A 72,089-nucleotide genomic window follows, 5' to 3' on the forward strand; every position below is an offset into this window, starting at 1 on the left:
ATAAAAGAGGCATTTGGATTCGGGAATATTAGAAAGAAGATGGGAAAAGCAATCTCGAAGTTCATACATTTTAACGGAATTCCACCACATGTTGCTAATAATGTTTATTACGATTGCTAGAGCTGGACCTGGTGTAAAGCCTCCTACTGCATATGAGTTGAGGGGACCCTTTCTCGATGATGAGGTTGAAGAATTAAATGAGTATATGGATGGTCTTACATTAAATGAGTTCATACATTAAATGCATATGAGTTCATACATTAAATGAGTAAATGAGGTTGAAGAATTAAATGAGAAGAATTGGAAGACGTACGGTCTTACAATCATGTGTGATGGGTGGACAGGAACAACTCGATTGTCTATCATTAATTTTATGGTTTATTGTGAGGGAAAATTGATGTTCCACAAATCCATCGATACATCAAAAGACAAAAAAGATTGGAGATACATCTTAAAACTTATGGAAGAAGTTGTAAAGTCCGTAGGAGAACAGAATGCCGTGCAAATTGTGACTGATAACGGAAGCAACTACGCTAAGGCCGGCAAAAGGTTAATGCAGCATTACAACCTTTTTTGGACACCATGTGCAGCTCATTCCATCGATCTAATTCTAAAGGATATCGGAGAGACGAAGACGGTACAAAAAGTTGTGCAACGTGCAAGGCAAATAACAAAATTTATATATAATCATTCGATAATCCTTGCATTGATGAGAGAAAAGTGTGGAGGCGATATAATTCATCCAGGGCTAACACGATTTGCCACGATTTATATTGCTTTGGAGTCTCTCCAACAAAAAAAACATTCTTTGAAAGAAATGGTTGCTTCTCCACAGTGGCGTGCTTTTGAGGGTGTTAATAGTTCAGAAGCAAGAGTAGTAGAAGGACTAATAAACAAACACAAATTTTGGGATTCGGTGCAGAGTGTTTTCAATATACTCGAGCCAATCGCAAAGGTCCTTCGAATGGTAGATGGCGACAAAAAGCCTACAATGGGATACATCTACTATGCTATGGAACTAATGAAAACTCAAGTTGAAAAAGCTGCTCGCTCTCCTAGGGTGTACCTGAAGATCATTGAGGAGCGATGGACAAAGCATCTCACACACCCTCTCCACCTAGCTGGTAATTATGCATTCTTCTCATTTTTTAATTCCTTTAATTACTTCACTTAATGTTTAATGATCTTCCTTTAACTGAAATGTAGCCTATTACCTTAACCCAAGCTACCAATACGAACATGGTCTTTCGATTCGAGGGGATTTGTTAACCGCCGTTGAGGAAGTGGTAGAAAAACTGGTACTACCAGAAAAACAGGCAACTTGTCTACTAGAGGTTAGTTTCTATACATTTTGAAATGTTTTTAACATGGGGGAAAGAAGAATTCATTTTGTTTGAGTCATTAAATTACAGCTAAAGACTTTTTGAGAAGCATCGGGTTCCTTCGGTAAGACAACTGCAATAAATGGAAGGAAAATAACTCAACCAGGTAAAATATTTGTAGTGAATGGAACAAACATTTACAATTCATTATAATTCAATTAATCAAACCTAAATGAGTACGTGTGTTTGCAGCTGAGTGGTGGCTCTTGTATGGAAATGATGCTCCAAACTTAAGATCAGTTGCTATAAGGTTTAGCTCAGACGACATCTTCATCCGGATGCGAAAGAAATTGGAGCACGTTTGGGCTTATACATAGTCAAAGAAGAAATCGTCTTGGCCATGAACGACTTCACAAACATGTGTTTATGCATTACAACATGCGACTACGACTTAAGCACCAAAAAGAAGACTATCAAGATTCAGGTTCTATAGACTTAGCAGATATCTTCTGCGAAGAAGGTGAAGGAGACTCATTATATGAATGGGTTAGAGAAGTGGGAAAACCTGAAATGGATGAGCCAAACAATAGGCCAAGCTCTCAAGTTGCTTCCACACTAGGGTTAAATACTGATTCCTACATGAGCACCTCACATGCTGAAGATGTTAATCGTTTGATGGACACACCACCGTCAAATACTAATTCACCTGCTAGCTCGTCAGGAGATAGTGGCAACGGAGATGGCAGACAGAATAATGAGAGCAACGATGTTGAGGAAGATAATAACGAGAGAAATGAAGGATATGTCCCTTACACAGAGGAACACAACTTTGATCATGCAACGCAGGATCATGATCACGGAGTCCCGACGAGACCAACTGAACCTGTATCATATTCTCGTAGAAGGAAAAACCAGTTGACTGAAATGAAATGCCATAGATACTTCTTCTTGGGCCAATAGTGTTGACGATGTAACGGACACTTTCAGTAGTATGGGTATCGACAATAGCTCATATGGTTATGATAGTTCATCTACATCATTTGGATATAACTACCCAAGTCATATTTCTTGGAACACTAGTGAAGATGAACGGCCATCAATATTTATACCTCAACAACCAAGTATTGCTGTATACCATCAGTATCCCTTAATTGGACCACTACGCGGTATTCGTCAAGAGCAATACATGACATACATTGAACAATATCGAAATTGGTTTCGCAGCCGAATGTCATGGGAAGAATATTGCAATGCCATTGGAAATGAATCTCATGTGCATCCAAACAATGACGGTGATGAAGGGGGTAGGAGATCATTTTGGTTTTAATGTCTTATGTAACAAAATATAAGTAATCTACAATTCCATCTTACTAAACTATTGTTCAAATGAAGATTAAACCTTTTTATGCTTAATTATGGTTAAATAGACTTGTTATCCACAATTTCATCATATTTCTAACATTTCGACAAAATTGTAAAACTTCCACACAGACCGAAACGTTTCCACGAAACGTTTCCACTTTTGGACCCACCGAAATCGAAGTTTCATTCCTTGATACCAACCAGTCATCTTTTCCTCAAAATCACGAATCCACCATTAAAGCTTACTCAAGCTTTCTCTCTCTAAGATTATGGGTAGCAAGACAACGATGTGGAGAGTAAAACCCTAACTTTTCCAACCAAGAAATTGGTCGCAAAAGTCTCGAGAAATTCGGTGAAGATATGATGAAATCTGGCCAAGGCAAGGAAAGTCCGCCCAAGAGAGTTACTGTTCAGAGTCGACGCTAGAAGTCCCAAACTTCCCCTGTATCGTCTCATGCGTCTGCTGCCTTGTCCGAGCAAAACCTGAGATGTCCCTTGCTAGCCTGGTTCCGACCAAGTTATGCACTGTGTCAGGTTGAACTTGGTTGATGCTCGCGTTTGCTTGGCCATCCGACAATTTTTCCAGCCAAGCTTTGGTCGACCTTAGAGTTAGCTGACCTAGCTTGGCTAGCTCCTGATCTTTTCTTCCTCTTTCTCTTTCAACCAAACCCTAGAAGAAGTTAGAACTCCAAGAACCCTAGGCTCTAATCTCTTTCCTAACTAAAACTTGGTGTAGAAGATGACCAACACTTGGTGAAGAAGATCCTCTCCTTCCAAATCAGATTTGTCTCCTAAAGAATGAGAACCATAGGTCCCTCTTGACTTTGTCAACTCAATAGGCTATTTGACTTGGACCCTTGGGGTGCACATAAACTTTCTCTTTGTTCATCTTCTTTTAGCCTCTTGGATTTTGGACTTGGGCTTTGGTTTTCCATTTAGAAACCATGGGGGTGTTGGAATTTATACCCTTATACTAATGTCAATGGCGGAAATTAGACATCTAATGTCTACATTAGTATTCCCAGGATCACATGCATAAGCCTATAACAATACTAAGCAAAACTAGATAATCGATTACCTTATTCGCTAGTTTTTCCCTCGAACCTTTCCAATCGCTTTTGAGAAGACCAAGAGCTTCAAACGTAGCTCCACTACTTGGGACACGAGCAATCAACTTGATCTCGCACCTTGTTGTTTAGCTAGCACACCAATGGTGGTTGGAAGAAGAACACCTTTCTTCTTGACTAGATAGATAGTAATGGGAATTAGCTCACTTTCTCCTCTCTACTTGATGTGGTAGAGTAAGAAAGTTTAGAGAGAAATTCCACACCTTATTCTATTCCCTAAGAGTGTTTATATAGAACCCTAATAAGAATCTACCTCCCTTTAGGTTTCCTGAAACACCCTTTAGAATAAGATTTAGGGAAATAGTCGAAAATAACAACTATTGGTATTTTCTCAATTCCCTAAGGAGGGAGCGTCCAAACACCACGAAAATTGACAGATATAATGTTTATTATATCAGCAACTATTGGTATTTCTTCTCAACTATTTGTATTATCTTTGCCTAATTCCTTTTTAGGCCTATGAGATATGTTTATGGGACACTCCCATGACTATATCTCACTCCCACTAGTCATGTCCTAGATCAATTTGTCACTCTTATGTGTAACCCGTTGTAGGATCCGATCGAAGTTAGCTGCGAATTACTTCGTAATTCGACGATCGTAGTTGGTCTCTAGCTACAACTCTACGATCCCTAAATCAATCGGACTTGATGATCTTCTACATCAATTGTCCTATCCGACAAATTGTTCGCATTGTCACCTTGGTCGAAGGACATCTCCTTCAACTCCTTCAGACTCCCACTTGGACTTAGAAACAAATGCAATGCTCGATTCCCGTGTCAATTTAGTATCCCATCTGATACGTCACGTCATTCAGACTTTCTTGATCTCCGAGTACAACTGTAAAAGACAAACGATTAACTCCTAATCCGTTTGAGCGTGGCCACGCATTTTCAGTTGCTACTCATCAAGTGGCCTTGAGACACTTTGTACCTAATGTGATTAGGATGACACAATCCATTCTTGCGCTCCCACTTAACTTCATGTCTATCCTGCCCTTCCCAGTATCCGTCTTTATAACCTCCTTTTACGGCGCGGCGTTTGACGGAACCAAAGTCGGGCATTCCTTACATAAGATAAGTGGAGCACTCATGTTTTGAGGAATCTCTCCGATTGTCTTTATGAGAAGTATTGACGTTCATCACGAGTGATGTACTTCTCATTTGAGGGTTATCCAGTGTATAAACCTTTTACACACCCACGTAGTCGAATAGAATTTACTATTCCTATAGCCCATGAAACTGCGTTATCCCATCGACTCCCGTGCTAGTCTTCGTGAGTCATTGTTGTCCATGCAATGACCTGGATCAGAGATTTGATAATAAATATTCCAAGTTCACTTAATAGGGTTTCATTCATCAGATCACGTATCTGACAAACCTATTCGGAACGTTTTATTATCGATGGACTGTCGTTTAAATACTAAACCAAATTTAGACGACTGTGAAATAACTCTATTATTTCCGATAACGAGAGTTGTAAATCTGAGCCTCTTCCGTAAAACTCCTTTTACCCACTCAGTTTTACTCGTCGAGATTTATTCCAAATTTACCTCATGCCTTAGACTGTGTATGAGTCTCATACTATGTCTTAGGTGACAGTTTAGTTTGACTACGTATGTAGTCCGTTTTAAACTTTGCTAATGATCAATTAATTTGAAGATTGCTTTCTTCAACCTTGATAATTTCTAGTAACTTTTACTAGAGTTAAGGCTATTAATTTTTGTGTAGTATTTGCAACAGTTTCCGGCTTAAACACTTTTAGCCTACTTTCCTTCCATGTCTGGAAGTTTGCTACGATGACATGTTCAACTTTTGTACTACTTTATCCTTTAGCCTTCTAGGATATTCAAAGTAGTGTCTTCGGTTTTCTAATCCGAATTTGGATATCTAAATGCTAATCATGTCCAACATGATTGACTTTATGTTTTCGAACATAAATGTCTCTCTCATGCGTGCTGGCTCATCGGTGTCTTTTCAGACTCCGAATTTTGCAACGCCCTCTGTCATGAGTTTTTGGGTCGAAATTCTTTTAGACTTTTCTTGAGTCTTAGATTTTCGGTTTCGGATCTCAAGCGTCTCAGCGTACTGAGTCTTTCTAATCCTATCATTTTTCTTGATCTATGCTTGTAGACCTTTAGATGCCCAAAATGACATTTTATCCTTTTATGTGTGGTCCTTTATTGAGTCAGTTCTTTACTGTTATACAACATCTTAGGTCGTACTCAATCTTTTGTATGTACTCTGCATACGGACCCGGAAGGCTTGTTTACTCCCACTTACCTTCTTGAAATTTCATGATTCAAGAATTTCCTCATTCCTCGGGAATCAAAACCATTTTGATTGCCTCTGTGAATCGAAGATTCCGACTCTTGCGTGCTTTAATCCGTCGATGGATTCCTGAAGCATGCGTATGGACATAGCTAGACTGGGAAATCCAATTCCTTTTGTCTAATTTCGGGAAACTCGGATGTTTCCATCCTTCTCAGTTTTCTACTCTAGAAAACTAATTTAGGTCTTTCGTTGACTTAAATTATCAAGCTACATGTCTTGACGAGATGTGGATTCCATATTATTTTGGCTTGCACTACAAAAAAAGGGCTCATTAGGGACGGACAGAAACCGTCCCAAGAATGAAAAAACCGTCTCTAATAGTGTATTGGGGACGATTTGAATCTGTCCCCAAAAGCGGCGTCCCAAATAATATTGGGGACGGTTGTAGGGACGGATGGCATCTGTCCCGAAGCTATTTTGGGACAGTTTTTAACTGTCCCTAAAAATTGTGGCGGGAATTTCTCCTCCTTAGCATTTGGGACAATCAATATCTGTCCCTAAAAATTTGACGGGAATTTCCTCTTTTTAGTATTTGGGACAATTAGTATATGTCCCTAAAAATTTGGCGGGAATTGCCTCTCGTTAGCATTTGGGACAGACAATATCCATCCCTATAAGATTGGCGGCAATTTCTTACTTCATGTACGTAATATAGTTAATATTCGTCCCTACAAATGTGACTAGGAGTTTCCCATACAATAATTAGTGTATACAAGAGGGAAAATTTTACTAGAACCAATATTTAATAAATCACATATTCACATCAAACATGTTTTGAGAAGTCCCCTGAACATATTCACAAGTCTGGACGAGAAAAAAGGTCAAACCAAAATAAGAGAATAAAGTAATACCTCTTCCATAGGAAGATAAAATTCTATTAAAAATAAACTACCCTAACTTCATCCTCCATCTTGCTTCTCACGTTGTAGGAAGATAACATATTCACATAAACTACTCTAACACCATCCCAGTAAAGCTCCATCCAATCCCTATGTCATGGACAAAAAACAAAAGACAGCGAAAGCTATTAGTTTATTCCCTTTTTCTAAATTAAGACACGGCAAATAATACAAACATATTAAAACTTCTATAAAATTGTTAAAAGAGCAAACATTCACACACAAAATCTTCTTAAAAGCGGTAGCTTCATAATAAGTTCGTGTTTACTGTTCTTGCAATCTAACGAGCATACTCTCATGGGTATTTGGAGTTCTTTTACATAATAATGTTTCATATTAGGTGTCAAGATCATGTAATACTGCATTAGTTCTAGAACAATGGTCTAATTCAGTAAAAGATAACACCGAAACGTACGGCGACGTAGCAGCAGCTGCAGCCCATTGGCCTGCTGCGACGCAGCAGCAGCTGCAGCCTATTGGCATGCTGCGATGCAGCAGCAGCTGCAGCCCATTGGCCTGCTGCGACGCAACACCATCCCCTTGCCCTGTTCCATAAGATTTACATTGTTGCAATTATAAAGTTGTGATAAAGTGGGACGTGAAATTGTGGCATAAATAGCATTACCAGTCAAAGTCACTAGAACAAGTTGAGTGGACAATGTCATTGCCTAACCAGATGTATAATGGAACCACATACTTAAATGACATGTTGAGGTTAAGTTTCATGCCCCATATATTTTGGTTTCTGATGTGGCATGAAAATGCCACATTTAGGTCACTTAACTTTGATGAGTTAGTTCTTTTCGAGTTTTATTTCTAATTATTTGTGTGTTTTTATTGTTAGGTATCATATTTGGAGATAAACATGTAAATCGGAATAAAGGGAACGAATTGTCACTATCATTTCATGTGCGCAAAACAAGAGAAAAAGATTTCAAGCAAATCAAATGACAAGAGGAGTCAATGACGAGTTCGACGGTGAAAATGGAAGTCGAATCGGAGTTCGGACGGAGAAATTATAGAAGATGGAAGCAAAAGTCGTCTCTTGAAATTAGATTTGTAGAGATCAAGTATGAAGGCACCCTCCTTGTTTCTGAAGCAAAGCTTTAGTCCAAATCAAGCCCACAAAAGAAAAGAAGAAGAACAAGCTAAAGAGAAATTTATGAGCACCCTCCCTTTGGTCCAAGTCAAAATGGTCCAAGGCTTAGTCAAGTTTGACTAAGTCTAGGGTTGTGTATACACAAGTGGGAAAGAGGGTTCAAAGGGAGGGATCAACTATTCATCATCTTCCTCACCAAGGAAGAGAGGGAGAAAGGGGGTTCTAGGGTTTCTTGTGCTTGGATTTGGAAGCTTGATAGAGAGAGAAAAAGAGAGAAGGAAGAAGGGGGCCGGCCAAGCTAGGCCGGCCAGCACTAAGGCCGGCCTAGTTTTGGCCGGAACGAGCTCGAGACGTGGGACAACAACAGCCCGAGCTCCATGGGAGCAGCTCGGGCTGTTGCTTCATCTACCAACACAGGACGGCAGCAAGGGGACTCGTCCACACGCGCGGGATGGCAACCAGACAGCAGCTTCTTCACGCCGGCAGCAGCTTCCTAGCTCGGGCTGGTGCAAGCTCCGGCCGGAACAGCACTCGGGGAGCTGCTGCAACAGCAGCTCGGGCAGAGTTCCGAGCTCGGGCTGCATACATCTTGCTCGGGACACCTAGGGACAGCCACATCTTGGCTCGGCCGGATCTTGTTTGGCCGGATCTTTGATTTGGCCGGATTTAGACATATTCTTGCCGGATTTTCAAGAGTTTTCCGGTCATTATTTTGGTCTAAAACCTTAGGGCTTTGTTTCCCCCATCCTTGGCTAGCTTCCCATGTGGTTTGATTTGATTTTGGTTGAAGATTGCTAGAGAGAGAAAACTAGGGTTTAACTTTAATGGAGGTTGAGTTCTAAATGGAGAAGATGATGATGGTCGCTATGGGGAACCCAGAATTTGCTAAGGGGAGATCGGCTGCACCTTAAAGACTCATGTTTTCCGACGATCTTAGCCTTGAACCACATCGAAAAAGGGGGAACTCTCATCATTTTCTTTCGATTTCTTATTCAATCACCATGTTTAGCTAACTTTAGTGTGTCGATTATATGAGATGAAATGTGATGAATTCGTGATTATGTTTAATATGATTTAATGTGTTGATAATAAATTGATGTTCTCTTATTTTGATTACTTGTTTCAATCGTTTTTCATGTGTCTTATCAAGTACTTCGCATAGTTAATCGATTAGGCAAAGTGATCGATATCGATCGTAGTCTAGATTCAATTTTCATGTGTCTTATCATGCACTTCACATAGTTAGGCGAATAGACGATATTTTCGATGATTCGGTTTTAATCGTTTATGACATTTGTTTGACTAAGTATTATCTCCGGATATACGTAGTGCTTATGAATGTCCACCTTAAGAATCGAGACTAGATTTACATCAATCCATTCGATCGGACTGTACATAGTTGTAAGTCCACCACATCGGATTCTCGGACTTCGACACCTCTCTTACTTGTTGTTCCCCGACTCTTGTTCCTCCGGACTCTTCTCTCGAATCTCTCTCGCCCGTTTACATTGATAATTTAGTTTGTTTTACTTCCTTTATTCTCTTAGTGCTTATTCGTTTAAAAACCTTTCATTATCTTCATTTACTTTCGCTTTTGTCTAAGTAAGACTTTGATATCTGAACCGACGAATAAGACCATTCGATATCCAAACTACATTCCTATCCTTGGATCGATCCCGGCTTTGCCGGATTACTACTTGATACCTCCGCTTGGGTGTGCAACCTTTTCGGGTGCATCAAGTTTTTGGCGCCGCTGCCGGGGATAGGTTTAGTAGTTTAGATATCGATTACGTGTTTTGTTCATTAGCTTAGTGTTGTTTGCTTACTTGGACGTTTATTTTCTTTGATTTTTTTTAGTTTCTTTTTAATTCTTGTTTTCTTTGAGGTACTTATCCAAGGAGCTTTAAAGGACGAAAGCAAAAAAGTTTGGGGATAAAAAGGTAGAGACAAGAAAAGGGAAGAGGATCCAATTGTGGTAACAAACGCCACCTCTAGTATCGTTCTCTAACCTTTACCTATTTGAGCAGCTTAAGTGCATTTGCATCTTGTCTATTATTGATAGTTGTAGTCGAATTGAACACTTGTGATTGCTTGCATTTTTTTAATTGTGCTTCAATGGATGTTAATGGGACTGATAGTTGGAATGATGGGTATGAGGTTCATCGACCGCTTAGAAGTCTTAGGGACTACCTTGAACCTAATATGGCTAGCATACCTTCATGCATCATATTTCCGAGTAATGTGTCTAATTTAGACATAGACCCTGAGATTATTCCATTACTTCCTATATTTCGAGGCTTAGAGAATGAAGATCCATATTTTCATTTGAGAGAGTTCGATGAGATTTGCTCGATACTCCCAATCAATGGAGAACTTGAGGGAATCGCTAAGCTCAAATTATTTCCGTTTTCATTAAAAGAAAAGTCGAAGATATGGTTTCATTCTTTAAGGCCTAGGACTATAAGAAGTTGGGATGAGATGACTAGGGTGTTTTTGAAAAAGTTCTTTCCCGCTCATCGAACCACCACCTTAAGAAGAGAAATTATGAACTTTGAGCAAGACAAAGAGGAGACCTTCTTTAGGTGTTGGGAGAGATTTAAAGACCTCCTTCTCGCATGTCCACATCATAACTACGAAACATGGAGGGTCATCGGATTCTTTTACGATGGCTTGCCTTCCAAAATGAAACACTTCGTGGAAGTTATGTGCAACGGAGAGTTTATGAGTAAAAGTCCTAATGAGGCTTGGGAGTATCTCGACCTCTTAGCGGACAAGGCCCAAGATTGGGACACACCCGTTAAGAGTGACGAAGATATAGCCGAAGGAAACCATTACTCAAAAGGAGGCATATGATTTTTCAAGGAAAATGGGGAAGCACATGATAAAATTTTCAACGTGTCTCGGAAAGAATTTACAGATATGCATGATGGTGATTTAGTGATTGATAGTGTTTGTAGCATTTGTGCAAGTCGAGAACACCTAACGGGTGAATGCCCTACTATTTCTCTTTGTCGAGATGTCTCATTAGGATGCACAAATGTCGTAGACACGTATATGAAGCCCGTAGGTTCAAGGAGTGATGCCTTTACAAATGATTATGAGAATCTTCAAGAGCCCTTAGTTGGTGTCACTTATGCATCTCATCATGAGAGGACTCTTGAAGATGTTTCGAAATCATTTTATGAGGTAGAAACTCAGATTAGCCAAAACACCTTGCACACCCTTAAAGAGATGGAAACAAAATTGAAAGACATCGAGAAAGGGGTTTCACAACCCCAAACTCCAACAAATCCTAAGGGTACAGGTGAGGGTAATACGCCTAGTGCTAACGTTAAGTCCAACTCCATTCTCGAAAGTGATGAAATGATTAACTTAGAGACTCCCATGACGATAGACATACCCGAGGATCGTACGATTTTTTAGAATGGTGGTGGGCATACCGAGGTTTTTCAGTCGAAATCTGAGTGTAAACCAGTTGATAGACCTAAACCCTCATTCTCTCAACAATTATTGCCTACCTGTGATATATATATGCTTGCACCGGTAGTTCAAAGGGACAATATTATTAATGCTCAGGAGGACCATAACAACATGACTAGTTTGATTCCTGAGACCTTTGTAGATCATTTTGGTGAAATGCATGCCCCCTTTGTTATTTTATCAAACTTTGTTGCCTTGTCGTCATCCAAGTTTGGGGATTACCTCTTATTTTTTGCCATCTCACGTATAAACCCATACCATTACATTGTTGTGAGACGGTTTTTACCAGTTAAAACTTTCGTATGGGTAGACCCCCAAATATTTCGTCTTTTGTTATATGATTGGTTGGTCTATTTAGATGGGTTTGATGTTTGTGGGTATCATCTCTGAAAACCCTCCACGAGACCTAACTCGTGCTCTTGTGAAAGCAAGAGAATCAATGACTAATTGCATGGTTCGATGCAATCGAGTGATCCTGCGTGAGTGGTCATTTTTATGTTGTCATGCTTATGCTTCATTCTTATGTTATATATTGATGTGTTAGGAGTGTTTCTCACTTTGTATACTTTTGGGACGTGGTTCGTTCCAAGTTTGGGGATGGCGATGGGCTTATCATCAACTTGGAACTCGATACATAAGTCTTGGTAGTATCAATTTTCATCTCCGTCGGCTATGGTAATATCCTTCCACTCTTCTCTTTAACTTATTGTACCTCTTATCTTTTGGTGAGTATATGCTTAGTGCATTGAGGACAATGTTAGTTTTAAGTTTGGGGATGGGGATACGACCATTTAGTCGCATGACATCATGACCTTAGATTTCAAAAGACAAGAGGGTTCAACAAATTGACCAAATTTGAAATTTTTTTGGGTAGATTTGGTATGATTCTAATGGTATTCTTAAGTATGTTGATGCATATGGCTCTTTCTCGATAAATCTTATGCATGCTCTTAGTCTTTTCATGAATGTTGAGTCCTTTAGTGTTCGTGTGCTATCATGTGAGTATCATCTTAAGGAAGAAGGAACACTTCTAAGTGACCTAAAATAGTCATTAGTGGAGACTTAAACCCATGTGAGATATCTGAGCCTTTTTATTGCCTTTGAGTGTACTCAACTTCGCAACTTTCAATAGAGCTTAGACGATCTCATGAGCTCAACTTCCTTAGCCACTAGGAGTGACATCAGGATAACGAATAAACCTTACTCTTGTAGTCCATGAAACCCGATAATGGTGTCAACTTTAGGAAAACGGATACTCCACCATCCATTCATCTTGCTACTCTCGGGAATGAAGGCATGAAAAGTAAAGAAAAAAGGATGTGAAAGCAAAATGTGAAAGTAAAGGTGATTTGTTGAGAATACTAGTTGTACTTTTGTTTTGATGTTTGGGTATGTGTGTAAAAAAGAAAAGAAAGGGAAAGAAAGTGAAAAAGGGAAAAAACGAAAAAAAAAAGAAAAAGAGAAAAGTGAAAAGAAGAAAAAAGAAAGAAAAAAAAAGAAAGTTTGGTTATGTGTTATTTTGTTGTGTAAGTGTTATGAAAATAAAGTATTCAATGCAAGAAGTTAAGTTTAAAGGTTGTTTGAGTGTTCTTTTATCGTTGAAGGCGTCGACATTCTCGGGATTTCATCATCTTCCATTCCATCACTTGTATCCGTTGACCTTTAGGAGACATTATTAGAGGGTAGAGTGGGTGAGAAGAGTGAGTGAGCTTCCCCATTCCGTTAGTGGTTATTTCCATTCTTAAGAGATCATTTCGTTTTATAACTTGTTATCCTCATTTAATTTTGTATGTATTGAGTTTACTTCATTCCATACTCACACATGAGAGTAAACCATCATGATTCGTTTTTGAGTGATTTCATGTTTAAGAGCGTATGACCGTGAGGCCAAAGTCGAGGCGAAATGTGCTATGATAGGAAACAAGGTTTTGTTACTTTAACTTTGGATGATACTCATGATGATGGGATACTTACATTTGAGTATAAAACTATTAGTGAGGAGATTCTTAGCATGCTTTTGTGTTTATTGGTTTGATTCATATGTTTGACATACTTAAGTCTCTCACTTGTTGATCATCACCTTATTTGCATCGATAGTTGAACCCTTATGTCTCTTGGAAATCTAGAACTTTGTGGGTGTATTCACTGGAAACCCTCACGAGACAAAACTCGTCCTTTAGGGGTAGCCTAAGGGTTTAAAGGCTTGTTGCATACGCTAAATGCAACCGGGAGTCCTCCGAAAGTGAGCTAGGTTTACTTTATTGTCTTGTTTTGTTTGTTTGCTCGAGGACTAGCAAATTCTAAGTTTGGGGATGTTGATGTGGCATGAAAATGCCACATTTAGGTCACTTAACTTTGATGAGTTAGTTCTTTTCGAGTTTTATTTCTAATTATTTGTGTGTTTTTATTGTTAGGTATCATATTTGGAGATAAACATGTAAATCGGAATAAAGGGAGCGAATTGTCACTATCATTTCATGTGCGCAAAACGAGAGAAAAAGATTTCAAGCAAATCAAATGACAAGAGGAGTCAATGACGAGTTCGACGGTGAAAATGGAAGTCGAATCGGAGTTCGGACGGAGAAATTATAGAAGATGGAAGCAAAAGTCGTCTCTTGAAATTAGATTTGTAGAGATCAAGTATGAAGGCACCCTCCTTGTTTCTGAAGCAAAGCTTTAGTCCAAATCAAGCCCACAAAAGAAAAGAAGAAGAACAAGCTAAAGAGAAATTTATGAGCACCCTCCCTTTGGCCCAAGTCAAAATGGTCCAAGGCTTAGTCAAGTTTGACTAAGTCTAGGGTTGTGTATACACAAGTGGGAAAGAGGGGTCAAAGGGAGGGATCAACTATTCATCATCTTCTTCACCAAGGAAGAGAGGGAGAAAGGGGGTTCTAGGGTTTCTTGTGCTTGGATTTGGAAGCTTGATAGAGAGAGAAAAAGAGAGAAGGAATAAGGGGGTCGGCCAAGCTAGGCCGGCCAGCACTAAGGCCGGCCTAGTTTTGGCCGGAACGAGCTCGAGACGTGGGACAACAACAGCCCGAGCTCCATGGGAGCAGCTCGGGCTGTTGCTTCATCTACCAACACAGGACGGCAGCAAGGGGACGCGTCCACACGCGCGGGATGGCAACCAGACAGCAGCTTCTTCACGCCGGCAGCAGCTTCCTAGCTCGAGCTGGTGCAAGCTCCGGCCGGAACAGCACTCGGGGAGCTGCTGCAACAGCAGCTCGGGCATAGTTCCGAGCTCGGGCTGCATACATCTTGCTCGGGACACCTAGGGACAGCCACATCTTGGCTCGGCCGGATCTTGTTTGGCCGGATCTTTGATTTGGCCGGATTTAGACATATTCTTGCCGGATTTTCAAGAGTTTTCCGGTCATTATTTTGGTCTAAAACCTTAGGGCTTTGTTTCCCCCCATCCTTGGCTAGCTTCCCATGTGGTTTGATTTGATTTTGGTTGAAGATTGCTAGAGAGAGAAAACTAGGGTTTAACTTTAATGGAGGTTGAGTTCTAAATGGAGAAGATGATGATGGTCGCTATGGGGAACCCAGAATTTGCTAAGGGGAGATCGGCTGCACCTTAAAGACTCATGTTTTCCGACGATCATAGCCCTGAACCACATTGAAAAAGGGGGATTCTCTCATCATTTTCTTTCGATTTCTTATTCAATCACCATGTTTAGCTAACTTTAGTGTGTCGATTATATGAGATGAAATGTGATGAATTCGTGATTATGTTTAATATGATTTAATGTGTTGATAATAAATTGATGTTCTCTTATTTTGATTACTTGTTTCAATCGTTTTTCATGTGTCTTATCAAGTACTTCGCATAGTTAATCGATTAGGCAAAGTGATCGATATCGATCGTAGTCTAGATTCAATTTTCATGTGTCTTATCATGCACTTCACATAGTTAGGCGAATAGACGATATTTTCGATGATTCGGTTTTAATCGTTTATGACGTTTGTTTGACTAAGTATTATCTCCGGATATACGTAGTGCTTATGAATGTCCACCTTAAGAATCGAGACTAGATTTACATCAATCCATTCGATCGGACTGTACATAGTTGTAAGTCCACCACATCGGATTCTCGGACTTCGACACCTCTCTTACTTGTTGTTCCCCGACTCTTGTTCCTCCGGACTCTTCTCTCGAATCTCTCTCGCCCGTTTACATTGATAATTTAGTTTGTTTTACTTCCTTTATTCTCTTAGTGCTTATTCGTTTAAAAACCTTTCATTATCTTCATTTACTTTCGCTTTTGTCTAAGTAAGACTTTGATATCTGAACCGACGAATAAGACCATTCGATATCCAAACTACATTCCTATCCTTGGATCGATCCCGGCTTTGCCGGATTACTACTTGATACCTCCGCTTGGGTGTGCAACCTTTTCGGGTGCATCAGTTTCTCAACACAATCTTATTTTTATGATTATAATTATAGATATCAAACAGAACAACATATACGAAATGAAAGTTTTGTTTTAGTACAAGTAGACAGATTGTTTTCTGAAAAAGTAAGTATATGTACTATACTAATTACCTAATTGATAAATGGTTCACTCATATGCCTATTTTAGTTCTCACTTTATAATCATCAAAGATGAAGTTAATTCACTAGTTGTAGCTAAAATCAACCCTATTCTATGCAGTAAACATGTACAAGGAAACGGAAAAAGGATCAAGATACCATCATCTAATCTACCTATTGGTATGTGAGTATAGTGTCTTTGTTTTTTCAGAGAGAGATTAATTCGGATGTCCTTTAATTCATTCAAGACTTGAACAAAATGGAAACTAAAGAAGAAGAAAGTCATTGAGTTTCAATCTGGTATTAACTATTCAACAATACTACATACAACAAACAGGACAAAGTAGTAATATCCAACTATAACACTTCCGCATGCTAGGTCGCCGCTTCGCTAAAAGTGTGGAGACAATTTCAGTATCCACTTTTTTCCCTATCTTTTAAAGCATTTCTTTGAATAATTCAAGGCTTGTACAATAGTAATACATTAGGATTACCATATGTTAATAAGGTAGTGTAACTGAAGTGTGACTATTTGTGTGATAGATATTATACTACTAAGAAGAAAAGGTTACCTCGTGCTAATCAGAATGTGAGGATGACCTTGGGTCGTTATGAGAACTTTCAAATGAGAAGCTAGGCGTAGAGACATGTAGCTGCAAAACGATTACATAAGTCATTAATATCAGTTGAACTGATCACTACATACTGAATTATAATTCTATTAAGAATCTACCTCCCCATCGCGAAGACGTTTAAAATAAGCCCCCATCTCATTTAATTCCGCTTTTGTGCTATTGAGTTCTTTTTTCATTTCTTCCATTTGTATCTTCAAGTTTGAAGTTTCTTCGTTGCTCTTACGAAATTAAACTTTGGATGATTCTCCCCAAACAGTTTTTGGGGTGCCTTTTCCATAACACCGAATAAAACCTCTACGTTCAGGCTCCATAACCTTAGCAAATATGCTATTTGATCCATTCTCATATACAGGCAATCCTTCTTGAGTAGCTCTGGTCACTAGGTCTCTCATTTTTTCCTTCAAATATTGAAATTACTCTAAGGGTTATAGATTAGTTCGAATATGAAAGAGAGAACATAAAGTTAATTTTATCATTACCATATTTTCCCTTGCTTCTTCTGTGATTGGTGTACCTTCCTTCTTTGTGTAAGTTTTCATAAACACTTTTACTTGAGATGCTGGAGTACCTGATGGTGCCTCTCTTTCCAGATCTTCCTCTATCTATAAAATTCATCATGTTAGTATGGAAATATATTAGAAAATAATAAATAATGATTCTCACCTCAATGGCGTGTTTTGCAAAGTTCTTCAATCCACCAGTATGACATGTTTTTAGTTTCTTCCTGTTCTCTTTATTTTTTTCTGCCTTAGCCTGCCATACAAACAAAAACAATGACGAAAACAATTCATTATCAACATTAACAATACGTACAAAAATAATAAATCATTACCGTTGTATCTCACAACTTACTACAACTTTTTCATCTGCCCAACGTTTTATCGCTTCCCTCCATGATTCCAAGGGAATTTCCTCCGGACAGTTCCTAAATCGTTCTCCGAAAGTGGAGAATGGAGTAAAATATTTCCGCTTCATTTCATATTTTTCATCCCTCCAAGCTCCATCTAACCTATCTTTCACCCATTCAATTCCATCGTCTGGAATGATAAAGTGTTTTTTGATGTTGCGGATTGCTTCTTCCTTGTTTTCTTTTGGCATCACTTTCTAACTAATCACGTGAATGGGCAAAATATTGAAATCCCTACCAATTTTTCCAACAAACGATGATAATTTCTTTGAGTTTTCCTTAACTGGTTTCCCGCGATACCAAGTAATTGGTAGTGGATCAGCTATTTTCCCCACCCAATCGAATTTTGTTGCGCCTCTTCCTTTCCTATAAGTAGTTTGCTCTTCATGCTCGGCCATCTACACTGGAAGGATAAAAATAAAAATTAGAAAGAGATAAAGATACATATCTAATAAGAATCAATACAACATTATAACATAAAATATAACTATTATCAATCAATAAGTAACTTCAAGATAAGGAAATAATTAAATATTAAGTATCACAAAATTAATTATTATTCCACGAATTAATAACAAAATAAACATGAAGTGCATTCAAGAATCAAAGTCATCATGATCATTTATATCTTCTTCATCTAAATCTTCGTTTTCATCTTCGTCTTCTTCCTGTTCAAGTTCGCCTTCGATGTCATATTCAATTTGCTGATTTACTAGAGGAGGAACACCCTCAATTGTTTCCCCCATCACATCCTCCCTGACCAAGTTCACATTTTCCTCCCACGAAACACCATCTCCATTTTGATTACCGAAGGGATCATAGTCAGAAGCTAGTAACTCTTCATCTTCACCCATATCAAAGGTATCTCTAGGCTTATTCTTCACGACCACATGCCAATCTGACTCTACTGAATCAGTCACATAAAAAACTTGTTGTGCTTGAGAAGCCAACACATATGGTTCAGTTTTTTGGGATGATGATGTATGAGTGAAATTGACAAGCGTGAATCCATGTTTGTCGACCTTTAATCCTCTGCCTGTTACATCTACCCACTCACACTTGAAATGAACATATATACGTCCGTGAGGATATGCCACCTCTATTATATCGATCAAGCGCCCATAATAAGTTATATCTGATTCGACAGGTTGTTGGTCCTTTGAACTTGCAAAATTACAAACACTTGCAATAACAGCAACACCGTTGTTTTATGTCTTGGAACCGTAATCCCTTTGAACGGTTTTGAAGTGAAGCCCACCAACTGTGTAACCAGTGTATCTTTTTGCTGAAATAAAAGGGCCTTTAGCAAGTCCATCGTGACCTTCTACTACGGGCAGACCTGCCTCTAAATAATCTTTTATATACTCTTTAAACCAAGCTGCAAATTCCTTTTCATGCTTCTTTTGGAGTCGATGTTTAGGCAATTTTGGATATGTCATTCTAAGAAAATTGTTGTGTTCACTGTAAGAAAAACGATGTTAATATTAAATAACTACAGTAATTGCAACATCGAAAGTAACTTGCCTATGTTTAGTTTAAACCAACTTACTTTAATGCTGTAGAAATATTATCATCATTGAACAAGACATATTCATGTATTTGATCTCTTTCTTCTCGGCTAAGAATAAATCCTTCGACACTTCCAATATGACAGTCATCTACGTACCTAGATGGTCTGGTTAGTCGTGTCTCAACATCCTCTAAGTACCTTGTTACAAATGTCAAACATTCTTCTATCATGTATCCTTCTGCAATTGACCCTTCAGGTTGAGCCTTATTACGCACATACTTTTTTAAGGTACATAAGAATCTACATTTATAACAAGAAACTTTTTTATAACATAACTATTGACATTATTTAAAGTATAAAAAGAATAAAATATTTAGTCTAAAATAAAATACCTTTCCATCGGATACATCCAACGACAATTAACTGGGCCACCTAATTTTGCCTCGGACGCCAAATGGATCAGTAGGTGCATCATAATGTCAAAAAATGTAGGCGGAAATATCCTCTCTAGTTTGAAAATAATGAGACTAATGCGTTCCTCCAATCTTGTAAAATCTTCTGGTTTACTTAGCTTTGTGCATAACTCGCGAAAGAAGGCACTTAACTCTATAATGACCGAAGAAACTTTATCTGGCAAGATATTTCGAACAGCTAAAGGTAAGAATTGTTGCATAATTACATGACAATCATGACTTTTTAAACCAATTATTTTGCCTTCCTTAACTTTTATGCATCCCGAAAAGTTTGAACAGAACCCGTCTGGCACTTTCAAACTTTTCAATACCTTGCAAAATGTTTGTTTTTCACTTTTAGTCATTGTATAACAAGCAGGGGGTATATACCATTTTTTCTTATCCACAAGCCATTTTGCGTGAAGCTCAGGTTTGATCCCCAGTTGTTCCAAGTCATGTCTCACTTTCAAATTATCTTGATAACGTTTCTTTTGGCCCAAAATAGTGCCTAAAATGCTATCACATATATTCTTCTCTATATGCATGACATCTAGGTTGTGTCTAAGAAGAATAAATGGAAAATACGGCAACTCATTAAGTATGGGCAACTTCTTCCAGTTATCTGGAAACCCAGATACTACTCGAGCTTTTTTTCTTTTAGGTCCATTAACTTCCTCATCTAAATTACTTTCAGAAGGAATTTTTCCAAATTGGTGTGGAATTCCTCTTAGTAGTTCTACTATTTCTATTCCTGTCAAAGGTACCGGGGCTTTTCTCATTTCGGTATTTCCATCAAAATCATTCTTCAGTCGCCGAAAGTTATGATCCATAGGCAAAAATCTACGATGGCCCATGTAACATATTTTACCCCCATTTTTTAGATATTTACTCTTGTATCTTTACCACATGTTATGCATGCTAAGTACCCTTTTGTACTCCAACCAGAAAGCATTGCCAAGCCTGGATAATCCCTAATTGTGCAGACCACTGCTGCACGCATTTTAAACATTTCCTTCCTTGCTGCGTCATAAGTATCAACCCCATCTTCCCACAATTCTATCAGTTCGTCAATGAGAGGTCTCATGAAAACATCAATATCATTTCCAGGACTCCTAGGACCAGGTATTAGCAAAGACAAAATCATATGAGGTTGCTTCATGCACAACCATGGTGGTAAATTATAGGGCATTAATACCACCGGCCATGTGCTATGTACAGAACTCATATTTCCAAACGGATTGAATCCATCTGTTGCTAATGCTAGTCTAACGTTCCTGGGATCAACAGCGAAACTCGGATATACTTGGTCAAAGTGTTTCCATGCCTCCCCATCTGCCGGATGTCTGAGAACCCCATCTTTTGTGCGGCCTTCCTCATGCCATCTCATGTCTACTGCAACTTTAGACGTCATATACAAGCGTTTCAACCTAGGTTTTAACGGAAAGTGTCGCAGAATCTTTGCAGGAGTATTTTTATGTGTAATACCGCTCTCCTTTACATATCGAGAAGCATTACACACAGTGCAATTTTCTAGATCTGAATTTTCCTTCCAAAATAACATACAGTCATTTGGGCATGCATCAATCTTCTTATAATCTAAAGCCGTATCCGTAACAAGTTTTTTGGCTTGACTGAAAGTCTCTGGCAATGTACACCCTTCGGGAAATGCCTTCTTTAGCAATACAAGTATGTCTGTGAAAATTTTATTGCTAATTCCTCCAAGACATTTGAGTTGCCATAAACTAAAAAGAAATGACAACTTTGTGTAGTTTTTACAACCCGGATACAACTCAGTTTTAGTTTCCTCTAACAAACTATAAAACTGGGCGGCATCACCATCAATATGTATATTATCGGTTTCTTCTGCATCACCATCTATATCATTGCCCACATTTTGAAACCCAAATGCATCGTGCAACATACCTTCTATGTCGTCACCTCCCTCCCCCCATTGTTCTCATTATTATGAGTCAACACTTCGGCTTCTAAAGTAGGTGTCTGATCAGAGTTCCCACCGTGAAAATCCCACACCTTATAATTGCTCATAATTCCACGACAAATTAGATGCTCGTAAAGTAAATTTCTATCGACGTACTCTACATTAGCACAATCTATGCATGGACATTTTACAACTCTTCCATTAAAAACTCTTCCATGTGTAAAGGCATGTTCGATGAATGCCCTTACATCATCACGATATTCATTACTCGTCCTACGTTTTTGCATGCAACTCTTATCCATTTCTGAAAAAATTAACGGTTGAACACAACCACTGCTTTATCAAACAAAGAGAAATAGCGGTGCACAAAGATGAAGAAGAAATCCCTATACATAAACAAATATATTATTTCAGAAATTACGTTAAAGAGGATGATGTGAATTTTTACCTAATTAATTCCAGAAAACACGATTAAAACTCCTACGACGAAACTCTACAGCTTTGAGATCCGCTACAAGTACTGCATTTAAATCATAACTATTCAATTAATTTTTAATCAAAAAAATGAAGCTGGTGAAGAGAAAATCAATGTGAAGAAAGAAGCATCCAATATTGTAATCAAGTGTAACAAATAAACTTGAATCATTGTCTCATGCACCGTGATTCGTCTCAATGGTTGATCAAAGTCTCAAACTGATTTTAGTCCATTGAAGCCATACTACATACATAGAAAGTTGGTTTTTGATTATGAAGTTCTAAACTTCATTAAACGACACATTGGAAAAACTCAAAACTGAAGAACAAATAAAATATATCAGATTTCAGAAGAACAAATAAAATTTCAATTCAATCACTAACCAAATTACAAAAAAGTGCATAAAATAATTCTCTTTAAACTCATCTACTTCATTACCATGTACTAACACCCTGCTGATATAGATGAACCCAAATAAGAAAAAATCAACAACAAAAATTTAGACATAGATGAACCCTACTGAACTTAATTAAGTTTCATTCATAAATAAACAATTGATGTTCGGTATGTAGTGATGGTTAAATCAGAGTTATAACCACGAATTTTTATCGATTTCTTAGTTTGGAGTTAACAAAACAACATGAAGATAACAAAAACCAGGAAGATAACAAAAAATAGTAAAACCAGGAACTTTCTATCGATTTCTTGATCAATTCAGTCTTAACATCTATTGATAGCAGTACAACATGAAGATAACAAATATACTTTGATTTCACCTAACTATAAACTTTTGATTTCTAATTTTGAAGAAGAAGAAGAAGAAGAACTAACCTGGAAAACTCAAATTGAATAAAATTTATGCAAAATTGAATCAGGAATTATATCATAACTAGTTAGTTGCTTACTTTGAAGAAGAAGAAAACGAATATGAAGAACAAAGACAACCTGATCGTGGTTTTTCAAGAGTCGTGGAACTATCTGACCTGGTTATACACTGGAACTGAATTCCTTTTCTGCAAAAACGAATTAGGGTTTCATGTTAAACCAAAATATTAACTGATTTATTTGAAGAAGAAGAAGAAAAACAAGAGGATGAACATTATTCTAACATTGAAGTCTGAACTGATTTTGGGTCTATTGAAGTCAAACATACACAGACTAGTTGGTTTTCGATTATGAAGTTCTAAACTTCATTAAGCAACATATTGAAAAAGCTCAAAATTGAATTGGAAATAACATATATCAGATTTCATAAAAATAAATAAATTTCAATTCAATCACATCAACCAAATTACAAAGAAGAGCATACAATGATTCTCTTTAAACTCATCTACTTCATTACCCTGTACTAATACCCTACTGATATAGATGAACCCAAATAAGAAGAAATCAACAACAACAAAAATTTAGTTATAGAAGAACCCTACTGAACTTGATCAAGTTTGATTCATTAATAAACGATTGATGTCTGGTATGTAGTGATGGTTAAATCAGAGCTATAACCACGAATTTTTATCGATTTCTTAGTTTGAAGTTAACAAAACAACATGCAGATAATAAAAACCAAGAAGATAACAAAAAAAATAGTAAAACCAGAAATTTTCTGTCGATTTCTTGATAAATTCAGTCTTAACATCTATTGATAGCAGTAGAACATGAAGACAACAAAAATACTTTGATTTCAACCACCCATAAACTCTTGATTTCTAATATTGAACAATATAAAGAAGAACAACTAACATAGAACAGTCATATTGAATGAAATTGATGGAAAATTGAATAAAACTGATGCAAAATCGAATTAAAATTGATGCAAAATTGAATCAGGAATTATTTCATAAATAGTTCAAAAGAAGAAGACAATATGAAGAAGAACAAGAACCTGGTCGTGGCAAGAGTCTGGAACAATCTGAGTTTGCTTATAACAAATTAGGTTTTCTGCAATAACAAATTGGATCAGGTATATGCATTGGCAGAACTGAAACTGTTTTCTACAATAACAAATTAGGGTTTCATCTTACTCCAAAATCTTTATTGATTTCTTTGTGGAAGAAAAAGAGGATGAACACATACCAGAGGTGCAAACCCTAGAAGTAGAATGGAACCCGCGCCCAAGAGAGAAAGATTGAAGAATCAAACAAAGGAAGAACACACCTAACGTGTAGAAGAAGGAGGAGAAATTTCCTTCTCTGCGTTGAGAAGTGCTTCCTCTTCTCTTTAATTTTTTGTTGAACCCTCTTATCTCTGTACGTGCTAAAGAAAAGAAGAGAGAGAGAGAGAGAGAGAGAAAACAAAAGGAAAGAAAAGAAAAAGAATAAAAACCGATTTTTTATAGGAAAAAAACGAGGGAAATTGTTTTGCGCCATTTTTTTTATTTGACCCAATTTTTGCGCCATCTTTCTAGTTGTGCCTAATAATTTGTCCCTATTGTAATTTTATCAGGGACAAATAGTAAAAATTTGTCCCTATCTTTAATATATTAAGGACAGACGTAAAAATGTATGTCCCTATTGGCCCTTTTTTTTGTAGTGTTGATGCCAAATTAGAGTCAGTTTTCCGTCTTTGCGCCGGTCATTTTATCTCTTCAGAAATAACCTTTATCTTCTGAATTTTTGAAATTTTACTTTTGACCTTTTAGGGCTTTTGAATAACAATTTGGAATATTCTCAACGGCTTTGGGATATTTCTTTAGAGACACTTTCAACTACTTTGAGAGTTCTCTTGCGAATTGCATTCGCTTTTGTGCGGTAGGTTTTTAAGATCCAATCTTGACCTTTTCCTTTTCGAGGAACCGCGGTTTTACTGTCTTTCAACAGTTTTGTTGCTCTTGGTCGAACTTAATCGTCCTGTACAAGTTTCATGATTGTTCTTCATGACTCTTCATGATTTTTCTCATGATCGAATTAATTCGACTTGTACTTTTCTCCCACTTATTCTTGTAATAATTAGTACTTATCTCCCAGACTACTAGGTGTGCTAATTACTATAAGAATACTATCATGAGCAACAAACACTTTGTTCTCTTGATTGCATGTGGAAAAAGCTCAAATTTCTTCTAACTAAATTGCGTCAGACTTTAGCTAATTTTTGTAACGCTTTTACAAGCTTAGCTGTTAGACGGACTTTGGTAAGTGTGAAAACAATCGTTTCTAGAATATATCCCAAAATATTCGGAAGACTGGCTTAAACCCATCGTTGATCGAATCATGCACAGCAATGTTCGATTACTCCCACTGAATCCACCATCCCTCAGATGTGTTCCATGGAGCTAGTTGGGAAACGGTTTCTCAACTCCTTTGATGGTTATCAAGTATTTGACTCAAGTTTTTACCACTCCAATCTAATCGGATGACTTAAACTCTCTTGTCAAAAATGATTCTTTTATTTCGGTTTGCACTTTGTTCGAACCTTTCAAACATTCCGACTTATACTTTATGATTTGTACGTTTCCATACTTCATGAAGTTGTCAGAGTACGTATTTGAAGTTTTCTCTCGTTAGCTTCTGCAAGTAAACTTATAGGTCTGCATAACACTGTATGAGTCCTAAAAGATTACTAGTCTCTATGCCTTTTGAAAAGGGTGACTTTGTCAATTCAGTCCTTAAGACCTAATTGACAATGCTGAAGTTTAATGAGTTTGAATCTCTTGATTTTAGCCATTATCAATGTTAACCTTCAGTTAATTTTACCACTGGTTTAAAACATCATATGTTTCTAGAAGAACAAAATAATCACTATTAAGTTCTAAGCTAGATCAGTGTCTAAAAGAAGACTTTGATCCCTTTCAGCATCCCTAGCATTACTGCTTCTGCTCCCTCTTGGATCTTTACTTCTTTTAGTCAAGTATGTAATTCCCTTAAGCTCCACTGAGCCGCTCATCTGGTCTTAAATACCTGATGAAGGAATTTTACGATACTTGTTTTTAACTTTGTTAACAAGGATACGGAACCGGAATTCATAATTCCATTCCTTTTGTCCTCCAGGTGCTAAAGGTATTTTCTTTTTAAATGGTCTAGCCATTGTTTAGAAACATTCACAGTAATGAGGAATACTCTTGATCATGTACTCGGCAACTGCTTTTCTTTGATCAAATGTTTGTCTCACTTGACTGATCCTTTTGCCCTTTTGAATCTCGAGAGCTCTTTCTTAGATTCTTTGTACCAAATCTCAAGAACCTTTCTTAGACTGGATATTCTTGTATGTTCTGCTTAGTTTGTTCGTAACAACCTGAGTGACTCATCTAAGGTCTTTTCTATCTAGGTTCAATCGATATTGAATTATATAGGTGATAGATGAATTCTGTTATCTTCCCTTAGGATGACTTTCAGATTGCCTTGGAGGTCTCGTACCTCCCCATTTATGACTTCTGTAGGAATTTCTTCCTCAGTTTGTCTTAATGGTAATGCTAGCATTCATTACTCTTCCAAAGAGAATGTTATACGATTGCTTGCAAATGGCTTTTGACCTTCTTCGGTATGAGTCAACATTGGGATTGGGTATTCTAGTATGCTTTCCTTTTAAATCTGAGAACCATACTCGATTTATTCTTCCATTCTAGGAAGTAGATCAACACCTCCCTTAGGTGTGATTGAATGTTGAAACTGTTTTCATGTGTCATCTTAATTCTACATAAAGAAATGGCAAAGTTTTAAAACTCGTTATCGTTTTTGAAAAACATTAGTTTTCCCACATTATTCAATATAAAATCGTCCCCGATTGAATAAGTGATTCCAAGATCCCAGTTCTTCGGAGTAAAGCGGACGAAGGCCCTACCCTTTGACTTCGTCATTCCGGGTGAGCGAACTACTTCACCGATCATACCTTATGACTCTTGGTTGATAGATTTCATTGATGAATGACTAATCTATCCTTTTGCCTCGAGTATCCAAGACTCTCTCGCTGATCTCGTTGAGTAAAACCATTTAGACATGTATGCCTCTTCTATAGACCTACCCGCATTGTCCCAAGGTAGAGGAAGTACTCTGCGAAGGCCGACCCACCATCCTCGAACAAGGGCGCAACGAGTGTCTTAATCTGGATAGGCGATTACTCAAGATTACTTTTGGAGACTTTTACGCTAGTCTGGCGTTTGTTATAGTAAACTATTTAGCCTAACTAACATCCACGACATAAAGCGTAAATAAGTAAGTAAATGCGCGCGAGAAAGTAAATCAAGCAGACATGGATCCTAGTATGGCCCCTAACCTAGAAGATCTAATCTCCTTTGGTTTTCTTCTTGTTTTGCCTTTTGGTTCGTCTTAGATCGCCATCTTTGAACCTCCATTGATTTCTCCCACTCGCCTTTGGATTCCTTCCTCGAGCTTCTTCAATGGACTAATTGACCCTAAACTCTGAAGCAAGAACATAGAGTATTTCGTGCGTTACCTTAACATAACTTGGAACTTGCTAGATTGGTTGGATCATATATCCTAACTAATCTTCAAATCATATGATTTCCCAACTTTAGAAAGACTAGTTCATCATATATCCTAACTAATCTTCAAATCATAAGATTTCCTTTTTCAAGAATCTTTTTTCTATAAATCTGTAACTACTTATTATTTTCTTAAATTTCTGTGATTGTAATTTTTGGAAGGGACGTAGTAATTTTTAGACCCCCCCCTCAGAGTAAATCCTAGATACGCCACTGCCTGGACAGAGACATGTGGTGGGGTGCGGGTCGTGCACCCGCACAAGGCCCCCCACCATACGCCCCCCCCCCCCCCCTTTTACTCTGTTGGGTGTACGCTCCTATACGTTAAGTAAAAGAAAGTCACAAGACATACATCTAAATGACACTAGCGCTACTGGTTTGTTGCTGAACTCCCACACGAGGGGTCTTCAGTTCGAGATCTGCATTTGATGCGTTACTATCTTCTTTTAACAACACAATACTTATGTGCTTGCTAGCTAATTATGCCATATTTAATGTTATAGTTTAATTTTAATACAATGATTATAAATGCAAATCACAAATCCCTCTTCACTCTCTAGTGTATACCTCTCTCCAAAATGTGTCTTTCTCTCTTGGTCATGGACTTCACTTCTTTTTTAAATCCGTTGTAAGCCAAAATCATAATGAATAGTCACATATTGGAAAGATTTCAATCTTATCGGGCACTAACATTTATTTATCTCATAAAAGTTATTTTTTCATCAGGAAAAAAAAAATAAACCAAAATGTTAACTCCTTATTCTCATAATTTTATTTTCACTTCTTAAATTCCAAAATAATGTTTTATGAAAATAAAAGACTTGTCAAACTAGCGAAATTTTACATGAAAAATGTCAGGCTAATGATATTATCATCATACATTGAGTTTAGATTCAACAATGATTTCATCTTTTTATTCTAGTTATATCATTTCAAAACACAAAAAAAAATCCACATACAAGTTCGCTTTCTATCGTGGTTTTTATATAAAAGCATCCCCTTTGAAATTTAGCATTGGACTCCTTAATTGTAAGCCATGCCCTTGCGACAGTGGCGAGGCTAGAAATTTTTCTTGGTCGGGGCATGTTTAAAAAGTAGTTAATAACAAAAAATTAAGCACGTGAATAAAAGCTTTTATTGATTACAAAATCTCAAACAAATACGCATCTATATTTGTCCTCGTCGAGTGTCCAAATTTTGAAGCTGATGCATAACAGCTTCACTATCAATAGTACCAAATACGTTTTCAAATCGATAAAAAAAAATTGAAACACAATGAAATAAAAAGAAAATTAGTAATATTATTATCTAATATTTTGCATAATTAGGATTAATTTAAACTCTAAGATATAAAAAGCTAAATTAGTACAATTAAAATTTAAAGAGAAAGGGAACAAAAGAAAGAAAACCTTAGTTTAAATTAAAAACATCACAACAAGTGGATTGCAATCGAGAAAAAATAAGAATAAACTCCAAAAGTTTATGTTTAATACGTTGTCGCAGTCCAAGTAGGGAAAAGAAATATTGACGGCAAACATAAAATTAAAGAAACCCTAATACTTAGTAGATGAGGTTAAAATGGTAAGTACTCTGCTGAAGTTAGACTTCAATATGGGCTTGGGAAACTTACAATTTTTTTGTTGAGAAATCGACTACGATCTACGTTAGTCGTTACCAGGCATTGATACATCATTAACATGTGATAAGCACGATAACCGCCTAAGTTAAACCAATAATTAGAGAGTCTAAAGCTCGACAACATCACTTTATTTAGTGCCTAAGTTACATGGGATTAATCTTGGTGATAAACTGCTTCCACCAAAACTCGATACCAAGACTTCATGGGTTTAAGAGAGATGTCCTACCACTACACCAAAGGGTGGTGGACGGGAAACTTACCATTGAAAGGTGCTGGAGTTAGACTTGAATGTGAGCAGGGGCGGACCCACGTTGGGACCTGTGGGGTCACGTGCCCCCACAGGTCCCAAAGATAAATGTCCAGTATCTCAGTATTTCACACAATACTAACTTATAACTAATAGCCAGCCCACTAGTTAATCATTAAAGACCAGTAGTTGTAGTGGTGGTAGCACGGGTTGTGCGAAAGTTAGGTCCTCGGTTCGAATCCCCAAATCTGCATCTCTTTTTTTATGTTTTTCTGAAAGGGTAAATTCATATTGCCCCTTAAGTTTCACTTAGCTATCGTTTTAGTCCTATGTTTCTCCATTTTGACCCCCTATTTACAGGTGTATTCAGGTTTTTGTCTTTTTCTTGGTAAATTTCATATTGACTTCCGCTAATGTTGTTAGAGTTATTTTTTCATATGTGTGTGTGTTTACTTTTACTATTTTTCTAGAATGAGTTTACCCTCTCTCTATCCTTAACTTTTTTATTTAATTCGAATGTGTATAAAACTATTTATTTTTATCGACACAACTCATAAATCAACAGAGTTGAATTGGCTTAGAATGTAATTGAATGTATAAAAATTACTCTCTTGGACGTCATATCAAAATTTTTGGACGATTCACAATTTTTTATTATAACTAAAGTGCCCCCACAAAGGAATTTTTCTGGGTCCGCCACTGAATGTGAGCTCGGAAAACTTACCATTGAAACTGCGAGAGTTTGAAGACTTGTAATGGACTAGAATACTCTATGTTCTAGCTTCAGAGTTCCAACGGAATAATAAAGATAAAAATGTGTAAGAGCAGACTCGAACTCACGACCACAAGAGTGGTAGCGTTGCCCATCAACCGTTAGGCTAACAATGATTATTGTTATTAGTAGCAACCTACAACTACTTAGACTGTGAAGATTTTTTTATCAAATATTGTATACTAAATCGTAAAAGTTGAGGGGGTCTATAGACCCCCTAGACCCTACATGAATCCGCCACTGCTTCATTATGAGGTGTGGTAAGTGGATGATAGTGAATTGAAGTGTAACACCTCATGCATGTAAGAGTAATACGTGTGTATGTAATGAGGCTTTAGTTTTAGGTATAAATACCCGTACTCATTTTCCAGTATATAGAAAAGTTAATGAAATACCACCTTTCTTTCATCCTCTTATATACCACCTTTCTCTCGTACTCTTATACTTTAACTTGATGATTCAGTTTTTAACTATTATTAAGAACCAAGATAATACAATACTTTATTAGCACGATTATTGTCTCTAGCTCTATACGAGATCACGTTCAAATCAAAGAGACTATCAACATTTTACAGGTAACTCGTAATTTTTAGTGTTAATATGTCGAATCTAAGAAGTGTTGCTTTTACATCCCTCGATTTGTCAGGGAAAAACTATATCACTTGGAAGCTCGAAATAGAAGTCCATCTAGAGGCTAATCAACCAGAGAAAATAATTTGCGAGGGAAATAATGAAACTCTTTACAGACGTTCAACGAGCCTAATTGTGATCCGACATCATTTGTGTACATCATTTGTGTGACACTGCAAAAAGACAGGTTATTTGAGACAGACTTTTTTTCGACGGAACGTGGGAGTTGGTCACAAATACCCATGATATTCCGACAGCAAGAAGAAAAAACGTCAGGAATATGCGTATTTCCGACGAGGTATGTTGTTTCCGTCGAAAGTAGTATGTATTAACGACAAATTCTTACCTAAAAATCGACGTAAATACATAAGTTACTATTTGCAACAAAAAACTTGTTCCGACTGCCCTCTCTACCCTTGAAAAAATTCCTATTATGACGGTGGAAAAGGTTTCTCCGTCGGAATAGGAAATGATATCTTGGCGCCAATATTTTTCGGGAAATATTTTCCGTGAAAACTATTTTCGTCGACTTTTCTCCGTCGAATTAGTTGCCCCAAAATTATTTTCTGCCAATTCTTTCTCTCTCGCGCGTATTTTCTCTCCAACTCTTTCACCATTTACACCGAACTCCAACTCCTTAGGATTTACTCGATTTTTTCCTTCCAGAAATCAGCTCGAATTTAGGGAAAGAATTTGAACTCGATTGTTTGAATAAAAAAGACCCTCTTGTATTATGAAAATGTTTAGAGAACATTAGCTTGATTTATGATTTTCTTATGATCTCTATGATGTATTTGTTTGTCATTTATTTGGCTTTCATATTTATTACGTTGTGATTCCACGACGGAATGCTCTAAGTTTTAGTTTTCATTGCGGTCGACGTTGAAACTGAGACTTGGGGTGTTAGAAAGTGGTATCAGAACCAGGTTATTTCGTAAAGAGTCTAGAATTACTGGATAAACTAACGGCCACAGGATTTCAAAACTGTTTCTGAATATAATTTTGTCTTAGTTAAGATAACTAAAAAATTAGGACATTGTGGCTATCCAATTTCTGAAGAACAGATATAGAGAAAATGTTTTCCACTTTTCATATATCTAACATGAATTTGCAGGAACAAAACAGGAATACAGGTTTAAAGTGTCACTCGAATTAATTACTTGTATGCTTATGGCGGAACAAAATAATGAAATTTTAATGAGAAGCCAAAAAGTCTGTCCAACTGGATATACTAATTATTCTGAAACTTATTTCACATTTGTCTCAAGTTAAAGATGTAAACAGAACCAAAAAGATTGTGGTTGTGGCCTACCACAATATAAATTCTGCGGAGATGTTTCCTCTATTCTATGATATTTAGAAGTTCCTTTGTTCTAGGATCCTTGCTGGATATCCTACCGAGTTGATAGATTCTCTAGGAGACGTTTCCTCTCTCAAAGACTCTTACAGCCCAAGTTACTTAAATACTTAAGGTCCTGGCCGATTGGGATTTTCGGGAAGATTCGGGATTAAGTCGGTAAGCGTGTGACGCGCTTCTGCCCTCCCATGTTCAGGGCTTAAAGCTTCGACCTTGCTTACCTGGCCCCCCCATGCTCTTTTCGCTAATCCCAGGGCAGTCCAGGTTGTATTTGAGGCCAGACAGGGATGGAAAACCCCAAGTTTGTTTCTATTATGAGAATTAGGAATCCTAATTAGGGTTGGACTCTGACTTTGGGAATTCTATATAAGGACCTCATTGGAACAACGATAGGTGTGGAAAATTCTCAAAGAGATTTCTACCTTTACTACATCAAGTAAAGGGAGAAAGAGATAATAGTTCCCAACTATCTATCTAGTCTAAAGAAGAAGGTGTTCATTGGCTAACCACCAGAAGTTCTAGCTAACTTGAAGGTAGGAAATCAAGTTGATTGCATGTGTATCTCAAGTAGAGGAACTACGATTGGAGCTCTTGGTTTTCGAGAAATCAATCATATTAGTCCGTGAAAATTAGCGATTTAGGTAAATCACTAAACCTCTTAGTTCATATTTGGCTTATGCATGAGATCTTGGGTATGGTATTTAGACATTAGATGTTTGTGATTCCGCTTGGAACACTAGGAGACACCATAACCCTACAAGACAAAGATACAAAGTTAAAAGAAGCAAGTTGGCTAGATAGATGATGTGGCGTGAAAATGCCACATTTAGGTCACTTAACTTCGATGAGTTAGTTCGTTTCGGGTTTTAATTCTAATGATTTATGTGTTTTTCTTGTAAGGTAGGTTGTTTGGACTTTGACGTTTGATTCGGAATAAAACGAAGAGTTTCATCACATTTTTATCTCATGTGAACGAGATCGGAAGAAAGAAGTCGAAGTCTTTTCTTAGGAATTCGATTTGTAGAGAGGAAGATGAATGCACCCCTTGATTTCTAAGTCAAGGTCCAAACTCAAGCCCAAAAGCCTAAAGAAGATGGAAGAGGGGAAGAATTTTACTGGCACCCCTAGATTATGTGTACAAGAGTCACATTTGGGCAAATTCTTTTATTACCCAAGCCACAAGGTTCACATTTAAAGGCACCCTAAGAAGTCATAGAACTTAAAGGCCCAAGGGCAATTTTCTCCTTGAAATTATTTGAAGAAAAAGAAAGCAAAACCCTCACCTCACCAAGTGCTGCCGAAAGGGAGAGAGGGAGTTCTTGGCTAGGGTTTGAGAGGTTCTTGGCTGAGAGTTTGAGTGTTTGGTGAGAGAGAAAGAGGGTTGAGAACAGAAGGGGTTGCCGGCCAAAGCTTGATCGACCAACAATCAAGGGCGGCCAAGGCCTTGGCCTGTGCGGAACAGCAAGGAATCGGCAGCAGCTTGACCTTCACGCCGGTAGCATCAGTCGCACGGGGCGTGAAGACCAGCTCGGGTTTCCCAATTAAGCTCCAAACAGCAACTCGATTGATCGAACCATCATGAACAAGGGCTTGTCGCCTGGTTTTGGTCGTCTGCTCTTGCTAACAGTAGCATTTCGTCCTCCACATGACAACACAAGCTCAGCCGTGACTAGAACTAGGAATATGTTGGCCGGATTTCTTCTCTTTTGGTCGGAATTTCCACTTATTTAGCCGAAAAATTTAGGGCTTCTAATGAGAATGACCTTACCTTGATTTGTATGTGAGTTCCTTGATGTTTGGTTACTATTTGGGTGCTGATTTCTAGAGAGAGTGAGAGCTTAAACTGAGCTTTAATGGAGTTTGGATGGTGAATGGAGAAGAAGATCAAATTGTTATGGGGTATCCCGATTTCTGTTCGGGCCACCTATTTTACTACTAACGGGAAACTTATATTCTGCTAAGGGGAGATCGGCTGCACCTTGACACTTATATTTCCTGATGATCCTAGCCTCGTGCCACATCGAAAAGGGGGATTCTCGTTTTAACTCATGTCTTTCTTTATCTACTTTTCATTCATTATTTGTTTTTTCCATGTTTAGCTGATTCATGCGTCGATTATGGGATAAATGTGATGAATTCGTGATTATTTATGTGATGATTTAATGGTTTGATAATAAATCGATGTTCTCTTATTTCGATTACTTGTTTCAATCGTTTTTCATGTGTCTTATCAAGTACTTCGCATAGTCAATCGATTAGGCATTGTGATCGATGATTCGACTTTATTCGTTTAGGAAGTTTGTTTGACTAAGTATTATCTCCGGACATATGTAGTGCTTATGAACATCCATCTTAGGAATCTAGACTAGGTTTGTACCATGCCATTTGATTGTACCGTATATAGCTGTAGGTTCATCACAACGGATTCACGGACCTCGACACTTCCCTCACTTGTTCCCGACTCTCGTTCCTTCGACTCTTATCTCGAATCTCTCACACCCGTTTTACTTTTATAATCTAGTTTAGTTACTTGTTTGTTTCTTTGTTACTTATTCATTTCAACCTCTCCATTATGTGTGTCTTCCTTTTTGGTCTAAGTTAGTTCATAATATCTAGACAGGTGAATAAACCCCATTGATATCTAAATTACCTTCTTATCCTTGGATCGACTTCGGTTTTACCGGTTACTACTTGATACCTCCGTTTTGGTGTGCAACCTTTCGGGTGCATCAATAGGTTTCATATGGGAGCTATATCATGCTTCAAATTTTTCTCATTTATATCAATTTTTCATGTAAGATTAAGTTAAAAGATGCAAAACTCATAATGGGGGAGAATAATATAGTCTCACATTAAAATGTTTGGATAGAAAGAAGTTTGAGCTACTATAAGTTTCTCAAACACTCTTCTATCTTGTAAACATTACTCTTTGGGCTTCTAAAATGAAAAGTCTAAAGAAGACAATATATCTTATAAGAAAAAGTCTTGCTCCCACCCCTTTATATAATGTTGACCATCCTTCTTCTTTCATTATTGTTCTTATTCCATTTGGCATTAAAGGTATCTACCATATTTTAGTGGTGTTTAAAAGGCACGGTCCTTCCGGGACCAGCCTGGCCCATGCAAAAAACGGGTGAGGTTAGCCCGAGTTCCTTCTCGGTCTCAGACTAGACCTATAGTTTGGGTCTGACAGATTCTTAAAATTCATAGATTTCTTTCCAAAAGATTTCTTTAAAATTTCATAGGATTCTTTAAGTTTATGAAAAATTGAATAAAAATTTCCTTCCAAAAGATGTTTCTTCTAAAATCTTTCCTAAGTTTATTTATGTGAATCATCTTCTATTAATTATTCTCAATATCATGGCCTATTAATTACTCCAAAATCATGCCCTATTAATTATTCTGAGAAAGTTACTTCTAAAATCACTTCCGAAAAAAACTTTCCGAAATTTTTTTCTAACTTATTTATGTAAATCACACCCTATTAATTATTCCAAAAATCTTTCCAACGTCATTTCTAAAACATGTCTCGTTTATTATTCTCATAAAATCATCCTAAAATCTTTCAAGAAAATCAATTATAAACTATGGATTTATACCTTTCAAAATAAACTATAGATTTATTTATTTATATTATAGAATTTTAGAATTTTTTAAAAAAAATTATATAAAAAAACGGACTGACACGGCCCGAGTTCAACCCGACCAAGCCTGGTCTGGGTCTATACTCGGTCTCGGGTTGGCTATACCTGGGGTTATTTCAATCTTGGTTGGCTAGGCCTGGCCCGCAACACGACCCGACTTTTTAAACACCACTACTATATTGTGTTTTATGTAGAAAACTACTTAATATAATATAAACGGAATAGAACTTGAGTTTAATATGAAATACTTGGAGACTAACAAAAGAATCCAAAAGAAAGACGATCTGATGAAGGGTATATAATGTTGACCACCTTCCTCTAGTCTTGCACAAACCCCAACTTCCTATATTACCTTCATATATGGGCTATATAATGGTAAAATTTCTTACTTGTTTCCATAAGTTTTAGATGTAAGACTAACTTAAAAGATGCATAAGCAACAACATTGAGTCTATTCAACGGACTTTCTAGTGGGGAAAACCCAAAACTTTCCATACTATCAAATGCAGTGCTTTGCGCTTCCTAAAGGCATAAGCAACAACATTGAGTCTATTCAACGGACTTTCTGGTGGGGAAAACCCAAAACTTTCCATACTATCAACTGAAATTCTATTTGCAAACCTCGCAAATATGGTGGTCTCGGGCTTCGTCTTCCTCAACTCGACAATCAAGCTTTCCTTCACAAACTGAACTGGCGTATTATCAGCAACCCGAAGGCTATTTGGGTCCAAGTGCTGAAAGGGAAGTATTTTCATAAATCCCAGAAACCTAAGCCCCCCAAGAATCATTATTCGTGGCCGTGGAAATCTATATCGAAATACTATGATCAAAGTGAGAGTCTGATTTTTTGAAATATTAACAAAGGAGAACTAGTCAATATTTGGACTGACTATTGGATACCTAACCATCCTCCACCTATTCTTAATGATAGAGGTTGTAACTATGATCGGGTTTCTCAACTTATCACGAACGGTACGTGGAATTTAAATGAAATAAATAAGTACTTTACTATTGAGATTTGCAGGGCGATACTTAGCATCAACCTTAATCCTAATGATGAAGATAAAGCAATCTGGACATTGACTAAATCAGGTAACTTCTCTCTTAAATCCATGTACAATTTTTTACGCACCAATACTATCTATAATACGCAGGACCAGATGGACTGGTTTTTCATATGGAATATGAATACTATTCCTAGGATCAAACTATTCCTATGGAAGTGCTGTACGAATAGCTTACCAGTAAAATCATGGATCGGCAGATTCATCGGTAATAATTACTCCTGTGTGAACTGTAATGAGGAGGAAACCATAGATCATGTTATGTTGCATTGCCCGTTTGCGAAAGCAACTTGGTTTCATTACCAAGTTAGAACTGATCACATTAGTACCACTATTCAATGGATACACCAATGGAAATCCCTTGACGAAGAAACTATTAATTTGTATGCTAAAATTCTTTGGTTTCTATGGAAAGCCAGATGTGAAAACTGCTTTTCGACGATTAAACAGAATCCAATGCAAATGATAGAAAGGATAAACAAAACCACTACTACCCCTCTCAGAACTGAGAGTTGCACTACCACGAAGGGTAAAAAACAAACGGTTATACAAACATGGAGACCTCCATCGACACCTTATATTAAAATCAATGTAGATGCCTCTTTTGTTAACTTACATGAACAGGCAGGAATCGGTTACATTATGCGAGATGCAGAAGCCAACTTTATACTGGCGGTAGCAGATAGTGTACGAGGGCAAAATGCTGAAGAATGTGAAAGTTTAGCGGTATTATATGGTCTACTTAGCGAGAGGCAAATGCAACTATCTTATGTGCATTTAGAAAGTGATAATAAAGCAATAATCCAAGCTCTCAATGGCGAGGAAGGATGTATTCAATGGCAATCTCAAAGTATCATCCGGCAGATCAAAGACATCAAGGAAAACTTTTCAGGAATTATATTCTCTCATGTGTCTAGGAATAGTAATAATTATGCAGATGCGTTAGCCAAATGGGGGCGAGCTCACGGGTGTAAGAAACTTTGGAATGATGTTGTGTCTTTTTTTTCGGATTTCTAGTTGTTATGTAATAGACGCTTGGTTTTAATGGTATTTTCCTTCATCAAAAAAAAAAACTTAAAGGATGCAAGTATGCTAGTTATACTTCACGTGAAAGCTATGTCATTCTCAAAATTCTTCTCCTTGATATTAATTATCCATGTGGGACTAAATTAAAAGAAGCAAACTTTAAATTAATCCTCCATTCGAAAATGTTTGGATATAAATAAACTTGAGCTTCTATACGTTCTTAAACACTCATCTTTTTGCATACAATATAGTCTTGGGCTTTTAACATGAAAATTAAATAGACTAATTATTTCTTCAAGGGCACCTTCAATTGTGATCTGTTTCCTAGAGGGCACCATCTGGTAACCCGATTAACGTCCGCTCAAGATTTTATGGGGCCGCTTGTTAACGCGGGCACGAGCGGGCAATGGCATATTAATAGGATTGAATTATCCGTCCGGTCCGTCCGAATATTTTGGTGGTTAGCGTGTTTAGATGTCCGTACCAGCCCGACCCAAGTTTGGTTTTGCCCGCGAGCAGCCCCCCCCCCCCCCCCCGATTCCCACCCTTAGGTTAAAATAGGACTTGAACCTTAGACTTCCACACGTAGGACCATCACTCTTACGAGAAATGATAGAAAACAAGAAAATCCAGACATACTGTAGACATACTTCCTATGTGACTTGCCGTGATTCGTTGTCTAGTGAATTAGAATCATCAAAAACACAAATCACAGCAAGCCACATAAGATTTATGTCTAGAGTATGTATGAATTTTCTTGTTTTCTATCATTTCTCCACTCTTACCGCCACACGAGAGCCCATCCCTCCGCTTCTTCGTTGGAGAAATTAAATATACTACACACGCTGGAATACTGTGTCATGATATTCATACCATCTTCTTCTCCAATTTTAATCGTCAATCACGAAGGGTTTCAACTATAACCTTCAAAGCCGCCAAATACAGTAGATGAAAGAGAAAAGGAAAGAAGAGATAGATATAACTTGAGGTGGTGGCGATAAGTGAGTTTGGCAATGGTCATGGTCGATGAAGCCACCATCTAAAATGCATTAGGAGGTGGTGTGTGAGTACCGTCATAGTAAATTGACCAAGTCAACAGCAGTGTATGTGAGCGAAAACTGTGTTTAGATTCTTCCTTCAAAAATCTTATGTTTGGTCACACTTGTGGATTTGGAAGCGTAGGGAAGTGAGTGCCCCGCCCTGACATCACATATGTACCAAGTTAAGGGTAGTTTTAAAGGCACCCCAGGATAAAAGACACAGCCTCAAACGTTCAAGAAGAAGAGACCTAGATCTAGATTTGAGTTTTTTTTTTCTTCTCCATTGTTTTTTCTTCACCATATCTCTGGCTAGGTCAAGAGAGACGCTTTAGCAAAAAAAAAGGCGCCTATAGGACTTCCCTAAGGTTAATAGCGTTCCAGAGTGCCTGATCCAAAATCAAAAGCATTCAGTGTGCTTACAGAATTTCTCCCTCTTGAGCGGTCCTTTTAAAGCCCATTAATGTACTTACCACTTAGGATAGATAAGGTTTAAAAGGTACCACAAAATCAAAACTTATTCACAAGTTAGTTAGGATTTAGAAAGGCCAGCGCTTTGGGGAAAGCTAAATAGTTTCCGGGGTGTGAAATTTTAAAGGGAAACCCTTTCGCCAGAGTTTCTAGAGAGAGAGAGAGAGAGTGAAAATTTTCCGGCCGGCGACCTAATCGGAGAAGATAGAGGTGAGGTGGAGAGAGAGTGAGGTGGGTGGAGAGAGAGTGAGGTGAGGTGGAGAGAGAGAGAGAGGTGAGGTGGAGAAGTATTGTGCTTTCCCCCTAAATAAAATTGTCAAACAAAATTGACCAATTTTTGACCAAGTCTTCACACCCCGGAAACTATTTAGCTTTCCCCAAAGCGCTGGCCTTTAGAAAACAAGTAAACAATCTAACCTAGAAATCGCATACTCTATAGTAGGAAAGAAGAAAAACTTGGAAATTCTATGCGGTTTCTCATGATTTGTGGTTCAATAGATCAGAATTATCAGAAGTGGCAAGCCGCATAAGATTTCTATCAAAGAGTCTTTTTTCTCTTCTTCCCTAGCATCTTTCTTCTTCTAAGTCCAAACAAATAGGAAATTCAATTGTCAAACCAAAACCATTGAAAGAAACTCTATTATATTTATTAGTAGTATATCACAAGACTCTACCCTTAGCCATGACATTATTAGCGGGGAGGTTTCACAGACCGGAAATGCCGCCAAATTTACATTGAGGTTCCCCGGAAAAAAAAAGGAAAGAAAAATGAAAGAAAAAGAATCATTATATCAACTAATCCACATTATAGGGGTCCTCTATGAAGTAGAGATTTAGGACCACTTGACCAGCACATTTACTATCAAAAGTAAACATTTCAGACAGATCATAGCTACTCTGAATTATGGTGGGAAGTAGCTGAATAGTTAGTGAAATTTCAGTTGGCTCATATTGAAAAAAGAAAAGAAAATTGAGATCCTTGGGTCCCTTCCAAACAGGTCCCAATAGATGTGCCCACATATCCTAGGGTGTGTTTGTTTTTTGGCAAATTCAGATATGAGATCCAGACTCTAAAATCTGAATATAGTCAAATTTCATAAATATTTACTACCAACTTGTCCGTCTGACTCGTCTAAATAGCCAGCTGACTTGGCCTGTTTTATATTCATTAAAATCATGAAATCAAACAAAATTGAGTTTGAGTTAAGACAAATTATTTGAAGTGACTATTTTCGTCGGCAGACCAAGTTAGCAGTGCATTCAGATTAAAACCATAAGAAAGAAAAGAAAAGAAAAGAAACACCTAGTTATTAAGTGTCACTCATTGATGCATATACTATTGTGAAAAGGCAACAATTTTGACAACCCAATCTTAGTGCACCTTATATACCCCACATAAGAATCTTTGGTGCTCAAAATATTTAGATTGAGCAGGCTCCAACTGAAATTTACTTTACACCCCAATATTAGCAAAATAATAAACATAGATTAAAAATAATCAGGAACCGTAGTTGTCGAAAATACCCTTTTTTGCATGCGCAGTGATGATGCACGATGCTCAATACCCGTCATTCGATCATCCTGCAAAACAGATATTTGCCGTTCGATTCCGCCTGTTGTTCTGCTTATCATAAATTAAAACTAAAATAAATTGAATGATAGTGTTGTTTATCTATACAAGTCCCTACATAAAAGGTTTAAAGAGGAAAAAGGTAAAAGCATTAACTTATAATAATAAAAACAGGGTAAGAGTAGGTAAAGTTCTTCTTGACTAGGTCATAATAACATATAATAACATGAAAGAATTTTAAAGGAAAAGAAAGGATTCTTCCTTTGAAGTCCAAGTTGGAATGCAACCCTGTCATTTATCTTCCTACTCTTCTGCTGTCTTGACCTTTAAGGTTATCTCAGCTCTGTCTAGGTAAGCCCTTACTGTTTACTCCAAAAAAAACAATGACTTCTACCATAAGCATAACTTATTCAGGAAAAAGAAAATTTACCTGTACTTCTATGGACCTCTCAACCAATCATTCTCTTATAGAGATTATCACACACCCATACTCAAAAATCAAAATAAGAAGAAACCCATAAAAGGAGACTTGGGATTTTGGCTAAAGAAACAAAATTAAGTTTCTTCTATCATTTTCTGTCTTATAAAAGTATAAATTGTACAAATGTCTGTGTCAGTTAGGCATGTGGGTTTAAACTTTAATAGGTAGTTGAACTGCCAAATACACCAACTTAAGACAATAACTACCTTACAAGAAGAGGGTTATCAAGAATTTGATCATTCACCAACTTTAAATGAAAAGGAAAACACCAGCAAGATAATCTGAATGATATCTAAACAAAAGTTAGAATTAAGGGTCTGTTTTGATTGGGTCTCTGGGTAATTTTTACTAGAAGAAGATTTGGACTTTTGAAAGTAACTTGGAATTCAAACAGCATCTTTGTGAAAATAAAGTTGGGTAGGTATTTTGGTCTTTTCACTTTCTTGCTTTATATTTTTTGTCAAGAAAGCTGGTTGGCATTAGAGTTTTAAGAATAATTTTTGTTTATAAGCATCTATAACAGGAGAAAGAAGGGCATCATTCTAAAAGCAAAAGTAATCAAGAGAGGGCATAAAAGAAGAGAGCTGCAAATAAGATCAGGGTTTAGTTGCAGGAAATATGCAAACACAACAGTCTCAGGCTCAAAGACTCAAGAACTCCACAAGCAATATTAACAGTTACAGCACTGACGTGCAGAAGATGGAAGAGAAGGATGAGGAGATGTCAAGATCTGCTCTCAATTCTTTCCGAGCCAAGGAAGAAGAGATCGAGAGGAAGAAAATGGAAGTAAGGGAAAAGGTTCAGGCTCAATTGGGTCGTGTAGAAGAAGAAACCAAACGCTTAGCAGAGATTCGCGAAGTAAGTCTAAAGTTCAACCACTGGCTCATGTTAGTTAAAGTTCTTCGTATATCATGATATAATTCGTTTAGAAGAACATAAGTATATTTCATGTGTTTTACATACTGAAATAAGGCATAAGATCTGAATAATTCATGATTTATTCTAAAAGATTCACATACCAGAGAAAAGAATATGTTATATTTATTCTATATTACTAATAATTAACATATCTAAACTCTTTATTTCACAGTGAATCTTTAATAGTATAGTTATAGATCTTAATTTTATTTCTCTTTGTTTTGTTGTCGGGTTATATGCATAAACAACCAAAGCTTTTTAAGTCCAGGTATAGTCTTCGATCTACTTGCTTGTAACTGATGAATAACCCTTCCACTACTTTCTAGAAATTAAGCATTTATGCTGGGTCTTGATCAAAAATTTAACCAGCTAGATGCTCTTAACTCTTTTGTTGCTAAACTATATGCTAAATTAGAAGTTCAGATATAGATTTACATTTATTTTAACTGATGGTCTTGTTTAACTCAAATGACAATAATAACAGGAGCTTGAAGTACTGGCAGACCCAACAAGGAAGGAAGTTCAGCTCGTACGAAAGAAAATTGATGCAGTTAACAGAGAGCTAAAGCCACTTGGACAGAGCTGCCAGAAGAAGGTGAATCTTATCGCCAGGCTTGTCTTTTCTTCTCTTTCATGCCTAACGATTTCCTTAGATTAACAAGTCATTATTTACAGATAAAACTTGGACCCAAGAAAATGTTTCCTTAGGCCTTAGCAATAATGTTTTAATACTCCATACATGATCACAACAAATTAACCATGAAGGTCGGTTATGATTTGGTTGCAGGAGAAGGAATACAAAGATGCCTTAGAGGCTTTCAATGAAAAGAGCAAGGAAAAAAATCAACTACTCGCAAAATTAATGGAGGTATATCTTTGCAGAACTAAACTACTAGTACTATCTTAACTTCTACGGCATTTCCTACTTCAAATTTCTTGTATCTAATGCTATTATGTTCACCTATCATCTATTATAAACAGCTCGTAGCTGAAAGCGAGAGACTGAGGATGAAGAAGCTGGAGGAGTTGAGCAAACACATAGATTCTCTGCACTAAGATATGCAAATGATGAAAAGGGGGAACGGGATACTCGTTGTATTTAAAATGACTCTGATTTCTTTTCTTTTTTCCTTCTCCTTTTTGAATTTTTTTTTTCTTTATGGGTGTATTCACTTGTGTATTGTATGGTTTGTGTTTTCTATTTTTCTTTGCATCTGATGGAGGGTATTGCTGATTTAGGACAGTATGACACTCTAAACAAGTTTGTAACACATAACATGGTTTAACAACTTTGGATTTCTTTTCGTTCTTGGAGTAGAGAGCTACAGGATGAACCTCCCTTGCGTGTTGTACTATTTACTAGGCAGTAAAGTTGGGTATTCCTGACTTTCCTGTTCATTCTCGGATCATGACCACCTCTATGATATGGGAAAAAATTTACTAAGTGGAATAGTTTAGTAGTTAGCTTGTTTGTATTTCGTCTATTTCATCTCTTTTTTCTAATTATTCTTACAGGTAAAAGGGGTTTGTGGGCACAATAGTTTACTTGTTGATTTTATTATGAGATCAAGACGAACAATTACGCTCAAAATATTGCTTTTCCTAACAACCAACTTGCAGAATGTAATAAGATTACTTATTTAGATATTTAATTAGCTTTAACGGAAATTATTTTGCTTAGCTCACTAGTCCTTATTGATGTCAAACGAACCTATGCCAATATTTATAGAAAATTTGCTAGTCAGTAATTGGGTTAAAACATATGTCGTGTTTCTTCAAGGCTCTGCAATTTTCAGCTCTTATATTCTTGGTAGATCTGGTTTATGTGAGTAAGAACTGGGGTATTTTGAAGGATTAGATATGCATCATAAAGCAAATTTTAAGATGAACAAATGAAAATAAGAAAATCTGAAGTAAATGGGTATTTTAAAAGCAACAGTTTGAGCAGTTCTAATAAAAGTAAAAGGTGTTGATAAATTGAGAATACCTTTCCATGCATCAGCAAGTAGTGTATCTCTCAAATAACTTAGGAGACCAAGGTAGTTTGAACTCTCAACCTGCTTACATCTCTATAAACCAAAGAGATCAAATTAAGCACCTCGATTGGGACAAACGTTGGCAAAATGTGATGGATCACCACAAATAAAACACCTCCTGCTACCAGATATAGGTTCCCCAGTTGCTGACACAAATGTTCCACCCATGGTGGCCCCCGTGTTTGTTCTTCCTGCTACTCTGCTGCTCCGTCCACCACTACCAGCACTCCTGGCAGTGCTACGGCCACGACCTCGAGCACGGCCACCCCTTCTCGCAGATATCTGGGAAGGGCAATTGCTTGAAGAATGTCCTGTTTGCATGCAGTGTGTACAGCTATTCTGCCGCGTACTCGTCGTTTGGGAGTTAGTAGAAGATGACGCTGATCCATTTCCTCTCCCTGCAACACTTGAAGAATTTCGCGAACCTGTTCCACAGATATCCTTCAATTGTCTGAGTATCCCATCACAACCCCCAATACAACCCAAATGGTTGACATTGAAGTTCGGCGGTATCTCCATTGCACGAAACTTAAATTGGATCATGAAAACTGGTCCAGGAGTGCAGGAACTGCAAACGTCACTAGTAACAGTTGCTTCCGATATAGATCCTGGGAGCCAAACTGCATTCTTACAGATTGGATAACCCAAACATCCAACCATGAAATTACCATCTGATTTCCGTCTTAGTACCATATCAGATTCCCGACAAACAGGACACCTCCTAACGACAACTGCCCCAGTTTGCTGCTGATCTCCACCAGCTCGATTAGATCTACTGAAGAATATTGACATTGCTTCTAAGAGTTTCGATTTTTGCAACCTTGCATCCATAAAGCAATCTTTCATTTGCTGCAAGCAATTCTGCAGAACTTCAGATTTTCTTTTTGTCCCTAAACTAACAGCCTTCATATCACATTCCATCATAGACCTAAGATATGGTTTCCAAAGCTTGTATCCCATATCATCGTACCCCATTACTAGTGCCTCCCCAAGATTTGTTGGTGAGAAGCGAGTATTGGCATCTTTAGTAGCATAAGACCTATCAAGTAACTTCTTTATATGATCATGCATTGTTGCATCTGTACCAATGCCAGCCTTGTCCATGCAATTTAACAAGTCGGCTTCACTTAAAAGAGGGGGTGGCCTTGTAACACCAGAATCAAGAGTCAATGTTGTTGGAGTGAACTCTTGTCCAGACAAATATTTTGGAATCACAGAACCTCCCCAAGATTCATAGCGATATATATCTAAATAATTTCGTGCTAGTATCATACGTCCTGATGTAGAAAACAATTCACCGGCAATATCAATTACAACAATAGTTTCAGCCCCCACAGCTGGTTGTGAGACACAAGCAAGGAAATGGCGAACGACAAGTTCATAAACGTTATTATGGTCTCGACTCCATCTTGATTCTCCAGCAGAAAATTTTGTTGGATGAATTGGAGGATGGGCTTTATCATCATGTCCACCATTGCTAGGGTTTCTCCAAAGCCCTGTACCAGGATCCAAAAGTTGTTGTGCATATGAACCCCATGTGGGATGCCCTTGTTGTTCTTGCACAATTGCACGCAAATCAGTCCTTTCTGAAAAGGAATCAGTCTCTGTACGAGGATAACTTATAAAACCAGCTTGATACAGATCTTCAGCTACCTTCATGGTCTGTTCGGAACTCATACGGAAATAACGAGATGCACGCTTCTCAAGCTCAATTGTATTCAAAGGGTGGGGAGGATGCTTATACCTCTGTTTATTCTCGACTTTGGTTACGGTTGCTATGGGTTTCTCTACGCACATCTCATAAGTTATAACCGCAATGCTGTAATCGAACATATTCCCACGCATCCAATTAAAATTTGCAGTGCCGTCTTCAGAAGTATGAGTGCAGTTGATCGTCCAAAACTCTTCAGGCTCATGTGCTTGTATCTCCCAATAACGTTCCACAATAAACCCAAGCGTTGGAAACTGGCAAGGACCATAACTTAGAACCATATTCCGACCTTCATTCTCAGAGACATCGAGAACAAATGAATCTTTTAAAAGCATGGTTTGGAACCTAGTAAAAGAGGCACCAATTCGAAGATCAATTTCTTGTCTAGCATCCACAGCATCAGCAAATAACTTATTAGGGCGAACGAGATTCTGAACTGACTCGTGAATGTCCCTATCAATAAGTGCAGAAAATCTAGCACGCCATATGTTTAGATTAGGGTTTACAGCAGTACAAACCTCAATAACTTCAAAAGCAATGTTTTCTCCTTCTCTATCACAGTCTAGCCACAACACAAGCCATTCGCAACGCCTAGCTTCTTCTTCCAACGTCTTCTTGATATCCAACTTGTCCTGAGGTACATACTTACGAACAACTGCTTGGTAAAGAACAAGCGGGTCACAGGACTGCCATTTCTTATACTGTTCTTCAAATTCCAGCTCCATAAGATGTCCTGTGACAGAAGTCATCGACATATCACAGTTCTGCCCTCTAATGCTATACCCAAACTCGAATATCTTGTTATATCGTGATTGTCCTTCTCTACGTCTAAGTCCTTGGTTCCTTGATAGTATCTCCGACACTGTTTTCGCCACTGATGGTTTCTCCGCCACGTTAAGAACCCGAATCGCACGACCCCCACCAGCCATAGTTACTAACAAGTACTAATAGATCAAATCACTCCTAGGGTTTTCAAAACATAAGCGAAAAAAATGATTTCTTTTTCTGCCATTTGAGTATACAAGATGACCTAAGTAATTACTAGTGACTACAAGAATCGGAGAAACTCCACAATATTATGATGTTGATCCGAGTGTTTAGAAGATGTATTAACTCTGAAATGATTGGTTTCGGTCATAGAATCACCTAATAAGATATACAGAGTAAAATCCCCATTCTGTGGAAGACTGAAAGTATGAAATTAGGGTTTTTTGAAAGTGATATGATCGGACGATTGGAAGAATGAGAACAGAAGATATCGTTAACTAGTAATAAGAGATTCAAATGAAAAAGAAAGAAAGAGTTGGTAAGATTATACCTTACTAATCTTGCTCTGAAACTTCTTTGTTTCTCGAACTTTTCGATTTTCGACAGTGGCGGGACTTTTTGGCGGTTTGGTCACTACTAAAGCGGGACTTTCGGGCTGGTTGTATGTACACTTAAAATCCGGAAGGGGCTAAAGGCACCCGTCAAAAATGGTGTTGGCCCCTAGTAACTCTCACAGATTGTACTTTTAATTGAAGATAAATTCGGGTTCGGCTTATAAACCTCCTTATGTCACAAATGGTATAACTAATAAGGGGATTGGTCAAAAGCCCCAAAATAGGCCCATTAATAGGAGCCCAATCCTAGTAAAAAAAAATTTGGTAAGTTCACACGAAGGTTTTCTGTCAGTTAAAAAATGGAGGTTACAAAACTGGGAGAGCTTTACACGATATGTACAGATTTTTCATGAAAGAAAATCTCATGTTTTTCTTACTTTCCGGTATATTTACATTTTACAAATATGCCAACTATTAAGATATTGACACGTCATTTTTTTCTTTCTTTCCTATTTCTCTTTCTTTCTCGAAACTTAAATATTTTATCTCTCTCAAATTATTCTAATGAAAATGGAAATTTATAGGACATTATGTTATGTACGGTATATAACAAAATGTCTAGTACCTAATAAATTTTCTTATGCATTCCTTCCAAAAGGTAAACTATTTCACTGAAAGTTTATTGGACATTTTGTTATGTAGAAAACATAATAACATTTCCTATACATTCCTTCCTAAAAGTAAAAAAATTTCACTAAAGGTTTATTGGAAATTTTGTTATGTACTGGACATTTTTTTATGTACTTCGTACGGTTTGAAGATACCAAATTTGTTATTATTTCATTTTATTTTTAAGAAACCCTGAGTCTTGATTTTGGGATTTTAAGATCTATGAATCTAGAAAAATCAAAGATTTCATTCTGAAAAATCAAACATTTCATTCTGAAAAAATCAAAGATTTCACCGAATCTGATTTTTCCAAATTTCTTCACCATTAGATTTATTCAAAATATTTTTTCACCATTAAATTTTCATCATATTTGTTTATATAATTTGTTCAAGAAATACTTCATGTAATTTTGATGATGAATCCTTTAGATTTCTTCTTAAAACCCTATTAATCTTTGCTTTAGCGATTTGTAGATAAAATTTTAGAGAGGGAAGAAATAAAATTCATGTAAATTTTAGTGAGAGAAGTGATGAAGAAACTATAGAGAGAAATAAGGAAAAAAAAAATTTGGTTATCAATATACGGTGCAAGGGTCAAGGATGGAGAAAAAAAATGTACAGCAGGAAAGGAAAAATGTCTGAGAAATGACACAAACTGACGCTTTGGACTTGCGTCTAATTACTTGCACACGGTGGGGCGGAGTCTCATTAACCCATGACTTTTGTGGCCTCCAACCAATTTTTCTAATAAATAATATAATCTTTAAATCATCTTCGTTTATTGCGGATTGATTTTGAGTTGGATGGCCACAAATTTGACAATCAATTCAGATTTTGAATTGGATGGCCACAAATTTGACAATCAATTCAAATCCAAATGTTTTTCCACCATTGGTTTTGGGTCATAGCAAGTGAATCAAATTTTTTTTTTTTTTTTATAAATAACATAGATAAACGAGTATTAACACTAAATTGAAATAGATATGAGAAAGAACAGAATACTTCTCAAAGCAAACACTAGTAGCCTAAGTGAGCCATGTAGCTGAGAGGGATAGATCAAGTGGCTAAGAATCACCATTTTGAAGAGCCCACTCCCTCCATTGCCCAACCGACCCAAATGAGCTTTTTTCACCTATAGGATAGAAAAAGCTACAGAACAAGGTTATGTTACTTTAACTTCATTATTACGCGGGAAAATAGACTCTAAAAGTCAATTTTCACGAGAAAAACAATAATCTACTGTCCGGTTTGACCATTAATGGGTGGAAACTGATTTCCCGTTGGACAACAGAAAATTAAAGTGACAAAAAACAATGATTTATATAAGAGCAACTCCAATCTTGTAGGGGCTTAGGCACAAAAACCACTTTTTCTTTAATATAATTAAATCAAAAGGATCTACCTAAAAAATCAAGGAGTTTGGGCCTAAAAATTGTGCATGTGTCAAGCATGTATGTGGTATTTTGTGCATGGGTTTGCGAAAAACATGTGTGATCTTGTGCGTGTGTAAAAATTATATAAGAGACGGAAAGAAAATGAGAGAATGGAAGCCCCAAAGGTGATTTGGGGACCGGTCCGATGAGCCCCTTCCCACGACCGGTGCGATCCCAAAGGTGATGCTGGGACCGGACCTAAAAAGGGCTCAGTCGACTCACAAGTAGAGTCGAATGAGCTTGTCTTTGGGGTTGAACCTTAGCCCCTTAGAATTGGAGTTGTTGTTACCACCAAAGAGGTGGTAAACCCCATTTCCTATTCTCTCCCCTCATGAACACTCATTTCTCCTCTATCTCTCACTTTTCTATTAGACCGACACCCACTTCTTTCTCCACGAACTCCTCTCTCACTGTTTCCTCTCTCATAACATCTTTCTCGAGATCTTGAATCAGAAGGAGCTAGACAATCATGAAAGAAGAGTGAATCTTATCCTTCTTCCTCAAATTAATTGAGCCAAACGATTAAAACCAAATAATTGAGCCAATCGACTGAAACTAGAAAGGTTAATGTTATGACAAAAGCAAGTAATCTAAGAAAAGTAATAGAAAAGAAAAAACAATCACACAGAACACAAGAGATTACGTGGTTCGGTTGGTGAGACCTACTCCACGACGACAACGGCGCGATAATTTTTACTATGATAAGCAAACAAGTTACCAGAGCCGTGGCTGAGGGGGAGCGGGCAGGGCATCCGCCCTGGGCCCCCCACCACCAAAAGGCCCACTTTGTCCGAGGGTTATTAAGTAACATATAGATTGCAGCATAGTAAGTAATGTTAAAGCCTTGTTAGCCTTCTTGGTCTAAATTTTGAGCTTCCAAACTAATGACTCGGGTTCAAATCCCATTCCCCTCATTTTTCTGTTCATTTTTTTCTTTTCTAAAACTGAGATGTTAATTGCTAAATGAATCCTTATTTCTGCTCACTTATACGTTTTCTTAACAATTTTGTTATTTTGGGTGCATTTTTTCATTTTTTTGTGGTGTTTTTATGAAATAGGAATCTAAGTGTTTTCAAAAATTCCGACAGTACGTAAATAGGTATGTGACAATCATGATGCAAAAGAAACCATATCAAAACAATTTTGCCCAGGGCCCTCAAATTGTCAGCCACGGCTCTGCAAGTTACACAAGAGATTCGTGCGAATTCGACACAAATATCTCCTAGGGTTTTAGTTTATATAACAACTAAAACACTAAACCCACCGCCTCACCCACTATCTCTTTCTAAATCCGAAATACACATGGATGTGCTAACACTAATAACCGACATATGCCCTATTCCGCATTTCAGCTCTGTCTCGGAGATCAGCTCTGCCTTAGAGCCCTGCTTCGCATACCAGCCCTGTCTCAATAATCACCTCCGCTAACGAGTCTAAAATTTCGCTAAGCGGGTTGGCAGGTCGTAAACCGGGTTAGGTATCAAACCCATATTCAAGACACTTTCAACAATTAAGCTAGTAATTTCTCAAAAAAAATACACAATTAAGCTAGACGATTTTAAACCTCATTAAGTCAAACCGATTGAAACTAAGTCGATTAAGATTTGAGCCAATTGATTTACTACAATATCTTCCTCGATTACCTCTAAAGGTCGAAAATTTGAAATCAAAATAAAAAAAATTAAAGACAAAACTCCAAACTATTCTTGATTCATCGTCAACACCACAAAACCTTAATGATAGTAAAGAGTGAAGATGAATAAAATCACCTATTAAGAAGACCTCAATATCTAATGGAGAACAATCTATTTAACACAAACATTTTACCACACCATGTTTATTTACAAAGGGTTGCTTACGTTTCTCTATCTATCTGTCCCATTTGGGGACTTAATTTTAGAAGTTCTAAAGGCATATTATGTATCTGTTGATCTTGGCGGCCTTTGACATGTACCAAACATTAAAAAGATGCATTTTTTATAAGGAAGTGCCCCCCGTCGGGGAAACAAACAGATTTTCCCAACCTTATTTTCTCATTTAGCGAACGATACCTCAATTTCATTATTTCGTAGTGCTTTTTACATAGTAATGGGAGAGGGAGGGAGAGATTGATAGTCGTCTTTAACCAAATCTGGCTGCCTCTACTTATTTGTCCACTCTCCCCAATACCATTACAAATTGTATTAGATATGACATATGATTTATTGAAACGAAAGTTTCTGCTTCCTCTCTCACAACATCTCTAAGTTCCTTTCAGTGATGAAGCATATATATACAAAACATTTCCCCTCTGTCTCCCCACTTCCCTCCCTCTTGCTCTCCCTCCAGCATCCCTAAAATACCATGGGTCTATTCTCCTGTAATATCAGCACCTGGGGAAAGGGATTAGGGTGTACAAAAATGTTTAGCATATTCATCTAGTGTTTGTTTATTTTTAGTGTTAATTCTGTTTTGGCCCCTAATTTGTGACCAACTCATCGTTTTGGCCCCATAAGTGTCTGGTAGTTCGATTTGACCCCCAATGACCAAAAAAATTCTAACTTTTTTCGGAACTACTCTTAGGAGTCAAAATAGAATTCATTCTAAAATTTTTTACAAACATAAACCCCAACTCATCTCTCCCTCTCTCTTCCATTTTGGAATTAATTCCAATTTGACTCCCAAATATAGTTCCGAAAGAAGTTGAAATTCTTTTTACCTTTGGGGGCCAATTCGAACCGTCACACACTTATAGAGACCAAAACAATGATTTGGTTATAAATTAGGAGCCAAAACGGATTTAATTCTTATTTTTAACTACATATTCAAGCCATCCCCAATTGTAGATCCCCATCTTTTCTTCTCTCCTTTAGTTGGTGGGTGACAAGTCCAAAATGAAAACTACATTGGGTTTAAGGTCTAAACAAAATGAAAAAAAAGTCATAAGTATTTATTTTGAATCGGTGATTTTTCCTTTTGCAAATACACAAATTCATTACAAGCTGGTAATTGTTTAGAGATCCAGAATGTGTATATATGTATATGAACATGTTTGTTTTTCACCCAACACAAATTAAGTTGCATGAAAGTAAAAAAATGAAAAGCGTATAATTAACGCTTTGCTTTATGCAATAAGATAACGATATCATGCAAAAAGATGATTCAATTTTGTGTTACTATATTTTTTTTTTTTTGGAAATTGACTACAATCAATGGTAGTCATTACATTTGGCATTGATACATCAAAGATGTGATAAGCTCGATAATCGCCGAGCCTATAGCCTAACTAAACTATGGCCTAAAGCCCAACTACATTATTTATACCCTACTAATCACAATTCATATAACTAAAGATTTCACGTTTTCTGGGATTCGAACCTGGGGCTTCCATGTCAACACCTTGGAACCACTTGCGCTACCAATTGTTCACAATTTTGTGTTAGTATTCAACTTAGACTAAAATTTCCTCTTTAAATGTGTTCTCTCTCTCCCTAAATTATCATTAAATTTCGTCTCTTATATGCACATAAAAAAAGAGTTTTTTTTTTTTTTATGAAAGACATAAAAAAAGAGTTGGTGTTGTCCTTTTAAAAGTGAAACAGACTTGGTAAGGGGTGGGAAGCTCATTTACTAGCTCTGAACTACAAGCTTATTTTAGTCTAAGATTCCATCCGGACTCAGAGTAGGAATTGTTCATTATGATCCCACCACCATCAGGTTGGTGATATTTCATTTTTTACTATTAATATTGTTTAAGAACTTATGTCAAATTTGAAACCTGACATGAACATATGAATTGATTCGAATAACCTTTGTCCTATACTCCAATTCAAAGCGGTGTACGAAGCTATTTGTATGAGGATGATTGCTGTACTTCAAACATTTTGTGTCGTGTTATCGGATTCGTCTATATGACCTTTCAACAATTAAAAAGAATCGCACATATGACTGATTTACGATAATTTTAGGTGCATTTAAGTAACAAGACGATTTAGATTAGGAAGATGAATTTGATTGAGACAATAATAAGAAACAAACAAAACACCACAAACATGACCTACTAATGCTTGGGATTTGAATGGTTAACACCAACCTTCTATCAACCTTCTTGACTACCAATAAATTCTTGCCTTCTCTTTTCATAGAATTAGAAATCCCCATAAATGAACTCCCCCCTATAACAAGATAACATTTGAAATCGACACACATATATTGAAAATATAAAACTAATACAGAGTTAACATCTTACCATTTATGCCCTTTTCTTGATCAAAGCTCGAAGAGTATTCTTCATCACAATAGTAAATTCTGCTTTCTCGCCAAAGTCTAACGTGCCCTGGGCGGGTAATAAACACCACTCGAACTCTTGAACCATCCTTCCTATCATCAATGTGATATGAATCATGGCCATATTAAGGCCGGGACAAATTCTTCTTCCCGCCCCAAACGCCATCATCTTTATATCTGTTACGCCCGTTATATCAGCGTTTTCTTTGCCCAATAAATACCGTTCCGGATCAAATTTATCTGGGTCGGACCAAATATTCGGGTCCTCCGAAATCGGGGGTATGTAAATCTCAACGTTCACCCCTGGAGGTATGTCATACCCACCTAACTTTGTGGGCTCAATTGCTGCATGGGTAAGAGAAAAATAAGTGGGTGGGTGTTTCCTTAGTAGCTCTTTTGTAAAAGCTTGAAGATATATCATCTTGTCAATGTCTTTTTCGTCTAGCTTTCGATCTCCTACGGTTGATTTGATCTCGTCGTATAATCTTGATTGGATAGTGGGGTTTTCGATCAATCTAGCTATGGCCCACTCGACTGCTGTAGCTGTTGTATCTGTCCCACCGTTAAGTAATTCGGAACAAAGTGTTACCAGTTCAGGGTCACTAGGACATGATTCTCGGCCCTCAATTTTGAGATTGAAAAGTGTATCTAGGTAAGAGAATGTAGCTGCTGTTTTATCGGATCCAGGGTTTTGTAATGCAATTCGACGTTTTTCTATGAAGGGTACCAGTGTTTTAATTTGTTCTTCTCGGATCTCCATGACCCGTTTTCGTTGCTTGGAGAAAAACGGACTTAGTACGGGTAAATAATCGTCAAGTCTCGGGTCAAGAATCATCAATACCTTCTTCATCATCTCATCAATTCTTTCTACCGTTTTTTCATCCATCTCCAACCCAAAACACATAGAAACAAGAATAGAAAAGACAGCAAAACGGGCATTTTTCAAGACCCAAACTGCTCCACAATTTGACTCGGCCTCTGTTGTGATCCGCCCAATGAACCGGTCCATAGCTATCATTCTGACATTATGGAATTCTCTCAACCGATTTGAACTCAACATTCCTTGTACCATATTCCGTCGGAGGGATCGCCATACGGGTCCATATTCGGACGAGTTAACAGTAAATTTGTTGGAACTAAATATTATCCGGGTCGGGTTTTCGGGTGGTCGGCTAGCAAAGAGTTGACCCTTTTCGATAAGTGCTTCATGAACTAATTCAGCACTACTAACAATGATCATGGTTCGGGCACCCATTTTCAAGGTGAAAATGGGTCCATATTTTGGCCGAATATCTCGGACAAATTCAAAGAACTGTTTACGCGAACGAGCAACTTGGAAAAGGTTACCGACAACCGGCCATCCCGGTGGGCCAGGAGGAAGGTTAAGATGAGGTTTTGATTTTATGAAAGCTACCAACAATACCAAAGCTGATACAAGGAAAATCAACAGAAGAATGAAAGGAGAGTAGTAAGAAGAAAACGTAAAGACATAGAAAGAAGTCATAATGGAGTGAGGGAGAATTTAGAGAGAAAGAAGGCGACTTTAGCCTAGATGAAATGATGGTAGAATGGGAAACTTTATAGAGAAAAACAAAGGAGAAAAGTTGGATGAATGGTGATAAACTTGGGACTTATATAGAGACTTAAGATGCCAAACTCTAGGATAGGTGATCTTTTGGAACAACAATGCTACCCGACCCGACAGATGCCCAAACGGGCGGACAAGGTTAAATTGCTGACGTCAGCAATTTGGTCTAACAAGATGAAATGTGTAATGACATCAGTGATTTGGTTTTGTCCAACCAAATAGCATTTTCCCTTTCAGAAATTTTTGATATGTTACCTTTAACAATTAACAATGTAGAGTGACACATATAGGAGAACAAATGAACCTCCTACCTACCTTCAATCAAGAGGGCAAGATATGAAATTACTTTCGATACCGATTTGGTAACCAAGATATGAGGTTCCGAGCAAGGCTTACGCCCTCTTTCAGCCGCACCAAACAAATCCACTATGAATATGAAGTTACAACTTACTCGAGTTACCGTACACAAAGTCTAGTGCACTCTCCGATTACAAAATCTCACTTCAACTTTCTTATCCTCACACTTATACAAACTCTCTTGATCAACACTCTCTACTCTTTCACTTTAGTCGAAGAGACTTGAGAATGGGATGATGAATTTAATGAATGAGGGAGGCTATTTATAGCACTCCATCGTCCAGATGAGAAAGAGAGAATTAAATTGGATGCCTAATTTTCTTCCATCCATATAATCCCTAACTGCATTTTCCTCTTTAAGACCATAAAGAATGACTATGCTAGCTTCCTTCAAGTAGGGTGGCCGTAACGTTTTAGACTTTTCTCCTAACATTAACTCACATTTGACCCCCACCATATAACATACACCACCATTACTTTGTTGATTATTTTTCTTCTTCCTCACGGTAGCATATAGGTTTTCCCATTCGGGTTTTAACTTTAAACATCTTACACCCTTCTCTTAGCCGCTTAAATATAATGAAAATTTAATTGAGAAGAAGAAAACAGGGGAACCACAAATCTTAATTCAGAAGAAGAAAATAAGAGTACCACGAGTTATTGTATTTTTGTAACTTCAAATTTAGACAAGAAAATTACAGTAATGTTTTGTTTCTATGGTAAACAAGTAAAAATCCTTTGTGCCATTATTATGTCTGGCTATATTGACCACGATAGAATCGATAATGGTAAAATTTGGTGTGTCTCTATTGGTGTGGTCTTGGTTCCAGAAAGTTATCTTTCTAGTTCCCATTACGCAAAGGACCTAAGATTTTTGTAATTTGAACTTCGTAAGTGAGCTCTTGGCTTTCTTTGCCGACTAAACAGAGGAAATTTTTCCTCAAACTTAGAAAATGATCACCAACCGTCTTAGTGTGAAATTAACACCAACCGTCCTCATTCAAGTTTCGTGTTGTAATTTACTTTTACAAGTCTTATGTTGTAAGGAGTGAAACCTCTCAAACCATGTAAAATATATTAGAATGAAGTTATCTTGTTTTGTGAGGTGAGGTTGCCTTCTGTTTTAATGAAGTTACTATTCCAAAAAAAAAAGAATTCCTTGTTCTAGTTTAACACAAAACAAAAATCAACCGCACTAAACGGTATTTAAGGGCTACAGAATAAGAATGTGCCTTCATAAAACAAATAAATCCTCCAAAAATTAAAAGCATAAAAATGATAAATTTTTCGGTAGGAGAAACAAGAAAAATATTAACCTTAAACAGAAATAATACCAATTGACAATAACACCGATAAGAGAAAACATAATCTGAATCAAGCAGAGGGAGAAGAACACATCATCTCAGATTCATGACCCTGCCCAAAAATTATTGCATCACTCATTAACTCTTAAACCCTCTCTCCCTAAACCCTTAAAATTGAAGTCCAAAGAAACCACTCTTTGTTTTATCTTCTATTCCCAGATAAGTTTACTAATCAAAACAGCAACAAAAGCAGAAACGAAAAGAAACAAGAACAGTAAAGAAAGAACCCTTTTTCAAGGAATCAATCAGTACTTGTAACCAGCAACGTGAAGGCTCTCGGAGGCACCATCTCCAATCACAGCATCACCCTTGTAGGTACCCAAGGTAGCTTCGGAGTTTGCCTTGCATCTTGTGAGGAAAGCTGTCTGTGCTTTCTCAATGTTCTCATCCTTTCCAGCCCATGCCTTGAGAGTACTTGATTGAAGAGCACGTCCAAAGGAGAAAGATAGGGACCATGGCTTCTTTCCCTTGAGCTTGTTCATTGCGTTAAGGTTGACGGTTGCTTCCTCTTCACTTTGTCCACCAGACAAGAAAACCACAGCAGGAACAGCTGGTGGCATTGTCCTCTGAAGAGCTCGAACAGTGTATTCAGCGATCACCTCTGGAGCGACCTTCTTTGCTTCAGAACCAGGAGTAACCATGTTGGGTTTCAAAAGAGTTCCCTCAAGAAGGACATGGTGATCGTTCAATGCCTTGTAGCAAGCTGCAAGGACTCTCTCAGTGACATCGGCACATCGGTCAATGTCGTGAGTTCCGTCGACCAAGATCTCAGGCTCAACAATTGGGACCAACCCGTTTTCTTGGCAAATAATGGCATATCGTGCAAGCCCATTAGCATTCTCGTTGATAGCCAATTGAGATGGCTCATTTGGGCCGATATTGAGGACAGCCCTCCACTTAGCGAACCTAGCACCAGCAGCATAATACTGTTGGCAACGCTGGGCTAGCCCATCAAGACCCTGGGTGGTAGTCTCGCCATTGGTTCCGGCAAGCTCAACGGTACCCTTGTCAACCTTGATACCGGGTAGGACTCCAGCCTCCTTGAGAACATCAACAAATGGCTTTCCAGCAGCAGTCTTTTGGTAGAGAGTTTCTTCGAAGAGGATCACACCACTTAGGTATTGAAGGCAGCCTGGGGTACAGAAAAGAAGCTCACGGAGAGCACGTCTGTTAGCCTCAACATTCTCAACGTTGATGCTAGATAGACGCTTTCCAATTGTACCAGTGGATTCATCAGCAGCAAGAATACCCTTTCCAGGGGTACCAATGTAGGCAGCATTGGCGATAAGCTCATCTGTAAATTATGACAAATTACAATCATCAACTCGACTCGAAAAACATTTAATTTACAAAAAAGAAAACGTAAATAACAAAGAAATACTCCAATTCAATATCTACAACTACAAAAAAGTTAAAAGATTGTTGAAAAACAAAATGTTAACTCAATATTAATTTTAGGAGAATAGATCCATGTCTATGGAATTAAGTTATAACTGAAACTCAAAGTAGTAACTCAATAAATATAGATCAGTGTTTTTTTCTCATCAAAATACCAAAAATAGAGGAAAAACTGACGATTAAATTGAATTGACGTAAATGAATAATGATTCTCACAAGAAATTAAGAATCAAATCACAGTTGGTCCTACCCATCTACAAGAAAAGGATAAAATTTCACAAATCGGCTTTAACTTTTTCGTTATTTCTTCGCATGTTATCTAGTGGGCATGAATATAAAGTAGATCTGAAATTAAATCTGCCTAACCAAAGAGATCAAGATGAGATAAACCCATTTCAGATTATCAAGATCCATAAATACAGATCCGTACGGAATAAGAAGAAATAATACCCAGATAAATAAATCAACAAGCGAGTTAGTGATTCTAAGATCAGATCTGATCACTATACATTGCAAAAACAAATGAAAACCCTAAACAAGAACAAAAAAGAAGAAGAGATGAGTTACCAGCGTATTTCCCCTTGTAGCAAGACATGATGTTGATGATAGAGAGAGAGAGAGATTTTCTTGTAGAAGAAGAAATGAGAGAGAGAGGGAAAATAATATGGGAGGAAAAAGAGAAGGGGGAGGTAGGGTTTTATAAAGGAGTATTAGGGGTTAAACGAGAGAGACGTCTTCGTTATTATCGCTAATCCACGAGAACTTTTGCTTTTCTTTGACATGGAGTACCACGTCAGCGTTTTATACAATGACACGTTACTATTAAACGGCCGTTACGAAAGAAAAAACGGTCGTTACAAAAGAAAATGGTTTGACTGGTGGAGAATCTATAGATCTGATGGAGAGACCGGCTGTCCAGGGGTCACGAGTATTCTTCCTCTTCGGCGCCTATAGCTATTACGTGGAGCGCTTTTAGAACTTCTCATCTTACTTTAGTATATACCCTTCTTTATGCGCATCTTATATTGAATTCTGAACCAACTAACTCTTTTTTTCTCTCTTAACAAAAAAAAAAAAAAACTCTTTTTTCCTTCTCTTTTCAACAAAAGGAAAAAAGAAACTCTTTCCTTCTCAAAATGGTGATAACTATGGTGATCGTCAACTCATTCTATGCTAGAGATGCTTTCTCTTTTTAATAGATAAAAATTCGACTCTTTTTGTTGTTTGGATCGTTTCAAGATTTATAACATAAACTACAAATTACGTTTTTTTATTGAAACTTGTTTTCCAAATCTACAAATACACCTACAACAGATGACTAGACAGAGAAAGATTGTTTTATAGCGCTAATTAATTTATTGAGTTCCATAAAAAGATTGTTTTCCCACGAAAAGTGCTGGGAGTTTGTTAAAGTCACAATCTTTTATTTCATTTTTTGAGTTTCCATCATTTGCTATCAATGCAAATTAAATTCGGAGTGGTGATTGAATGAAGTCGTGTTCACCCTAGAAAGTATGTGCTTGAGCTCGTGGTCTTCGATCTAAGAAGAGATCAGCCATCCATAAAAAATATTCACGTTTATTATTTGTGAGAGTAGTTTCGCATGAGAGAAGAGCGATCAAGCAACCAAAAATATAATCTCTAGGTCATCTCCACTGATAGTTAATTGGTCTGAGTTGAATGACCAAAAACTTAATATGGTATCAGAGTTAGGCCCACACATGATAGACTTAAAGCAACACGTGTGCCCACGTCACCTGCAAAGAAAAAAAACGCCATATTTGTCGGGGTGTGCGAGAATAGTCTCACGTAAAAGAGAAGAGTGATCTAACAACTAAGAATAATTGATCTTGTGCAACAAAAAAAAAATTTAGAATAATTAATCCATTTATATCAGTTAATTACAAGACTCCCATCTTCCTTTTTGACGCAGCGAAAAACTCCGAAAAGAATTAGATCTTCGTCTAAAACTTTTAAAACTAAAAAACCTTAGATCTTCGTCTAAAGATTATAGAACTAAAACTAAGAAGATTAAACTAAAATACTGAATTCTTATTGATCAACTTGATCAATTAAACAACCACTAAATCCCCTTTATATAGCATTAGGGGTTTCCTAAACATACTCTAATTAAGAATTTTTAATAAATAAAAGGGAGATGCTAGAGTTACAAAGGATTTTGACAAAAGAAAGTTCCCAACTGATGTGGCGGTTGTGATATTCATCTCTCAACGGCCTAGATTTGGTCAAAGTTTCAAACCACAACTGCCACATCAGCTGGGAACTATCTTTTGTCAAAATCTTTTGTAACTTTAGCATTTCCCTAAATAAAATACTAATTTCCTAAACCTAATCAAATTCTAATAACAACTTCTGACTAAATAAAATACTTGAATCTAAAACCTAGAAGGTTTCCTAAAAATATAAAACTGATAAAACTAATAATTCTCTACTAAAAAAATAGAAAACTACTAAAATAACTAAACTTGATTATATGTAATATTCTTTGAAGATCTTCTGAATGCATCAGTCTCCTCTACTTAAAAAAAATCGTCTCGAGTTTACTGATTGACTTAAATGTTCTCCTTTGATATGCCTTTTTCGTGAATTGTGCATAGGAATCACCAAACTTTCAGATTAGACTTAAGATTTTATTAGGTCACAGAAAAATTTCTGACTATAATTGTGATGCGATTCAAACTACCTTTTCACCCCAAAAATAAACTTGTGAAGATCATGAATACGGAGATTAAAAATTACCAACTTTCATGAAGAGCTTCCAATAAATTTCCAAACTACTCCATGTGAAACAACTGGAGATTCACAAAACGCTGAAAACGGATCTTCGCTTCAAGGAATTTCAATTGGACTAAAGTCTAACTTGCTAAGTTTCTCACCTTTTGATTCAACTTCCTTTGACACAATTTTCTAAACCACTTCAATTTCTTGAACAACTTCGTTATAAACAAATCCCTCATTGTGTAAATTGATATTATGAGACTTTTTGGTGAACACAATAACGCAGCGGAAAACTCCGAAAGAATTAGATCTTCGTCTAAACTTTTGAAACTCAGAAAAAACCTTAGATCTTCGTCTAAAGCCTATAGAATTGAAACTAAGAGGATTAAACTAAAATACTGAATTCTTATTGATCAACTTGAACCACTAAAGCAACTACTAAATCCCCTTTATACAACATTAGGGGTTTCCTAAACCTAAACAAACTCTAATTAACAACTTCTAATAAATAAAATACCCCTTTATATAGCATTAGGGGTTTCCTAAACCTAAGCAAACTCTAATTAACAACTTCTAGTAAATAAAATATTAGTTTCTAAAACAGGTTTCCTAAAAATATAAAACTGATAAAACTAATAACTTTGTACTAAAACACAGAAAACTACTAAAATAACTAAACTTGATAATATGTAATATTCTTTGAAGATCTTCTGAAAATCTCCCTGCATCACTTTTAACGAGTGTGACCATCAATAACGCAACACTATTGTTTCAAATATTGATTCAGCCAACATTGCTCAACAAATTTCCAACAATCACACAAGTTCTTTGTTTCCAAAACGTGCACTTCTAAAAAAAAAAACAAAGTTAAACTTGAAAGATGATTCAGAACCTCCTTAAAAGATACAACATCCCAAATATCATTGGAAGGAAGGATGCTGAAAGCTTTTCCAGAGAAATTTCTTGCATTTGACCTCCATCAATGTTGAAGATATGGATTATATCTCTTTGTTTTTTTTCTTTTATCAACGAGACGACATTAAAATCTATTGATACAGCTGGGCTTCCTGTTCTTTCATGTTGATCATGGCTTTCTTTCTTTAATAAGTTAGGGAGCCAAAACTCGTCCTATTCTAAAATGAGACAAGAACTAAATAGATCAAAATAATATTAAAAATGAGTCGAAAAGTACAAAATATTTGATAATTATTATTCAGGTAAAAAAAACATACAAAGTCTAAAATATCCTTTTTGTTGTAAATCAATCCCACATTGGTGGTGAGATGGAGTGTGATGCTCCTCTTAAGAGGTTAAACACCCTTCCCTAGTGAGGCCTTTTAAAACCGTGAGGGCCAGGTGAACCAAAGCGGGCAGTATCACTAGCAGTCCATAAGGCTGGTCCACACCATCCTATAACGTGTTATCAGCACGATTCGCTCTAGTATGATGTGGTCTTGGGAGGGTGTGTTGTAAATCAATCCCACATTGGTGGTTAGATGGAGTGTGGTGCTCCTCTTAAGAAGTTAAGCACCCTTCCCTAGTGCCGCCTTTTTAAAACCGTGAGGTCCAAGTGTGCCAAAGCGGACAATATCACTAGCAGTTCAGAAGGTTGGCCCGCACCATCCTATAACACTTTTGTCATTTTGTGTAACTATTTTTTTTCTTTAAAATTTAAATCTGTACAATTTTTTCTTGAGACGTCAGATTCTATGAAACTTGTATATTTAGAAAGGATTTTCATTAGATTTCTAAATAAATCCACATTCAATACATTTTTTCAAAAAAATCCCAGAAAAAACGACATTTTTTCTGAACGTTTTCTGCAAACCGCATTTGCAATTTTTCTTCTACAAACTGAATTTGCAAATTTTCTTCTACAAAGTAAATTTATAAATTTTCTTCTGCAAATTGAGTTTGCATTTGCAATATTGCAAACTCAGTTTGAATTTGCGTTTTGCAAACTGAGTTTGCACAAGTTTATAGCTGGAGATTCGGTTTGCAACTGTAACCTGAGGGTGCAAACTTTTTCAAATTTGCATATAAGAAGTTTGTAGCCTAGTTCAACTTCACCTTTTGTACAAAACCCATCAATGAGAGTGTTGTATAAAACTATATTTATGACACAATTCTTACCCCACTTATTCTCAACCAACTTCTTACCTTCTTCAATCTTTCCTTCTTTACAAAACCCTCTAGCCATTATACAAGTACTATAATTATCTACAAATTTGTTACCACCATTATCGTCTCTCTTAAGCATTTCACCATACACATCATGTGCAATGTCAGTTGTACGAGCAAACACACTAAGAAAAGAAAATTAATCCTCAACTAAGATTGAATAACTTTAAAGCTTTGCCAACTAATCAAGAATCAAAATAAACATTCAATCTTTCCTTCTTTACACAAGCCTCTCACCATTACACAAGTACTATAATTAACTAAAAATTTGTAACCATCATTATCATCTCTCTTGAGCATTTCACCATACACATCATGTGTAGCATTAGTTCTACAACACTTAATTAGTGACGAACAATCCATTACAAGCAAAAACACTAGGAAAATAAAAATATTTCGTTCTATTTTGAAGCTAAATCCCATTGAAATCAATCAATTACATGTAAAGGAAATTTATTAATCCTAGTTAAGAAAAGAAATTTCAATAATCCATTAGCAATATCATTTCTGTGAGTTAGGGTACTATAAATCAATTGTTCTTCATCATCAAGATAAAGAATTTCAGGAGTTAATCGAACATGAGGACGAGCAAGAGAACTACTAGGAGGAACAAACTCTTGGAAAATAGTGGGTAATTTCTAATAAATTCAATACTTAGCTTTGTGTTCAGAAGCAACTGAAACGGGAAGGGACTTAGAAGGTTCAGATTTGAGGACAAGCACGAGAGAAAATGCTTTTCTTTCTCGACTGTGTGATCAAGGCTTCTGTCTCGAACCCATTGAACTCTTGCTTCGATGAATGTTGACACATTTGATTCTGATAATGATTTTGTTTAGACGCCGAAAAAGAAAACGAAGGAAGATTCGGAGAAAAGAAGAAGAAACTGAAGAAGAAGGTCGGGGACGATGAGGGAGAAGAATTGAGAAGAAGACACAAAAAAACCCTAAATTTATTTTGGGTTTCTTAAGAGAGAAAATGGTTTCTAATAAACAAGGGTATTTTGGGAACCAAATAATTAAAAAAAATGACCAGAATAGTAATTATCAATATTTTTCTAAAGCCTTTTTTAGTGAAGGGACCAAAAAGTGATACCCTATTATGGGGAAGGTCCAGGGCAGACATGAAAAACGGGTCAGGTCCAAGGCGTCAGGGAGTGGTGGGTCCGACTGAAAAGGTGCAACAAAAGATGTGTCATTTTTTTACAAATACCCTCATTACCCTCCTTCCCCTAACTCCACAAATATATTCCCTTTCTCTTTCTCACTCTAAAAGCTTCCAACTTTTAAATATCTCCTGCAATTTTTTTTTCTCTCTAACGAGTATAGTTTCATTTCCATTCTCTCTGTGTTACTTACTCTCTAATCAAAGAGATTTAGGGTTCATAATCCATACTTTTTTAGATATGGAGTTATCAAATACATAAATTATTTCTATAGATTTTATCTCTTTTGAAAACTCAGATCTGCCCTCATTTTTTCTAAGAACCAAGAGAAAAACAAGATCAGAAGACACTAGAAGATTCAGAAATTTGTAGAAATCACAGATCTATAAAGAATTGAGTACGATGGTGTATATTGTTCTGAAAATCAAGAAATCAGATTTGCCCCTTTTAGTACAAAAAAAATTGGTGACAGTGGTGTTAGGTTGGTTTCTTTAATATATTCTTGTTAATCTTTGGAGCTGGTGTTTACTGTTTAGAAAATCACGAAATCACTAGGACGGTACAAAAAAATTGGTTGTATTTTTGTTGGTCTTTGGAGTTGGTTTGATAAACCCTAATTCTATACAATAATATACGAGTTTTGTAAGATTCTTTACCTTTTACTATGAAGATTTGATAAACATTGAATGGTAAAGAAATCAAATCTGGAGTTATCCTTAACTTGATGTGCTTTTACTATTTTTGCTTTTTTAGTTCACATATTTGTTCCGAAAATATTAAAATGTTGAGTGCGTAGAATGACGCATTGAACATCTCCTGGTATTCTTAGATATTGTACCAATTTTTGTTAAATTTAACGTCATAGATATACCTTTACGTGTTGAAATGTAGTGTACATTTCTCAGTTCCCGCTACATGTTACCGTTCCCAATCCGTTCCCACATTTCTTTGTCATGTGGAAGTTCATTGTACATTTTTTAGTTTCATTCGCCTCATATTTCTATCTTTGTCCTTATTTTGTCAAGGTTGCAACGTGAAATCTTTACCTTTTACTATGAAGATTTGATAAACATTGAATGGTAAAGAAATCAAATCTGGAGTTATCCTTAACTTGATGTGCTTTTACTATTTTTGCTTTTTTAGTTCACATATTTGTTCCGAAAATATTAAAATGTTGAGTGCGTAGAATGACGCATTGAACATCTCCTGGTATTCTTAGATATTGTACCAATTTTTGTTAAATTTAACGTCATAGATATACCTTTACGTGTTGAAATGTAGTGTACATTTTTCAGTTCCCGATACATTTTACCGTTCCCAATCCGTTCCCACATTTCTTTGTCATGTGGAAGTTCATTGTACATTTTTTAGTTTCATTAGCCTCATATTTTCTATCTTTGTCCTTATTTTGTCAAGGTTGCAACGTGAAATCTTTTTCTTGAAACAGAGAGTCAGAGATTAATAGATTTTGGAGAAATTTCCAAAAAATTTTATAAAAGGGGAAAACACCATGGAATCATTTGGAGACTGATCAAAGATTTTATACCCATTTTGATCTATCTAACCTTAGAATGCATATATAAACAGAGAGAGATAGAGAGAGGTTTCAGCAGGTAATCTTGTAAAATTGATTTGGGGAGGAGAGAAATGGTTAGGTCGGTGGATGTTTTAGAGATGGGGTTGGGCGAGATTGATGGATCGAGTTAGGAGATTATAATTGTGGGTGTGTGGGTTTATACATTTATAGAGAGAGATGGGAAAAGGAAGTTTGGACATTGAAGAGAAAGAGAGGGAGACTATGTACATACAAAAATTCCAATATAAAAGTGTCACGTACATAACCAAAGGGCCAGTACATAAAATAATTCCCGGTACACGAGATAATTGCTAATACAAAAGTGACCTAGAAATAAAAAAAATGTATAGTTAATAAAACAATTCCCGGTACACAAGAAAATTCCCAGTGAAAAATGTTTGGTAAGTAACCAAATGTCCTGTACATTTCAAAATTCCCGGTTCATGTGAAAGTTCCCACGTTTCTTTGTCACGTGGAAGTTCACTGTACATTTTTTAGTTTCATTTGTTTCATATTTCTATCTTTTACCTCATTTTGTCAAGGTTGCAACTGTGAATTTTTTTTCTTAAACGTTTAAATTTTTCAATTTAGGAGTTATCCTTAACTTGATCTGCGTTGACTATTTTATTTTCTATACTAAAAAATTTCCAGTACACAAGACAATTCCCGGTACACAAGAAAATTCTCAGTACAAAAGTGTTTAGTAAATAACCAAATGGCTAGTAAATAAAACAATTCCCGGTACACGAGATAATTCCCAGTACAAAAGTGACCTAGAAATATAAAAAAATTGTATAGTACATAAAACAATTCCCGGTACACAAGAAAACTCCAGTAAAAAAATGTTTAGTAAATAACCAAATGACCAGTACATAAAACAGTTTTCGGTACATAAGAAAATTCCCAGTACAAAGGTGTTTAGTACATAACCAAAGGCTAGTAAATAAAACAATTCCTGATACACAAGATAAATCTCAATACAAAAGTATCCTGTAAATAAATAATTTCTGATACACAATAAATTATCATATATCGTACAGTTACAATGTTTTGTAAATAAATAATTTCCGATACAAGATAAATCTTAATGTAGGTTACAGACTTGTACATGGTACATTTCCTAATTTACAGTACATTTCCTAATTTACTGTATATTCTAAAATGTGAGTACATTAGATTATGCACATTTCTAAATGTAGGTTGCAAACTTCTATACGGAGTACATTAGACAATGTACTGTACATTTCAAAACGCCATGAACTTACGGTTGAAATATCACCAAAACATAATTTTTCAACATATACATTCGTGTGCAATACACATGTCTATTATTAGTAAATAAGCAAAAATACAGTAAATGTTACAAAATACGGTAAATTGTTTCACTAAAATTATTTATGTTTTGGAAGAAATGTATATGACATTTGATTATAAATGGAATGAAACCTGAAAAGAAAAATATAAATTTGAAACTTGAAAGACTAATATAAATAGAATGAAATATTTGACAAAAAATAATGCAACATCTATCCAAAAAAGAAAAGAACTTTAAGATTTTAAGAAAATATCATACCTAAATTAAAAGAAAAAAATTACAAAGAGAGAAAGTATTTAAAAGAAAAAGTAGAGAGAGAAACTTGAAAACCCAGATTTTTTATATGGCATTTCCGTAATTTTATGTGGTAATTTATGTAAATAAGAGCAAAGTTTCCTTAATAATGTAATTTCTCACAGTTACTTGCTTTTGGAACTACACGTGTCACACTTGAAGGAAACTAACTTGATTTTGTACGGGATTTGTGTGAGGGCACTTTTTGTAATTTGCTAAAAAATGAAGCCTAAAATTACACACCCACCCACTCCTGACACGTTTGGGCCTGCTTCCCATTTCTTTCCTGCAGTGGAGTGGGCCCTTATTTTGAGAAAGGGATTGGGGCTTTTGCCCAACCCCTCAGATTTTTTATATGGCATTTCCGTAATTTTATGTGGTAATTTATGTAAATAAGAGCAAAAGTTTCCTTAATAATGTAATTTCTCACAGTTACTTGCTTTTGGAACTACACGTGTCACACTTGAAGGAAACTAACTTGATTTTGTACGGGATTTGTGTGAGGGCACTTTTTGTAATTTGCTAAAAAATGAAGCCTAAAATTACACACCCACCCACTCCTGACACGTTTGGGCCTGCTTCCCATTTCTTTCCTGCAGTGGAGTGGGCCCTTATTTTGAGAAAGGGATTGGGGCTTTTGCCCAACCCCTCAGATTTTTTATATGGCATTTCCGTAATTTTATGTGGTAATTTATGTAAATAAGAGCAAAAGTTTCCTTAATAATGTAATTTCTCACAGTTACTTGCTTTTGGAACTACACGTGTCACACTTGAAGGAAACTAACTTGATTTTGTACGGGATTTGTGTGAGGGCACTTTTTGTAATTTGCTAAAAAATGAAGCCTAAAATTACACACCCACCCACTCCTGACACGTTTGGGCCTGCTTCCCATTTCTTTCCTGCAGTGGAGTGGGCCCTTATTTTGAGAAAGGGATTGGGGCTTTTGCCCAACCCCTCTTTTCTAAACTTGAACTATTATTACCCATAATATTTTGGTAACTTCTAATTAATAGCAAAAGATCTTGATTTTTTTAGTTATTATGTTAATTTTTTTAACCCAAATAACTGTTTTCGTTGGGTTTTTAAGACTTCTTTAGTTAAGGAGAAAAGACTTCGATAATTTTGGCCATAGGATGATCTTGAGAGACCTTTAGCTCAAACTTATACCTCCTTGTATGTGATAGAATTAGAGAGAAGAGATAATTCTTATTCCATTACAATTGTTGATTACAACCGAAATATATATAGAGTCTCGCCGTCACTCTATTAGGTAAGAAGACTAATTAAGATATCCTCTCAATATTACTATATATCTTTTATAAATACAATAGAAAACAATATATTTGAAAGATATATAAATAATATCATGCTAAGTCTTCATCATCTAACGGTAGATGTGGTTGATGTCTTCAAGATCCAATGGTATATGTTAATCTCATTTACACCCCCCCTCAAGATAAGCCGGTCGTTAGACTTGTTTAGCTTGCCATGTAAATCATACTTCCTGCAATTTGTCAAGTTTTCTTCAAAGTTTGCTTCTTGTCCTTAAACCTTATTTTTTTTGAAATAGTTTATGCAGAGTTTTTATATATGCTCCGACAAAAGAAGTGAAAACCTATTTCTCGCTTAATTCTTTTTTTTTTTGGTGGCCAATACGTGGACAACCGTTTTTCTTATATGGACAACTATCTTATGTGGACAACCAAAATAATTAACTTTTTTATATGGACACCAGTTTCTAAGGGGACAACTCTCTAATATTTTCACTCAAGTCCTCTTAGAATTAGATGTATTATTTTAACACCTCCTTCTTTTCTCATAAACCCTAAGTAAGTTTGGTCTTCTTCTACTACTTCATCTTCATCATCAACCCAAAATTCTAGGGAGAGAATTTTTTTGGAGAAGATTATGACATCAAACAAAGGGAAGGGAATTGTTGAAGGATATTCCTAACCAGAAAGATCAGATCTAAAAACCCTAAAACCCGTTAAACTTTTAAAATCTAGAAATCAAAAATTTCAAAACCCTAGATTTTTTTTACAAACAAGTAGAGTTGCTCGTGCTTCCTGGAAAATCGACAAAACACGAGAGATCTTAATTTCTGAGTTTTCGTTAAAAAAAAGAAAAACCTGACTTGCCAATTTCGTAGATTTCCTACGAAAATTTGGCAAGACAGAAGGAAACTTTTCGTAGATTTTCCACGAAATTCTGGAAATTTCTTCTTCACTTCGATTTTTGCCTTGAAATCGTTTTGTATTCTTTCAAACTACCCAAACGAAAACACAAAATAAAATTAAAAAAGTTAGAGTCTTACCTCATCAATGTAAGGTTTGATTAAAATCCATCTAGGGTTTGATAAAAAAACAAAGGGAAGTAGTAGAAACTATAGTTCACTAAAAAACAAAGAGAAGTGGTAGAAACTATAGTTTACTAAAAAATAAGGAAAGTGGAGATTGATGAGTTTTATCTTCTTCATTCATCTAGGGTTTGATAAAAAACAAAAGGAAGTGATAGAAACTATATTTTACTTTTAGTAGCAGTACAAGCATAAGAATAAGACTAAGAAGAAGGAAGAAGAAGAAGATGATGAAGAAGAAGACAACTTAGGTTTTTAATTTTGAACTATTATTTTGTTAATGGTCCACAAGTTAGTAACTGTTAGTATTTAAGACTTTATGGAGTTGTCCCCTTATTAAATCAAAGTCAACTAAGTCAAGCATAATTGACTCGCACCGGGCCCGAAAATAGTTGTCCATATAAAAAAACAGTTGTCCACGTATTGGCCACCTTTTTTTTAGCACAATTTCTCCCTTCGTTGTTAGAAAGAAAATCGAATTAGAAGAAAAGAAATAGAAAATATGAGCTAGGCCTTGAGTTCAGATAATCTTAGTCAAACTCTTTTTTTTTGAGAAAATGAGAGAGAGAAGATTTCGGCGAGAAAGCAGTGAGGTCGTTGAAAACCCCACGAGAGAGATAGAGTTATATGGATTAGTCAAACTCTATTTATTTATTTTTTGAGAAAATTGGAGAGAAAGAGGAATTAAGCGAGAAAGCAGTGGTCGTTGAAAACCCCACGAAAGAGATAGAGATTCAAGAAAATTATAACTGTAGAAAAGAAGCCAGTTACTGTAATGAGATTGAAGAGAAAGAAAAATTTGGAAGAATTTGATTAAATTTACCTCGATTAAGATCAACCATTAAAAACTGAATTCACGCATCCTCTAGAGAGCAGGAAGGTAAAGTAGAAAGTTAGAGATTTCAGAAAGGAAGATTAAGGTAGTTAGGAGTAATCAAGGTTTTGATGTTCATAAATCTTGATGAACTTAGTTGACAGATGAGATCAAATTGTTGACACTTGCAAGGAAGGAGTAACTTTTTAATGTAAGACATTCAAAACTCTTTCTCTCTTTATCTCCTTTAGATCTTAAACATTCTTCTACTATGGAAAGGTAAGAACAATTCTAGATCAAGAAGTTTATTATTTATTTATTTTTTAAAACTAAATGATTGAAAAAGAAAACACAAATTTAGAAATCAGTAAAAAATAATAATATTAATAGACAGTACTTTAGCAGACGGTAGTCATTGATATTGGCTACCGCCGTCGATTTTGCGGAAACTCACTAAGATCTAATTCAATACTCGTTAGAGTTTTTAGGCTCTAGATACCATGATAGAATTAGAGAGAAGAGATAATTCTTATTCCATTACAATTGTTGATTACAACCGAAATATATATAGAGTCTCACAGTCACTCTATTAGGTAAGAAGACTAATTAAGATATCTTTCCAATATTACTATATATCTTTTATAAATACAATAGAAAAGAATATATTTGAAAGATATATAAATATCATGCTAAATCATCTAACCGTAGATGTGGTTAATGTCTTCGAGATCCAATGGCATATGTTAATCTCATTTACAGTATGAACTTGAGTTCATTAAATCACTAGTCAACCCTAATAACCACTCCTTTTTCTAGTTAGAACAAAGTCATATCTCTCTGTCTATTTTTCCTGTCATTTTGACTCTCCAATGTTACATCTCTATGTCAAAATCAGGTAGGTATTTAGTATTTAAATCGTAACTGTCATTGACACAAATACGTAGGGTGGCTTCTAAAGGCACCAAGCCAAAAGGCTGTTACCATCCATCTTTATTAGCATCAGGCTCAACTGCTCATTTCTCTGTTAGCACCGTTCAACTATGTAGGCACCAGTCAAACCCAACTTAACCCTAACACCTCCATCCGTTTATCACAAAATCAAATAAAATCTATCGGACGGACTGAACCAGTCCGAGCCTT

The 72,089-nt window shown here is 36.6% G+C and overlaps 4 protein-coding genes, 1 long non-coding RNA gene and 1 pseudogene across 10 annotated transcripts; 2 read left to right on the forward strand and 4 right to left on the reverse strand.

Annotated features, from left to right (window-relative positions):
• Positions 1-8,295: 8,295 nt before the first annotated feature.
• On the forward strand, positions 8,296-38,985 carry LOC147567955 (uncharacterized). Its single transcript, XR_015230917.1, has 3 exons — positions 8,296-13,942; positions 32,958-33,339; positions 38,970-38,985. It is a non-coding gene; the product is annotated as an uncharacterized LOC147567955 (long non-coding RNA).
• LOC147567956 (uncharacterized) lies at positions 18,139-24,356 on the reverse strand (annotated as a pseudogene). The gene is made up of 7 exons (XR_015230916.1): positions 24,151-24,356; positions 23,960-24,015; positions 23,023-23,090; positions 22,051-22,122; positions 19,604-21,988; positions 19,251-19,511; positions 18,139-19,162 (listed from the first exon to the last, which is right to left on the reverse strand). The product of XR_015230916.1 is annotated as an uncharacterized LOC147567956 (transcript).
• Positions 38,986-40,708: 1,723 nt separating the features above from the next.
• Positions 40,709-47,525, reverse strand: TOP3A (topoisomerase 3alpha). Of its 3 annotated transcripts, none has more exons than XR_015230919.1 (3): positions 47,433-47,525; positions 44,355-47,077; positions 40,709-40,979 (listed from the first exon to the last, which is right to left on the reverse strand). XR_015230919.1 is itself a non-coding variant. In XM_086654454.1 (2 exons), exon 2 carries the CDS (start codon positions 47,041-47,043, stop codon positions 44,458-44,460), a length of 2,586 nt encoding a protein of 861 aa, XP_086510580.1. In that variant the 5' UTR covers positions 47,044-47,077; positions 47,433-47,525; the 3' UTR covers positions 44,261-44,457. The 3 variants fall into 3 exon arrangements, 1 of the variants encoding a protein (XP_086510580.1); XR_015230918.1 differs by having other exon boundaries at positions 40,709-41,019; XM_086654454.1 differs by lacking the exon at positions 40,709-40,979 and having other exon boundaries at positions 44,261-47,077.
• Positions 41,515-43,671, forward strand: LOC147567958 (uncharacterized). Of its 3 annotated transcripts, none has more exons than XM_086654457.1 (5): positions 41,515-41,870; positions 41,973-42,307; positions 42,852-42,962; positions 43,155-43,235; positions 43,349-43,671. In XM_086654457.1, the coding sequence occupies exons 2-5, from the start codon at positions 42,068-42,070 to the stop codon at positions 43,421-43,423; spliced, it is 507 nt and encodes a 168-aa protein (XP_086510583.1). In that variant the 5' UTR covers positions 41,515-41,870; positions 41,973-42,067; the 3' UTR covers positions 43,424-43,671. The 3 variants fall into 3 exon arrangements, with proteins under 3 accessions (XP_086510583.1, XP_086510582.1, XP_086510581.1); XM_086654456.1 differs by having other exon boundaries at positions 41,673-41,866; XM_086654455.1 differs by having other exon boundaries at positions 41,684-41,866; positions 41,961-42,307.
• A 5,982-nt stretch (positions 47,526-53,507) lies between the features above and the next one.
• On the reverse strand, positions 53,508-55,963 carry LOC147567959 (cytochrome P450 77A2-like). The gene is made up of 2 exons (XM_086670256.1): positions 53,767-55,963; positions 53,508-53,692 (listed from the first exon to the last, which is right to left on the reverse strand). The coding sequence occupies exon 1, from the start codon at positions 55,306-55,308 to the stop codon at positions 53,770-53,772; it is 1,539 nt and encodes a 512-aa protein (XP_086526382.1). The 5' UTR covers positions 55,309-55,963; the 3' UTR covers positions 53,508-53,692; positions 53,767-53,769.
• Positions 55,964-57,042: 1,079 nt separating this feature from the next.
• Positions 57,043-59,823, reverse strand: LOC147567960 (fructose-bisphosphate aldolase 1, cytoplasmic-like). Its single transcript, XM_086654452.1, has 2 exons — positions 59,079-59,823; positions 57,043-58,407 (listed from the first exon to the last, which is right to left on the reverse strand). Exons 1-2 carry the CDS (start codon positions 59,104-59,106, stop codon positions 57,359-57,361), a joined length of 1,077 nt encoding a protein of 358 aa, XP_086510578.1. The 5' UTR covers positions 59,107-59,823; the 3' UTR covers positions 57,043-57,358.
• Between the last annotated feature and the right edge of the window lie 12,266 nt (positions 59,824-72,089).

Source organism: Eschscholzia californica, unplaced genomic scaffold, assembly GCF_041429995.1.
Source record: "Eschscholzia californica isolate CP2 unplaced genomic scaffold, dmEscCali1.0.p SCAF_1, whole genome shotgun sequence".
NCBI classification, from domain to species: Eukaryota; Viridiplantae; Streptophyta; class Magnoliopsida; order Ranunculales; family Papaveraceae; genus Eschscholzia; species Eschscholzia californica.

What these genes read in the sequence shown, in the direction of transcription:
- LOC147567958 (XM_086654457.1), top strand. Translation starts at nt 42,068, where the DNA reads ATGCAAACACAACAGTCTCAGGCTCAAAGACTCAAGAACTCCACAAGC. An exon ending in GCTTAGCAGAGATTCGCGAA is followed by an intron (nt 42,308 to 42,851) that starts GTAAGTCTAAAG and finishes CAATAATAACAG; the next exon opens with GAGCTTGAAGTACTGGCAGA. An exon ending in TACTCGCAAAATTAATGGAG is followed by an intron (nt 43,236 to 43,348) that starts GTATATCTTTGC and finishes TATTATAAACAG; the next exon opens with CTCGTAGCTGAAAGCGAGAG.
- TOP3A (XM_086654454.1), bottom strand. Translation starts at nt 47,043, where the DNA reads ATGGCTGGTGGGGGTCGTGCGATTCGGGTTCTTAACGTGGCGGAGAAA.
- LOC147567959 (XM_086670256.1), bottom strand. Translation starts at nt 55,308, where the DNA reads ATGACTTCTTTCTATGTCTTTACGTTTTCTTCTTACTACTCTCCTTTC.
- LOC147567960 (XM_086654452.1), bottom strand. Translation starts at nt 59,106, where the DNA reads ATGTCTTGCTACAAGGGGAAATACGCTG. An exon ending in CTACAAGGGGAAATACGCTG is followed by an intron (nt 58,408 to 59,078) that starts GTAACTCATCTC and finishes CATAATTTACAG; the next exon opens with ATGAGCTTATCGCCAATGCT.